The sequence below is a fragment of the Notolepis coatsorum genome, assembly GCF_963971535.1.
Source record: "Notolepis coatsorum genome assembly, contig: SCAFFOLD_155, whole genome shotgun sequence".
Lineage (NCBI taxonomy): Eukaryota > Metazoa > Chordata > Actinopteri > Aulopiformes > Paralepididae > Notolepis > Notolepis coatsorum.
In genome coordinates this window covers 140,855-212,943 of record NW_028173085.1, presented here as the reverse complement: position 1 = coordinate 212,943, position 72,089 = coordinate 140,855, and the positions used below count along the sequence as shown (strand labels likewise).

General features: G+C 44.0%; 2 protein-coding genes across 2 annotated transcripts in view; one reads left to right on the top strand and one right to left on the bottom strand.

Moving 5' to 3' along the window:
• The window catches only part of LOC311247900 (uncharacterized protein), a gene marked incomplete at its 3' end in the record, with an annotated part of 3,075 nt that extends 2,687 nt beyond the window's left edge, over nt 1-388 (top strand). Inside the window, exon 5 of the mRNA XM_084338885.1 lies at nt 303-388. Within this exon, the coding sequence (XP_084195011.1) occupies nt 303-388 (86 nt within the window). The remainder of the gene's footprint in view (nt 1-302) is intronic.
• A 44,234-nt stretch (nt 389-44,622) lies between these two features.
• LOC311247903 (CD209 antigen-like protein C) lies at nt 44,623-66,957 on the bottom strand (the record flags this gene model as incomplete). The annotated part of the gene is made up of 5 exons (XM_084338888.1): nt 44,623-44,764; nt 45,065-45,180; nt 45,332-45,471; nt 53,349-53,478; nt 66,748-66,957. The coding sequence occupies 5 exons, from the start codon at nt 66,955-66,957 to the stop codon at nt 44,623-44,625; spliced, it is 738 nt and encodes a 245-aa protein (XP_084195014.1).
• Nucleotides 66,958-72,089: the final 5,132 nt, after the last annotated feature.

The following is a 72,089-nucleotide window of genomic DNA, read 5'->3' as shown; positions in this document are numbered from 1 at the left end:
GACACATGTGCAATTGTGTATACAGTAAGCCATAATCACATGGTGTTAGGATGTGGCCAAGCGGTGGAAAAATAGGGTCTCAGGCAGGTTGTCATCACCAGTGTTTTGTTTTTATTTCGTCTTTTCTTTTGTTCCCCAGTGGAAAAACAGGCTGCAGTACAACTATCAATAACATAGCATTTACATACAAAGAAATGCCATTTGAAAATAAGAGCAAAAATACTAAACTATTAAACTTTTCAAACAAACTAGACCCTTGGCTATGAGAACTAGCTCCATCCCGGCTGTGTCTCTTTCTCTAGCCTGCTTCTACTTCTCCCTGAGAGGAGCTTCTATCCCAGGCTTTATCCTGGAAGCTCCTCCTACAGAGACAAACCAAAATCAATAAACAAACAACTAACACCTTAAATAATTCTGTACAACATGGATACATAATTCCATACCAAGCTATCACCGCAAAACACTACACAGTGTTTAAGGGACTTTAACTCATTCTGCGCCATCGCTTAATACGCCAGGGGGCGCTAGTACGCCATCGCTTTAATCAATGGGGGGACTGCAAGATTTGCGAGTGCTTAAAATATATCTTAAATTATAGCTATGGGTCTAATACACCCGTCGATTGTCAGTGAGTTGCTTCCAGTCAACATGTACAAAACAGATTGTGTATTTTCATCCGTAGATTTCCGTTTTATACCGTTTTGAATACGAGTATAGTTTTGGTGATTCTTAGTAATCCCAGGAAAAGCCCTTTAGTGGAATACACTCAACACGTTGTCATTTTTCGCCTGATTATCGAATCTTCCTGAAATCAACGCTAGATTATCATTATTATTCTTCCTCATGCATACATGAAATGGCCCTCATAGCGGGGCGCTCCCCCCGCCACCTCCTGCACTCAACGGTAAACAGCCACACACACACACACACACACACAGACAGCGTCGATCGCGGTAGAAAGAAATATCAGATCAACGCAAGATTTTATATATAGTGTTCTTACCTGGTCTCTGATGTAATGCAAAAGAAATAATCCAATTATCTGATCGCCATTCCAAATACTGCTCGTGGAGGTCCGTCCCACATTACCGAGCGTTACACATGAATGGGCGGGCGGGGTTACTGTTCCATACCATCGTTGTAAAGGCCTGCCTCGTCTGAGTATTTAAACCCCGCCCGCACGGTATTTGCCCTTTTGCAAGCTCAGACCCATTCCCAATGATAACATCAGGCTGGATGGATGAAAATGTATGGATATAGCTAATAAAAGAAATAACGATTAAAAGCCGACTATACTCGTGATTGGCGCTGAGCGGTTGGCTAGTTAACCCGACTATACTCGTGACTGACATTGAATGAGTTAAGACTCTATTCCCTTCTCATTATGAATCCCCCCCCCCCTCTGTACTTCCGGATCTCCCCCCTAGAAAAGGTTTTGGCCTCTCCCAGTCCTGGTTGGGCAGCCAGAGATTCTACAAGGAACCAAGTGTGAGCACAGAGACAAAACATACGGTTATCCTATAACCATAGTTATATGAGTATAGCGAGCGCTCTGCAATCTAGTGGAACTATCCCTTTATCCAATATAGCACTGAATAATCTTTCTCCACATGTACACACCCATCCGCCTGGCCACACCCACATCCACTCCTCTACATAAGCATGGTCGTGGCCACACTAACAGCTACTTCCCAAGTCTTTCACCACCGAAGGCAAAGACCACAGGGTCCTCAGTGAGTCAGTGCAGATCGCTCGCTATACTCATATAACTATGGTTATAGGATAACCGTATGTTATATTATCGTATAGCTTACGCTCTGCACTCTAGTGGAACACAGGAGCTGAGCAGAGCGGAAGCTCGACAAATGTACCCGCTGAGGCCCCCCACAACCATCAGAACCGGGGAGGACCCGAGCCCCCGGAACCCCCTAGAGGGGGACGGGAGGGAATCAGATCCGACTGTGCGAAGAGGGTTTAGCACCTCAATGCACAGGGTGAGCAGATCGTGGGACTTACCTTCACAGAAGGACCCGCGACCACTCAGGCGCGCATCCCACATGCCACTAGGGAACGAACGGGAAGAAAAAAAACCTGTTACAGCCCCCAACATCACGGGGTCAAAGGTCAAGAACTAGGGATGTCCGATATTATCGGCCTACCGATATTATCGGCCGATATCGGCATTAAAATGTGATATCGGAAAATATCGGTATCGGTTTTCATTTTTATTTTTATTTTTTATATTTTTATATTTCTATAACCTTTATTTACCCAGGCAAGCAAGTAAGAACAAATTCTGATTTTATTTATTGTCAAAAGTATGCATAATGTTGTGTTAATTCCACAACAAGAGATATGTAATGTTAATTACCTGAATCGGTATCGGATCATATCGGTTCATATCGGTATCGGAAATTAAGAGTTGGACAATATCGGTATATCGGTATCGGTAAAAATGCCAATATCGAGCATCCCTATCAAGAACCCAACCCCGTGGCAAGGCCGTAGCAGCGGAGCACAGAGGAGGACCCAGCCCCAGGAACAGCCTGAGGGCCAGGACCCCCCGAAAAAGGGGGCCCGGTGAGGTCAATGATGCCGTAGCATCGGGACCCCACCAGACGGTCACTGATGACACCACCCCCCACATCGCCAGCGTATCGGACAGGGCCCAAATCAAGTGTAGGCCCTTCCACAGCTCTGCTTATGTGTGAAAATACCTGCCACTTGTTATTTTCATCATTACCCTCAAGCAAAGAATAACAAGCTAAGAGAGGGACTCAGCCCTCGATCATATGCCACTATGCACAGCATTGTAGGATAACCCAGCCAGTTGTGGGCTCAGCCACGTTGTCTAAACGTTACATGAAGACACACAACTTCTCATCATACAACAAAAACCTAGTAAATTTTTACTCACGTAAAAAACAACGCTGTTCCTAGGTAGAGAGAAAGGCACAAGCCTTGGCCAACGCTAACCCAAGCTATACAAAGCGACCAAGACAATTCTCACACAGCACACGTCGTATCTCCAAATGTAGTGAAGTAACATATGTTTTGTAGACAAAGACATCGTTATTAACAAAAACATTCAGGAGGGGAAGGAACGCAGGACGAAATGCCGCAACACAGGTTGGTCCACCACGTCGACGAAGGCCTCTCGCTGGCTAGGCCAGAAGAAGCAATGGCCGGAGCCTCGCTCCGGCGTGACGCCCCCCTCCTGCAGCCGATCATGGCGCAGGCCCGACGACATCTTCTACCAGTGCCACGCAGGGTTTCCGTTGTCCGGTAATTACCGGTTTTTGACCGGCAAAATCTGTTGAAGTCCGACATATTTAAATCTCTCCGGTCATAATGTCCGGTGAAAATAATTCCCTCTAAGCACAATTTGAATTGTATTAAAATAGTTACATTTGTTTCATTGTTGCTTCACCAAGCAGGTCTAATAATGACAACGATGTGTGTTCTATTATGATATGTGTGTAGTGTTCTGATAACGACTATTGGTGAAGCGATGTCGAGATTCATTTGGGTTTGGCAGTCGGAGCTAGATTTGCGAGAAGCATGCAACTGCAGAGCCGCAGAGCTGACAGTTGTGCCTGCACAGTGCAATACTCCAATTCAGCCATTGGCAATTCAGCTGTTGGGTGGGGGGCGCTGCTGAGCGGTCCCCAGACCGGACCTGAAAGCACCGCTGGCTCTGCGGCTCTGCAGCTGCACACTCTCGCAAATCCAGCACCAAGTCGTTGGGAGGTGGAGATAGTCATCACGCAAAACCCACGATAATGTTGCCGTCTTTCTCTGCCAAATTTCTCAGTTCTTCGCTTGATATAAATAAAAATGTGATTATAACAGACTGCTGTTTATTAATGTCGGGCCGACTGCCCACCGACACCTATTTGATTTCAAGTCGGCAGCAGCACGAAGTCTCGAGGGACTTATTTTATTTGGAATATATTAATGACTGTAGGCCTATATATGCAAAAGTAGCCTAGTTTTAAGTTAAAATATTATAAATCTACATGCCTTGAGGATGTCATTCTTTATAAAAATAGCCTGCCTATCAATTGTTATTAAACTCAATAAACTCTGACCGGAATTGATCCCATTTGTCCGGTAGATTGAAATCTTGCAAGACACTGAGACTGGCAACAACGGAAACCCTGGTGCCAGGGCCTGCTATTCTCATGGCTATGCCAATGGTTGTAGCACAAGCTAAACAGCTAACTCTAGGCTAACTGATAGCATCAAGCTAACGTTCCCAGCCGAGCGCAGCCGGCAGCTAACGTTGTAGCTAAACAGCTAACTGGCTAACAGTTAGCTCATACCGGCTATCGCTAGCCACTAGCTTACGCAGAAGCAAGCTAAGCGGCTACTACTGAAAACTGTACAACGTGAGAAAAGCAATACAGGCCAACACTTCAGACAGCCGCTGTCTTTTCCTCTTCTTATCCGAAGAAAAAAGGGAAAAAGGCAACACACGTCCCTCTTCAGAACGGTGTTTTCATCTTGAAAAGCGGGGCCAGCACGGCGACTGTGGGTATCCGTTTGTCCAGAGACCCGGGGAATTGAACCGCAGATTCTGAATCACGGTCCCAGGAAAACAAAGCTACGACTTCACTTGAGAAGGAGCTAATGTTATCGTGGGGCATCAAACTAGAACCCCCTCCACGCCGCTAAGGGGCAGCGAAAAGGATCCTAACCTGGAGCCGACCTTCGTAAGCTGTGTAGTTGTTCCCCCGCAACCGACACACCTGGCGCCCGCGTCGCAAAAAACATCACCCGCCCAGAGAGGCCGTCAGCCCTCACACGGCCGATCGCCTCCCAAGTAAAGTGTCCAGCTGCAGAGCCGGAGGCAATGCCGGCGGGGATTGCTCAGCGACGCGAGCCCCTAATGCGAAGCGCCGGTGGAGGTCAGAATGATCATCATCTTCTAGACACTCCGGTGGCGAAAACATTATCGCCGTATTTCCTCGAAAAATAGTGAGAGAGAAAACAAAGATATAATGTCAACGCAGTTCCTTTTTTCCAAACGTAACTCCTTTCCAATACTATTTTGGCACTAAACTAAAGTGGTGTATACAGTCACTTTTCGGTGGTGAAAATAGGGAAGGAGCTGTTAGTGTGGCCACGACCCCGCTTATGTAGTGGAGCGGATGTGGGTGTGGCCAGGCGGATGGGTGTGTACTGTGTACATGTGGAGAAAAATTATTCAGTGCTAGATTGGATAAAGGGATAGTTCCACTAGAGTGCAGAGCGTAAGCTATACGATAATATAACAGGGTATTTTGGTATTTGCTAAACAATTCAAATAAACACAACATGCTATTATTCAACAGAATGTGTTTGTCTTTTATGTATCTACATGGGCTTTACCAGCATACATGTAAGATACAAACAATGACAAAGGCCTAAGCTAAATGTTAGCATGACCACGTGGGGACCAGGGCTAAATCAATTAAGAATGCTATTGGTAATAATTACAATTGAGATAACCCATTAACCATACACAACTATCACAATTCTATGCCGGCAAGATGTTATTATAAATAGAAGAGTGGTGTGTGTATAGCCAATGTGCATCCTACTTATAGGGCATGGGATAGCCCCATGCCACATGGGACCATATAAAACACACGATGTATGTGCTAGCTAAGATTGGTCAGGTTTATGGATAAAAGAAAATCATGAATAATGAATGCTTTGCTTTTTTGACTGCAAGAAATGGTCTAAAAATACATCATCACAAAAAATCCGGACTGGAAAGATAGGCGATGTAATTGATCTGCCTGTTTCTCAATATATATATATATATATGTTTTGTTTGTTTAATCTCTCAAACCTGTAGGGACCTGTCCTCCCAACTGGAGGAAGTTTCAGAACAGCTGTTACTTCATTTCTATTGTAAAAAGAAACTGGTCCAGAAGCAGAGATGCATGTCGAGCCCTGGGAGCTGACCTTACAATCATAACTAGCCAACAAGAAATGGTACAGTATGTGTGTGTGTCTGGATGTGAGGGTGTTTGTGAATGTGTGTAAATAAATGTGTATATGTATGTGTGTGTAAATGGGTGATTGTGCATGTGCGTATCTAATTATTGCACATGTTTGTGTCAATGATGACCATTATAATGCTTTCAATAAATCTTTTCTTTCCCTCAAGACATTCATCAATGGGTTGTTTAGTCCTGGCGAACACGTCTGGATCGGCCTGACTGACAACAGAAGAGAAGGGACCTGGACATGGGTGGACAACACGGAATTGAGCCCGACAAGCAGGTAAGATATTTTATGCAGACTTCTGTGTCGCTGAAAACATGACTTTCCTGGCTGTACTGTACACGTGAATATTTTCCCTAAGCGGGTTGTACTTCCGCATTCGGTTTGCGCAATCTGATTGGCCACTGACGTTTCTGGTCATGTGACATGTGCGCCAATCGTGTGACACCTAGTTATGCCACCGGTTAAGATTAGGCACTCTTTCGAAGTTGGTTAAGGTTAGAGTTTGTCTTAGAGCAGGACGATAGAACACCAGCCCTGATTCCAAACTCTAACCTTAACCAACTTCGAAAGAGTCGCCTAAGCTTAACCAGTGATAAACTAGGCGTTAGGTAGTTTGCAGGCTGTTAGACCCGGAAATAGGCGCAGAACTAGGCGTCACACGACTGGCGCACATGTCACATGACCAGAAATGTCAGTGGCCAATCAGATCGCGCAAACCGAACGCAGAAGTACAACCTGCTTAGGAAAAATCTTCACGCGTACTGAACTATCATCCATGGGTTTGGTTTTAAAGGGATAGCTCAGATTTTTGGAACCCCATCTCTATTTACTTTTCCAACGATGATGTTGATTGGTCGAGTCCTTCCTCAGCACAATCCCCACGGTGCCTCATACTAACCAATCAACATCATCATTGGCAAATAAGAAATAGGGCATAAGTTATTAAAAAGTCACTAAAGTCATGGCAGAAATATTATTTTCCTTTTTTATATTACTCTTTTTTACAGGTTCTGGGCCAAAAACCAGCCAAACAATTATGGGAACGGGGAGGACTGTGCACTGTGTGCAGAATTCTGGCCCGATACGCTAAATGGAAGCTGGAATGATGACAACTGTATAACAGAAGCACTATCGATTTGTGAGATGTCCCTGAACTGAGGGCCAGTGTGTGGTATATAGACTGGTGGTCTTACTCAAGTGTCATAGGGTGGCTCAAAGGGGCACTTTACCAAAGAACAATGCTGTTTTAGCACATAATCTCACACACATCCACACACGTATTGAGAGTAAATACATTTTAATATGGCCACCAGTGATGTCATTGGGGACCAGTGATGCCACAGATTACTTGTAAAAAATAATCCTTTAAAAAGTAATCTAGTTACTTTACTGATTACTTGATTATCAAAGTAACTTAGTTACTTTGAAAGTAACTAGGTTACGAAGTCGTCGTCGTCCCCCCTGCTGCTGCCACAACATAAGAATGACAACAGTTTTTTTTTTAAATAATGCTTTATTGCATAATGTCATAAATCATGATTGGCTGCTCAGACAGGTCATCATGAGACGTCATCAGCCATCAGGCCATATAAGGTCACAGCTGTCCACTGCTCAGGCACTCTAGGACAGTGGTTCCCAAAGGAAATAAAATAGAGAATGTATATAAATATAATTTTAATTAAAAATAAAATTGTAAAACCGTTGTGTAATATAAAACATGGTATTATAGTTTGTTATTCTCATGTGTGTGTGGCTGTGTGCGTGCGTGCGCGAGCGCACGTCCCATCTCCGGTCTAGCTGACTGTACCCCTGGCTCTCTTATCATCAGCATTATGAGATAGTAACTAAATAGTAATGCACAGCCACTTGGAAAAGTAACTGTAATCAGATTACTGGCTTGTAAAAAGTAACAAGTTAGATTACTATTTACTGAAAAAAGTAATCAGATTAGAGTAACTAGTTACTTAGTAACTAGTAGGGCTGACCCCTATTAGTCGATTAGTCAACTAATCGGTCGAAAGGAGCCGTAGTCGACTGGCCAACCTCTTAGTCGAATATATAAAAAAATATAAATATATTTATAATTTTTTTTTATCATTCTTTCCAAAAGAAAAGAGGCCTAGAAGCGTGGCTAACGCTAATGGCACACATACCAGAGGCTAACTGCCTACGAAAACAGGCACAGAGGCACTAAAAGAGGATTTCACCCATCTAATGAACACACTAGACTAGACAAATATCAAGATGTATCCATCAGTGGACCAATTGCATGCTTTTGCAGAGGACAAGAAGCCTTCAGTCGACTCCTTCAGACATTAAGCACCCCCCACAGCCCAAATGGAATAATAAAAAATTTAAATAAATAATAATACAATTATTTTTAAGATATTATATATATTTTTTGAAGTCGACCTATAGTCGACTAACGGCACATTTTGGCCAATCATAGTTGACCATCCAAATCCTTAGTCGGGGACAGCCCTAGTAACTTGTTACTGGCATCACTGTTGGGGACATTGAATCCTTGTGTTGTGTCAATTACAGCACTAGCAATACCTTGTCTTATAGGGACTGCTACCATTTCATTGAGCTGTAATTAAAACAGCTACGAGTTTTTGGATGTGTGTGAGATTATGTGCAAAATAGTATTGTTTTTGTGTGTCCCTTTAACTGGTAATATACAGTATAACGTGTATGCTGTTTATAAAAAAAAACATTCACACTAGTGCACGTTTCCATTGTGTTGCAAATGCTTGCATTGTCTGTAATGATAGTAGTTTGATTACATTTCCTCCTACAATGCAACTTTCTATACTTGCACTAGCATAGACATTTTTATTTTTACAAGTAATCTTATATGGAGATTATTAATGACTATTATTAATGACATGTTATTGATGTGATAATGCAAAATCAAAGCATTGTACTGACTGTAGAATTAGTATTATGATTTCATTTTTGGGTAATAATTTGTATGTATCAGATCAGCTCTTGTCTCAGCATTGCCTCTACTCTATTGAACTACTGCCTCATGGTGTGATTATAATACCACACCATATGCCTACCTCCGGTCAATGGTCTCTAACTACACACCCTCAAGACCCCTACGCTCTGCATCTTCTGGCCGCCTCAGACCTACTCCTATCCAAGCTCCGGGAGGGTCATCAAAGAGAAGTCGCCTATTCTCAGTTCCTGCCCCACAATGGTGGAATGAACTACCCACCCCAGTTAGGACAGCCGAAACACGTCCAATCTTTCGCCGTCGACTAAAGACGCACTTCTTCAACCATTATCTGAATAAAAAAAATAAAAAATAAAAAATCTAACCCTAACTAACCATACTGTCATGCACTTGTCCTAATAAACTAACCTACACTGTAGCACTCAACACTTTGATGAACATTGTTACTCAGCTGATAGAGTTGTGCCCTTCCTGATGGCTTGTCGTACAGAACTTGTAAGTCGCTTTGGATAAAAGCGTCAGCTAAATGACTAAATGTAAATGTAAAATGTAAATATGCGTATAGCATACATAAAATGATTTATCATAAATAAAGCAGCTCACCTGCTTGCTGGTGTGATGAGTCAATGCTAATGTCCACTCTGTTGGGCTATATTGTTGTTGTTGACCCGGCTGGCCACTATTGTATAAATAACCTTTGAAATGTAGTCATTGGTTAATTAAGTGCATTAAAGGAGTGCATTTCCTCTCTGTGCGTTCAGTAAAAAGCTACCCGGTTTAGCACAAATGAATGGAAGCGGATATATGGACCACTAGCCTTGCAGCCAGTTCGCTTTCTACTGAGCGCACAGATCGGAAATGGGTATCTACCTTCTACTGTAGTCTCACTCTGAAGAAGACGGTAAGCGCATTTCCCATAATGTTCGCGTGTTCTATTAACACACTCGGACCGCCAGAATTGTGGACCCTCATTAGCCGCCTTTTGGACCGCCAATTAAAAATGCACTGAAATAGATGATAATATTAACGGCAACAGCTAATAAGCATATATGCTGCATACTGTTATGTTTTCCGTAACACTTGTATACCCTCCTCGTGCACTGGTGGATCTTTAGTGTTTTTATGTTCCTCTGTGTCCTTCCCATTTTACTGTGTCTCCCGGTGTGTCTCTTGCCCTTCATGTTCCCCTGTTAGTGTTATGTTCCTAGTGTGTTAGATTCCTAGATTAAAAAGCCGGTTTAGATGCCTGGTCGCGGTGTGCTATAGTCCCCCCAAGCACAGCACTCCTTTGGGTGCTGGGTTAGGTAATAATCACAATGAATGAATGAATGAATGAATGAATGAATGAATGAATGAATGAATGAATGAATGAATGAATGAATGAATGAATGAATGAATGAATGAATGAATGAATGAATGAACAAATCAAATTACAAGTTGGCCGAAAAGGTTAGGGCTAAAGCTACACGTTTATAAATGCCCTAACCCAGTGCATCATCTTAAATTTATCGTTGATCTTCGTTATCAACCAAAAAAACTAAAAAATATAATAATTAACAACAATCAACAATAAAAATGTTGAACAATTGATGTAATCAATTTGATTCAAAACACATGGTTAACCATCCACGGCATACTTCTCAAGAATAAGTTGTTTGTACTTCCTTTAGAAATTAGCACTATTTTTACTTTCTTTGAACTCCTCTAGACTATTCCACAACTTCACCCCACAGACAGATATGCACATGCTTTTTATAGTGGTGTGTACAGTCGGCAGTTTTAAGTTACGTCTCCCTCTTAAGTTATATCCCCCTTCTCTATCTATTAAAATCTTTTGGATGTTGCCTGGTAGTAAATGATGTCTTGCGTTATACACAATTTGTGCAGTTTTAAATTCCACTAAATCCCTACATTTCAATGTCTGTGATTAAAAGACATTTTCATTGGTGTGTTCATAATATCCTACATTATTCACTTTTCTGATTGCTATTTTTTCATGGTAATTATTGCCTGTAGGGTGCTCTTGTAGGTATTACCCCAAACCTCCACACAGAATGAGCGTGCAGTATATAGTGTATAAAGTGATTCATGGTTCAGAATGTGTCTAGTCTTTCCCAGTATTCCAACACTCCTTGCTAACTTGCACCTGACATGGTTGACATGGGGTTTCCAGCTAAAATTGTTGTTGATTATGACTCCTAAGAATGTGTTCTCATAAACTGTTTCCAAGCTAACTCTATAATTTTTTTATTCCACCGGGTTATTCAATAGGTTCCGTTTCCCAAAAACCATGAATTTGTTTTTTTTATATTCAGAGATCATTTGTTAACATCAAACCACAACTTCAGCTTGCTCAGTTCTGCTGAGACAACCTCCAAACGATTCTGAAGGTTCTCCCCTGCACAGAAGACATACAGAACATTACATATCTCATTAATGTATAGTAAAAACTATTTAGGTCCTAAGATTTTGCCTTGCGGCACACCACATGTAATGTCTGAAAGTGAATACCTATATTCCCCCTATATCTGCACAAATTGTTGTCTATGTGTAACCTTAATGGTTGAATATAGAAACTGCGCCACTCTCTGTTAAGGCGAGAGACCCTCATTCATTGTTACACATTTATGTTCTACTGAGTTCCTAGCCCACACAGGGTTTCTAATAAAAGAACAGGCGTACAGCAGAGGTTTTTGTGGCACGGTGGTGTAGTGGTTAACACTGTCGCCTCACAGCAAGAAGGTCCAGGGTTCGATTCCCGCTTGGGGACCAGGTTTCCGTGTTGCCAGGTACCCAGGTGGGGTATCTCCCGGGCCTTTCTGTGTGGAGTTTGCATGTTCTCCCCGTGCTCGCAAGGGTTCCCCCCCGATAAGATAAACCCAATGGAAAAACATGCACAACCAACAGATCCCATGACGAAGACGGGCAGGAGCACTTGGATTGGTCCCCGGGCGCGGCCCCTCGTCGACGCCCTGTCTGCTCCCTGCTGCCCTTGGGGGGAAGGACGACGCGATGGGTTAAGCGCAGAGCTCAATCACATCGGCGACTGAGAAGAAGACAATGCATGTGTGTGTGTGTGTGTGTGTGTGTGTGTGTGTGTGTGTGTATTCCAGTGTGTGTGCCGCTCCCATTGCATGTCCAGTTGGTTGCATGACGAATAAAGACCTCTAAAGAGGTCCTGCATTATTATTATTATTATATTATTTGTATTCCCAAGATTTGACACTTTATTAAATAAAAACACTTAAAAGGGATCATACACAACTGGACCAATCTAGACCACCACTACTAGTAATTAAAAAAGAATATTGCACACCAAATCAGCACTGCACCTCTAGAGAGCACACAGCACTTCTAATAAATAAGAAACATCACTGCACTGCTGGATAGAATAAACAATAAAATAAAAACGGTCAGATGGCACAGAGGTACAAAATGGAAACTACCTAAACTTTTAAAAGGAAATTACTTGAGGACGTACAGAGAAATTAAAAAGAGGAAAAACAGTGGCTGCCCTACACGCCGTGTCGGTACAGCCTCAAGCTCCCGATTGCCAGCCAGCAACTGTGCTCCCAGACGCGTCTATTCTTTTACCAACTAACTTGCATTTTTCCGCGATCTGATTGGCCACTGACGTTTCTGGTCATGTGACATGTGCGCCAATCGCGTGACGCCTGTTTCTGCGCCTATTTCCGCCTCTAACAGCCTGCAAACTACCTAACGCCTAGTTATATCACTGGTTAAGCTTAGACGACTCTTTTTAAAGTTGGTTAAGGTTAGAGTTTGGAATCAGGGCTGGTGTTCTATCGCCCTGCTCTAAGACAAACTCTAACCTTAACCAACTTCGAAAGAGTGCCTAAGCTTAACCAGTGATAGAAACAGGCGTCACACGATTGGCGCAGCTGTCACATGACCAGAAACGTCAGTGGCCAATCAGATCGTGGAAAAATGCAAGTTAGTTGGTAAAAGTATTGACGCCTACCAGACACCAGGATGGTTGGCCACATGCAACACGTCTCTAATGTCTCTACACAAGAGATAGAGACATTAAAAACCAGTGGGGCAGCACAACCTCCTCTGCTGCTGTAATCATAGATATATCTATGGCTGTAATCACCTGAAGTGTCAATTCCCAGCTGACGAGAACAAACGTGAACTTGGTCCAAGTCTCACAGGACTTTCCCTTTCAAGGCTAGCAGTACCTGGCCAGAGAACGTCCCTCAGGTTACATACACCCCCACTTTAAAAGGTTGCCGTCCCGGCAACATAATTTACCCTAACCTGGGCCTACCCTAATAGAATAGAATGAATAGATCTTTATTGTTATTGTTACAGTTGTTACAACGAAATAAAAAAATGCAACCCTAGGTGCTAGTAAAAAAAAAAAAAACAGTCCTAAACACAGTATTAAATATAAAAACAGGGGTGGGGCATAAATAACATTAATATAAACAGGGGGGTGTAAAATATAATTGCACTATCCCTAATGTTGTGTGTGCGTGGGGGGGGGGGGGGGGTGCAAGGGAGACTGTTGTTTTAAAATTTAGCTGAGTTTAGTGCACATATGGCCCTGGGATAAAAACTAAACTTCTGTCTGTTAGTCCGGGTGGGCATGACGCTGAAACGCCTGCCCGAGCGCAGCCGCACGAGGTGCTTGTTGCCCGGGTGGTGTGGGTCCTTCAGTATTTTTACTGCTTTTTTGAGGCAGCGGGAGTTGTATAATCCCTCCAGTGAGGGGAGGGGGCAGCCGATGATCTTCTGGGCCGAGTTGACGACCCTCTGGAGCGCCTTCCTCTCTGCGGCTGTGCAGCTGAGAAACCACACATTTATGCAGTAGGTGAGGATGCTTTCTACGGAGCAGCGGTAAAAAGACACAAGCAGAGGTGGTAGTTTCTCAGTACTCTCAGGAAGTAGAGTCTCTGCTGTGCCTTTTTCACTATCGCCGTGGTGTTGATTCTCCAGGTCAGGTCATCCTCCAGGTGGACACCCAGGAACTTGATGACGAGACTCTCTCCACACATCCCCCGTCGATATACAGAGGCTGTATGTCGGTCTTCTTCCTCCTGTAGTCCACGATCATCTCCTGGGTCTTTAGCTTGTTCAGCTGTAGGTTGTTATCCTTGCACAGGGCTGACAGCTGCTCTATTTCATCGCGATACGCGGTCTCGTCACCTTTTGTGATGCAGCCCACCACGGTAGTGTCGTCAGCGAACTTGGTGATGGTGTTGCTGGGGTGGACTGCGGTGAAGTCGTGTGTATAAATTAGAGGTGGGCATAGATACATTTTTTTAATCTAGATTAATCTATCTGCAATCCTGGATTTAATCTAGATTAATCTAGATTAAAATGGCTCAACAAATAAATACCTGCCAAAGGCATTCAAAATATGTGTGTTCTACCCAAATAATGACCAGAAGTAAGTCCTTACTTTTTCTTTCCTCCTTATGTTTCTCAGGCCAGGTGGCCCATTACACCATGAGCCCATCTCCCGTTTCCAAAATGCATTACAAACTGTTTGAAAAAGCTGTTTTGCTATGATAATTGGTAATGAAATATCAAAATAATGTTCAATAAGATGTACTTGTGTTTAATAAGTTGTTTTATTCAGAAGTTAACACAAATAAATAATATTACCAGTACAGTAAAGTATCTAGCACACTCTCAGGAGCAAAACAGAAAGAATCATTTCAAACTTGAACTATGTGACATGGCTTGAATCAACTGCTCCAGTGGAGTTGCTCAGTGGCCAATGATGTCAACTGTGGTTGTACTGGGCAGCTCCCAGGTGTGAATGGAACTGTGTGAATGTGAAGCAGGGCGTTCCTGAAAAAGAGCATCTGTGCTCACTGCTCAGCGAACCTACCCTGGGTAAATAAAGGTAAAAAAAATTAAATTAAAAAAATTAAAAAAAAAAAAAAACATTTTTTATTTATTTTTTTAGATTAATGCGCTAATTATATTATCGCGCGATATTAGTATAGCGTTAACGCAGCACGTTAACGCCGTTAATGGCCCAGCTCTAGTATAAATAGAGTAAAAAAACGGGACTCAGCACGCAGCCCTGGGGGGATCCGGTGCTGAGGCTGATGGCTGTGGAGGTGTGGGGGCCTATTCTGACCCTCTTGGGGCGGTCAGAGAGGAAGTCCTTAGACCACCGGCAGAGGGGATGGTTTAGTCCAAGGTCCATGAGTTTGGGCACTAGTCTGTCAGGCAGGATGGTGTTAAATGCAGAACTAAAGTCCACGAAGAGCAGCCGAGCGTAGCCCCCCGCTCTCTCCAGATGGGACAGGGTAGAGTGGAGAGTCGTGGCGATGGCGTCCGCCGTGGACCTGTTGGCTCTGTAGGCGAACTGGTGGGGGTCTAGTCCGGGTGGGAGGCTAGAAATGATGTGGGGCTAGAGATGATGTGGGGCTTGAGTGTCTTTTCAAAGACCTTCATGGGTAGGGAGGTGAGTGCGACTGGACGGTAGTCGTTCAGGCAACTGATGGAGTTCTTTTTTGGGACCGGGATAATTATGGAGGTTTTCAGGCAGTCCCATGGCCTGAAGACTACTTGGTGGGAATTAACGGCTGAAGCTAATGGGGCTAAAGGCCGGGGTAGGTTGAAAGGGTTAGAATGCTGACCTGCCGTTGTTCTGTTTGACCGTCTCCCAGCAGCCAGTCCTGGTTGTAAACCGGTCATTAGTCCTGATGGCTGCGGGGCAGAGGGGGGGGGGAGGGCATGATTCTGATGGCTGCGGGGCAGGGCAGTCCTCGACTAAGGGGAGGGGGGCTGATACAGGGCCAGTCTCTTGAGGTCGGGGCTCTAGTGATGGTTCCATTTGCTGCTGGTCCTGCTGGTTCAGCGGAGGGGTCAGGGCTCCTGACAGAAAGCTGTCGTCCATTTCCCACTCTAGTGACAGCACTCTGTCCCTTGCTCTAGCCGGGATTAACCCTGTCAGTGGTTCGGACACCGGGGCTCCATTGGCTGTGATCGGTCTCAATTCTGAGCGGTGGATGTTCTTCTGCTGCTCTGGGTGGTCTCGGGACTGGATCTTGTATACGGTGCCAGCCTTATCCAGGCATTCCATGACTTGGTAGACCGTTGATTCCCACATGTCTTGGATTTTTCGTCGTCCTGTTCCATGGTTCTTCTTGTAGACTAAAGTCCCTGTTAAGAGGATGGGTGCGTTTGACTCAGGCCGCCGGTGCTCTCTGGACGTAGCAGCCGCCTCGAGATACCTCTGGGCATTCACATAGACAGAGGCTAGGTGATCTTGGTGTCTGGTCACCCAATCTTCCAGTGTGGTGGCCGTCTGTTCTTCCTCCGTTTGACCCAGAAGCAGATCGACAGGCAGCTGGGGCTTCTGGCCAAACATCAGTTCGTAGGGCGAGTGGCCTGTTGACTGGTGGGCAGTGGTATTGTATGTGAATAGCAGCTGAGGGAGCACTTGAAGCCACTTTCGTTTCTTCCACTCTGGGAGGGAGCGCAAGAGATTAATATATTTTAGGGATGCTCGATATTGGCTTTTTTACCGATACCGATATACCGATATTGTCCAACTCTTAATTTCCGATACCGATATCAACTGATACCGATATATGCAGGGTCCCCCCCCCCCCCCCCCAAAAATTGAATACTTTTAGGTAATTAACATTACATATCCCTTGTTGTGGAATTAACACAACATTATGCATACTTTTGACAATAAATAAAATCAGAATTTGTTCTTACTTGCTTGTCTGGGTAAATAAAGGTTATAGAAATGTAAAAAAAAAAATTTACTTCTTTTTTCTTTTTTGCAAACCGATACCGATATTTTCCGATATCACATTTTAATGCCAATATCGGCCGATAATATAGGTAGGCCGATAATATCGGACATCCCTAATATATTCTATTAAATCTCTCGCATTGTCCATTCCCCTCTGGGTGGTATGGGGTGATCCTGCTCTTTGCCACGCCATACAACTGGCAGAGGCGCTTGAGTAGCTCTCCTTCAAAGTTGCGGCCTTGGTCAGAGTGAATCCGTTTTGGCACTCTGTATGTATGGAACCACTTTTCGGTGAGGATCTTGACCACTGTGTGAGCCTCCTGATCAGACGTGGGATACGCCTGGCTGAATTTGGAGAAGACATCGGTGACGACCAGAATATTCTCTCAATCCAAGGTGGCGAAATCAATGGCTATGACCTCCAATGGCTTGCTCTGATTGGAACGAGTCCAGTCTGTTAGCTAGCTTCTGCGTGCTAGCTTCAAGTTCCTCGCAGAGTAAAATTCTTATAAAATCTCTGTCTTCCTCTTTTAAAGTTCCAGTCGAGTTCGGTACTTGTTTGGTCATTGTTACGAAGTGTGCTATGAGCGTATGGCGTGGAATTAACGTTGTTATATTAAAAACTCAAGCAGCCATCCAACCTGAGCGGAAACCGGCACCTCCTGTCCAAATAATTTCTAAATGGCAGGCATTTGTCGTAATTTTGGCAGAAAGATGTTTTGCCACCGAATCGTTATCATCTATCAGTGTGATCTTATAGCATTTATTTTCTTTATGATATTGTGAATGGTATCTGAGCTCTTTTGCAAGGTAATATGTCACACTTGGTGTATGAGTAGTTTTTCACATTATTAGTCTCATCACTCCTCTCCTAAATTAAATTCTAGTATATATTGCCATTTGAAGGAAATCGATGATTTGCATTTGGTTTATAAACCTATATAGAGATGAGTTTTAAGAGGATAATATCATCATCATCATCATCATCATCATCATCATCACCATCATTATCCTGTATGTGTGTTTCCAGCCAAGACTGTGCAGACAGGGCCGTTATCAGCTGGGTGGAACAGAGAGAACTAGGGGGGGATAATATCAACAATTGAGCGGTTGCTATAGTGATCTGGCTCAAATAGCTGTGGTCGAAGACAGCACTGCTTGTAGCCATCTGAGAGCAGCCAGGTCAGAGAGAGAGTGTTTGCATGCAAAGGTTGTTAAACATAAACACTGATACGGACTGGGAACAGTGCAGATTTGGTCAGAGAGAACTATGCAGAGTTTGACATCGAACCATACTAAAGCCACCATTGGACTAACAGCAGAAGAGACGATAGAATAATGAATTCAGTGTTCCATCAAAGACTTTTCAAGGACAATACGAAATGGGTAACATCTGAGGCTTTTGTTTATGTAATAAACAACGATTCCAAGAAAGGTACTACGCTGTCCAGTGTCAAATACTTATGGTTACGGATTGCATTAAAGGGGAATGACAAAGATTTTACAGCCAGTATGAGAAGCCAGAGAGAAATAAACACAATGCAGAAACTACACAACGACAACGATGGAGAGGTGATACTGGCTGATTGATCCAAATCTAACACATTGTTTGAAATTCCTTGTGAAATAGGAGCGTTAGGATATAGACCAAGATTTACAAACAGGCTCTTAAAATGACTTTGAGCAATGACATCGCATAATTAGGTTAATTTCCTTGTCGGACACGAGAATAATAAGAAGAGGATGGGTCACAGGGGAAGCCATTTTCTAACGTTTCTATGACCACTCTGACCTATCCTCTCCTTACATTCCTAGGTCAGATATGTATATTTTGAGTTTTGACCCTTTGATTCTGAACACTACTTCCTGAATCACCAGGCCTATGTCTGCATACTTTTTATTTATTTTATTTTACCTTTATTTTACCAGGAAGGTCCAGGAAGATAATTTACAATAATGACCTGGCTAGAGGCCCCAGCAGAAGTAAAAACAAAACAAAAAGAAAACAGGAAGAAAATAAAGAAAATAGTGCGTATTAATCACTCCAAGACACACATCAATGAGGTAGAGACAATGAAGGTTAAAAACAGCCTAAATAACTACTAGTAATATATATTAGTCCGGGAGCCATGGGGTTGAACCTTGTTTTGTCTGTTGCAATTTTTTTCTTTGCTGTTTCTTGGAGCTTGGGGGAACCTCTTCAAGATACAGGAGGGTGCTCAGTGATATGGGCATTTTCAGATATTAACCCCTTCATGCTAGACATTTTCAAAATCACACAAAAATATAGATTTATGATATTGCATGCTGACTATAAATTAAATGCATAACATTTACATTCTCGAATGGTTTTTCATACAAGGCGTGATGTGAAATTAATATTAACCCTTTCAAGCCAGGCCTGTAAAACAACTTTTGTAGCAGAGAGTTATTAGCAGCGACACACAACTTAGGTTTGCATTGAGTTGGTCCATTTATACATATGGGCAACAAAGAATGAGCAACAGGAAAAGGGGCGCAGCCCCTTCCCCCCCACAAAATGTATTAATTAATTATGCATTTGTGCATGACAAAAACAGTATGAAAAAAAATATGTGTGGTGTAATTATAGTAATAGTTTATTCTCTATATACTACATGTTCTCCCAGAATTCGCCTCAGCAGAAATATCCAAAGTGGTGGGGAGGGGCAGGAGACTATGGTTCCATGGATGAGGGCACGGGGCAGAATGTCCATAGGGGGAACTGTAGGCCTTGCAGACTGAGGCATGGGGCATAGTGTGAGGCCTTAAGCCCATGTTGTAATATCTGTGGCCTTGCAGCGGTGAAGGGTTTAAGCAGAGGGTGTAATGTCTGTGGCCTTGCAGCGGTGAAGGGTTTAAGCAGAGGGTGTAATGTCTGTGGCCTTGCAGCGGTGAAGGGTTTAAGCAGAGGGTGTAATGTCTGTGGCCTTGCAGCGGTGAAGGGTTTAAGCAGAAGGTGTAATGTCTGTGGCCTCACAGAGGTGAAGGGTTTAAGCAGAGGGTGTAATGTCTGTAGCCTTGCAGCGGTGAAGGGTTTAAGCAGAGGGTGTAATATCTGTGGCCTTGCAGCGGTGAAGGGTTTAAGCAGAGGGTGTAATGTCTGTGGCCTCACAGAGGTGAAGGGTTTAAGCAGAGGGTGTAATGTCTGTGGCCTTGCAGCAGGGCGAAGTCGAGGATGAAATGTCTAAAGTTGAGGTTTCATGCTGGGTGAGTTGCTACACTTGCAGGTTGCTGGATGAAACTTAAGTAGATAGTACACTACACACTCACTGGTGTGAAGGGACAACTCTTGCAGATGCGTTACATATTAGGGTCTTGAGCATCGTACCCTGAAACATGTACAGAACATTGTGCAGGACGAACCGTGCACGTTACAGCTGCACTTCTTAGAGGGCCTCACTCTTGCAGCCACACCGGATCATCTTCAGGATGTAGTCTGGGACAAGTTTGACATCTTCTGGTAGGTGGATTGGGATCAGTGCCCTGTTACAGGTGTCCTTTTTCCATCCAAATTCCTCTGGGTTCATTGCAGGTGGCAGATTCTTAATGAGATTTTGCCAGAGGTACGCTTGGAAGTGGACCCTCTTTAAATTTTCAATGAACGCTTCCTTTGATGGAGGTAGAGCAGCTAGACTTGGTGAAGATGTCCTTTCCCATTATCCCCCCCCCCCAGACAAGTAGCCTCGTGTGTCATCTCCATGCTCTCCGTTATGCCATAACAGGTTGAGATGATGGCTTGGTCAAGGACTTGCTGAATGGTGCATCCACATTGCCAATGGCTGATAGGTCATAACCAGCTTTCAGAGCTTTGATGACAGGGCCTTTTCCCAACCCATAGGACGACGCTACAGTGTCACATCCTGATATGGCATGGGCTAGTAAAAGGTGTTTGACAACTTGTTTCTGCTTGGCCAGTGTTGACTTCATGCCCACTATTACTCTCTCCTTACGGGGGGGATTCCATGATGAGTGGTACATTCAGTCCTGCCTGATCGCAATGGTGAAGAAGTAGGACAAACACATCCGTATAATAAGATAAGATAAGATAAGATAAGATCATCCTTTATTGATCCCCTTGGGGAAATTCAGGCATCATAGCAGCATGGGGGAGGGGGGGGAGGGGAGGTACAGGTAGTATAAGACATGGTACAGGTGACATAATTATAGTACAGTGGAGAAGTAAAAATAAAAATAGAATAAAAAAAGGCAGTGTAAACAATATAACAATATAATCATGCACATATGGGCAACAAGGTTCAATATGAGGGTATGTATGCCCTCTCAGTTATATTTTCCCTACAATAAATATAGTTACAATATATATAATCTAATAATCTAATATCTCATTTATCTATAATCTAAAAATGCTAAATGCTAAGTAGCAGTGGGTATACAGTAGATGAGCATGACAAGGATTTTCACTTCAAAATACTTTAGTGATGAAACTTCAGGTGAGAACAATTGTTGCTTGAATACCGGTTGTAGTAGTAGTTATTTAGGCTGTTTTTAACCTTCATTGTCTCTACCTCATTGATGTGTGTCTTGGATTCATTAATACGTACTGTTTTTTTTATTTTCTTCCTGTTTTCTTTTTGTTTTGTTTTTACTTCTGCTGGGGCCTCTTGCCAGGTCATCATTGTAAATTATCTTCCTGGACCTTCCTTGTAAAATAAAGGTAAAATAAAATAAATAAAAAGTATGCAGACATAGGCCTGGTGATTCAGGAAGTAGTGTTCAGAATCAAAGGGTCAAAACTCAAAATATACATATCTGACCTAGGAATGTAAGGAGAGGATGGGTCAGAGTGGTCATAGAAACGTTAGAAAATGGCTTCCCCTGTGACCCATCCTCTTCTTATTATTCTCGTGTCCGACAAGGACATTAACCTAATTATGCGATGTCATTGCTCAAAGTAATTTTAAGAGCCTGGTTGTAAATCTTGGTCTATATCCTAACGCTCCTATTTCACAAGGAATTTCAAACAATGGCAATATATACTAGAAATTAATTTAGGAGAGGAGTGATGAGACTATGTGAGAGATGTGAAAAACTACTCATACACCAAGTGTGACATATTACCTTGCAAAAGAGCTGAGATACCATTCACAATATCATAAAGAAAATAAATGCTATAAGATCACACTGATAGATGATAAAGATTTGGTGGCAAAACATCTTTCTGACAAAATTACGACAAATTAAAATGCCTGCTATTTAGAAATGATTTGGACAGGAGGTGCCGGTTTCCGCTCAGGTTGGATGGCTGCTTGAGTTGTTGATCTCCGCGACCACTTCACATTATTTATTATAACGACGTTAATTCCACGCCATTCGCTCATAGCACACTTCGTAACAATAACCAAACAAGTACCGAACTCGACTGGAACTTTAAAAGAGGAAGAATTTTACTCCGCGAGGAACTTGAAGCTAGCACGCAGAAGCTAGCTAACAGACTGGACTCGTTCCAATCAGAGCAAGCCATTGGAGGTAATAGCCATTGATTTCGCCACCTTGGAAAGGGCCAGTGATGGCAGAGAGAATATTCTGGTCATCACCGATGTCTTCTCCAAATTCAGCCAGGCGTATCCCACGTCTGATCAGGAGGCTCACACAGTGGTCAAGATCCTCACCGAAAAGTGGTTCTATACATACGGAGTGCCAAAACGGATTCACTCTGACCAAGGCCGCAACTTTGAAGGAGAGCTACTCAAGCACCTCCGCCAGTTGTATGGCGTGGCAAAGAGCAGGATCACCCGATACCACCCAGAGGGGAATGGACAATGCGAGAGATTTAATAGAATATATTAATCTCTTGCGCTCCCTTCCAGAGTGGAAGAAACAAAAGTGGCTTCAAGTGCTCCCTCAACTGCTATTCACATACAATATCACTGCCCACCAGTCAACAGGCCACTCGCCCTACGAACTGATGTTTGGCCAGAAGCCCCAGCTGCCTGTCGATCTGCTTCTGGGTCAAACGGAGGAAGAACAGACGGCCACCACACTGGAAGATTGGGTGACCAGACACCAAGATCACCTAGCCTCTGTCTATGTGAATGCCCGGAGGTATCTCAAGGCGGCTGCTACGTCCAGAGAGCACCGGCGGCCTGAGTCAAACGCACCCATCCTCTTAACAGGGACTTTAGTCTACAAACAGAACCATGGAACAGGACAACGAAATATCCAAGACATGTGGGAATCAACAGTCTACCAAGTCGTGGAATGCCTGGACAGGGCCGCCTCAGGGGGTGTGCGAGCAGTGCGGTCGCACAGGGCCTTGCGGGAAGGGGGGCCTCGCACAAATCTTTTTTTTTTATTTTTATTTTTTTGCAAGGCCCCCCTTCCCGCGAGGCACTTTTTCATCACAGACCTAAAATCTAGTTTTGCTTATATGCTTATATATTTCACATTAGACACGTTTGTAGAATGTTCCTGGCTCCGCGGGTCTGCAGCAGACATACTCACTATTGGAACTCTGGGGCTCTGCAGCAGACATACTATTGGTTTCAACGAAGGGAGGGGTTACATCATGTGTACGCTGGCGTGCGTCAGCTGCGTTTGACTATTTTGCGCGTGCAGCTTTGGAGGTTATGCTTAGTTATGCCAGCCAAAACGAAGAGGACGGTCATTCGGCAGATGGACTGAAGATGAAAGTTGTTGCATGTTAGACAGTTCAGTCAGGCTAGCCATCCCGGCTAAAGGCAGGGACAGCTAGTTAGCTTTAGCTACGTTATAATATTGAGTGCTAACGTGTGGTTCAGTCGGGATAGCCATGATGATGTCGGCTAGTAGCTAGCTTAGCTAAAGGCTAACTAGCGTTAGCTAACCTAGAGAGAGCGCGTGCAGCATTGTTATGCCAAGATGAAGAGGACGGTCATTCTGCAGATGAACTTCATCAACTCCACGCGGTTGTCTCCATCCTCTTGGACGTTTGGTGAGTTTTTAATGCACTCTATTCTATTCCCGCCGTGGATATATCTCTCTCTCTCTCTCGGGAGCCAAACGGGCCGGCTAGCTGTTGTAGTAGCTAATGGTGTGTGGCCTGGTGTCAGCACCTGGTGCGAGGGAGGTGAGCTTGGTGTTTCATTATGAGAATATCTCCATGCTCAAGTCGGCTATAGTCCGCGAGGGACTTGTTGCCGGCACCGCTATGGTAAACACCACTCTGTAATGGGACGTGTATTGCCTTCTTTTTCCCTTCTCTCTTCGGATGAGAAGAGGAAAACACAGCGGCTGTCTGAAGTGTTGGCCTGTATTGCTTTTCTCACGTTGTACAGTTTTTCAGTGGTAGCCGCATAGCTTGCTTCTGCGTTAGCTAGTGGTTAGCGATAGCCGGGTTGAGCGAACTGTTAGCCAGTTAGCTGTTTAGCTACAACGTTAGCTGCTCGTTTTCGCTCGGCTGGGAGCGTTAGCTTGATGCTATCAGTTAGCCTAGAGTTAGCTGTTAGCTTGTGCTACGACCATTGACATTAGCCGTGAGAATAGCAGGCACTCTGACTACGACATCATCTTTGACAGAAGATGTAGTCGGGCCTGCACCATGACAAGGCTCCGGCCATAGCTTCTTTTTGTCCCGCCAGCGAGAGGCCTTTCTTCAACGTGGAGACCTGTGTTGCGGCCTTTCGCCCTGCGTTCCTTGGTGCAGGTAAGATGTCCATTGGATATTACCCCACTCTTCCTTCCTTCCCCTCCCGAATGTTTTGTTAATAACGATGTTTTTTTCCAGGCAAAACACATGTTACTTCACAACATTTGGAGATACGACATGTGCTGTGTGTGAATTGTCTTGGTCGTTTGTGTAGCTTGGGTAGCGTTGGCCAAAGCTGTGTGTGGCCTGGTGTCAGTACCTGGCTACTCTATTTGCAGTTAGCCTATTTAGCTGATGTCGGCCATTGGCTCCTTGCTACTTTGTTTTCTCTGGTATAGACCCTCTTCTCTTTGGATTTAAGTGTTGATCTTTGTCCTTTTGGATCTATGTATATTCATGTTGCCTTTGTGAAGTTATCTTTTCCTTCTGTTTTGTTCTTCCATTAAAAGTTGCGGCACGGTGGTGTAGTGGTTAACACTGTCGCCTCACAGCAAGAAGGTCCAGGGTTCGATTCCCGCTTGGGGACCAGGTTTCCATGATGCCAGTTACCCAGGTGGGGTATCTCCCAGGCCTTTCTGTGTGGAGTTTGCATGTTCTCCTCGTGCTCGCAAGGGTTTCCCCCCCCGATAAGATAAACCCAATGGAAAAACATGCACAACAACAAGATCGCTAACGCTGTGGTGTCCTTGACGAAGACGGACAGGAGCACTTGGATTGGTCCCCTGGCGCGGCTCACGTTGACGCCTGTCTGCTCCCGGCTGCCCTTGGGGGGGAAGGACGACGGGATGGGTTAATCGCAGATACGAATTGCATGCATGCATCGCATGTGTGCCAATTGATGACCTCGGAGCAGGTCCTAAATTATAAATTATTATTATAATATCCTTTAGGGGCTCATCTTTGCTTATCTCTCTCATACATGCTCTCTCTCTAACACACACACACACACACACAGACATGCTCTCTCTCTCTAACACACAAACACACATGCTCTCTCTCTCTCTCTCTCTTTCTAACACACACAGACATGCTCTATATATCTCTCTAACACACAAAATGACATGCTCTCTCTCTATATATTTCTCTCTCTTTCTAACACACATATACATGCTCTCTCTCTAACACACACACACAAACAGACATGCTCTCTCTCTATCTCTCTCTTTCTAACACACACAGATATGCTCTATCTATCTCTCTCTCTTCAATTCAAATGGGCTTTATTTCACATTCTTGTATTTCTCTCAGTAGGTATGGGAGTTTTGAGTTATTGTCGATGTTTTCAAAGTCTCTTTGGGTGTTTGCAATTTGTGGGAAGTATGTCTTGGTATAGTGGGCAGGTTGTTAAGAAGTGGAGCTCGGTTTCCACCTCATCTTGTGTGCAGTGGGTCTGTCTTCGCTTGGGAGCCAGGTCTGCCTATGGCGGCCTTTCTCGATGGCTAGGCTGTGCTCGCTGAGTCTGTACCTAGTCAAGGATCTTCAGTCACAGTGCTCAGGTATTCTGCCACTGTGTACTCTCTGTTTAGGGCCAAATAGCATTTCAATTTGCTCTGGTTTTGGGTTGTTTCTTTCCAATGTGTGTCTCTCTCTCTCTCTCTGGCCTTGCTCTGGTGGAGGGTCAGGGGCATTGCCGGGTCTGTGCAGCGATAACACTGTATATTGACTGTAGAACGGGAGCTCTCTCTCGCTCTCTCTCTTGCTATATGTTGACTGTATCATGCCCAGCCTCGGGCAGCGCTATTATTTAAGAATATGTTGACTGTATGAAGAAAAGAAAAATTTAAATCTTGCGCAGGGCCTCGCATTTCTCCCAGGCGGCCCTGTGCCTGGATAAGGCTGGCACCGTATACAAGATCCAGTCCCGAGACCACCCAGAGCAGCAGAAGAACATCCACCGCTCAGAATTGAGACCGATCACAGCCAATGGAGCCCCGGTGTCCGAACCACTGACGGGGTTAATCCCGGCTAGAGCAAGGGACAGAGTGCCGTCACTAGAGTGGGAAATGGACGACAGCTTTCTGTCAGGAGCCCTGACCCCTCCGCTGAACCAGCAGGACCAGCAGCAAATGGAACCATCACTAGGGCCCCGACCTCAAGAGACTGGCCCTGTATCAGCCCCCCTCCCCTTAGTCGAGAACTGCCCTGCCCCACAGCCATCAGAATCACCCCCCCCCCCCCCCCCCCCTCTGCCCCGCAGCCATCAGGACTAATGACCGGTTTGCAATCAGGACTGGCTGCTGGGAGACGGTCAAACAGAACAACGGCAGGTCAGCATTCTAACCCTTTCAACCTACCCCGGCCTTTAGCCCCATTAGCTCCAGCCGTTAATTCCCACCAAGTAGTCTTCAGGCCATGGGACTAAGATTAGGTTAGGCCCAGGTTAGGGTAAATTATGTTGCCGGGACGGCAACCTTCTAAAGTGGGGGTGTATGTAACCTGAGGGACGCTAGGACCCAGGAGTTCTCTGGCCAGGTACTGCTAGCCTTGAAAGGGAAAGTCCCGTGAGACTTGGACCAAGTTCACGTTTGTTCTCGTCAGCTGGGAATTGACACTTCAGGTGATTACAGCAGCAGAGGAGGTTGTGCTGCCCCACTGGTTTTTAATGTCTCTATCTCTTGTGTAGACGTGTTGCATGTGGCCAACCATCCTGGTGTCTGGGAGCACAGTTGCTGGCTGGCAATCGGGAGCTTGAGGCTGTACCGACACGGCGTGTAGGGCAGCCACTGTTTTTCCTCTTTTTAATTTCTCTGTACGTCCTCAAGTAATTTCCTTTTAAAAGTTTAGGTAGTTTCCATTTTGTACCTCTGTGCCATCTGACCGTTTTTATTTTATTGTTTATTCTATCCAGCAGTGCAGTGATGTTTCTTATTTATTAGAAGTGCTGTGTGCTCTCTAGAGGTGCAGTGCTGATTTGGTGTACAATATTCTTTTTTAATTACTAGTAGTGGTGGTCTAGATTGGTCCAGTTGTGTATGATCCCTTTTTAGTGTTTTTATTTAATAAAGTGTCAAATCTTGGGAATACAAATAATATTATAATAATAATAATGCAGGACCTCTTTAGAGGTCTTTATTCGGCATGCAACGAACTGGACATGCAATGAGAGCGGCACACACACTGGAATACACACACACACACACACATGCATTGTCTTCTTCTCAGTCGCCGATGTGATTGAGCTCTGCGCTTAACCCATCGCGTCGTCCTTCCCCCCAAGGGAAGCCGGGAGCAGACAGGGCGTCGACGAGGGGCCGCGCCCGGGGACCAATCCAAGTGCTCCTGCCCGTCTTCGTCAAGGGATCTGTTGGTTGTGCATGTTTTTCCATTGGGTTTCTCTTATCGGGCGGGAACCCTTGCAAGCACGGGGAGAACATGCAAACTCCACACAGAAAGGCCTGGGAGATACCCCACCTGGGTACCTGGCAACACGGAAACCTGGTCCCCAAGCGGGAATCGAACCCTGGACCTTCTTGCTGTGAGGCAACAGTGTTAACCACTACACCACCGTGCCACGAAAACCTCTGCTGTACGCCTGTTCTTTTATTAGAAACCCTGTGTGGGCTAGGAACTCAGTAGAACATAAATGTGTAACAATGAATGAGGGTCTCTCCCCTTAACACTTTGATTGCCACTCACGGCTAATCTCGGGTTTATGATAGTTACGTTGAAAGCCACGTCACGGCTTTTCTCGGATTTTATTTTTTATTTATTTTTTACTTTTTAGCGATCTGAAATCATATTGCATCACCCGAGCCTACCGTTGGAATTCCAGGGGCCGCCAGCGATCAGATATGAAAAAAGCGCCCCTTATCTTCTCCCAGATGGTAAATCACCCTTTTGGAATGGACTCAATGAAAATGGATGGGGGAAAAAAATATTCCAGTCCACATTTTCCAGTCCACTGATGCAGCCGGAGTTACCAGAGTTCATTCTGGATCCTCTGAGCCGCGGCGAGCATGGGTTATACTGTACACACGTTGGATCAATATACTTATCGATTTTTTCGAATGGTGATCAGGAATTGGAATATACCATTTGGATACCATCTGATGTCAGGTAAGGAATCTATGTTATCAGTGTTAGGATAATCAGACTCGTTTTCGAGGAGATATAAGCTTTTTTGTGATATGTGCTCAAGCTGTTTCACTGTAAAATCCATGAGGAAATGAAAGCAGCTATTATCAGCGGGCGGCTCGAACGTGCGTGCGTGCACGTATACTATTGATCATCTAGCGTTTATTTGAAAACTATTCATAAATAGGCCGACAAATATCAACGTTCTGGAATATTCCAGTAAAAGGCGGTTATCATAGAATATGTTGTTTTTCACCTGAAAACGGGTGCTTTTCAAAATGCTCTCAAACGGAAATGAAGCGATAAAAAACCAATCTGCCTTGACAACACTGACTGGAAAATGATTCTTTGATAAGCGACGGGCAGATTAGACACATAATTTAAAACATAGATTAGGCGATATTAGCGTTAACATTGGGAGTGGACCGTGGCATTCAAGGGGGTAAAAAGGAAAACACGGCGTGGCGCTCAAAGTGTTAACAGAGAGCGGCGCAGTTTCTATATTCAACCATTAAGGTTACACATAGACAACAATTTGGGCAGATATAGGGGGAATATAGGTATTCACTTTCAGACATTACATGTGGTGTGCCGCAAGGCAACATTTTAGGACCTAAATAGTTTTTACTATAGATTACATTAGATATGTAATGTTGTGTATGTCTTCTGTGCAGGGGAGAACCTTCAGAATCGTTTGGAGGTTGTCTCAGCATAACTGAGCAAGCTGAAGTTGTGGTTTGATGTTAACAAATTATCTCTGAATATAAAAAAAACAAATTCATGGTTTTTGGGAAACAGAACCTATTGAATAACCCGGTGGAATAAAAAATTTATAGTGTTAGCTTGGAAACAGTTTATGAGAACACATTCTTAGGAGTCATGATCAACCACAATTTTAGCTTTACAAAGAAAGTAAAAATAGTGCTAATTTCAAAAGGAAGTACAAACAACTTATTCTTGAGAAGTATGCTGTGGATGGTTAACCATGTGTTTTGAATAAAATTTATTAGATCAATTGTTCAAATTTTTTATTGTTGTTAATTATTATATTTCTTTGTTTTTTTGGTTGATAACGAAGATCAACGATAAATTTAAGATGATGCACTGGGTTAGGGCATTTATAAACGTGTAGCTTTAGCCCTAACCTCTTCGGCCAACTTGTAATTTGATTTGTGTGTTGTTGTTTTTTTGTACATGCTAAATGGCTCGAAATAAACTTCATTCATTCATTCATTCATTCATTCATTCATTGTGATTATTACCTAACCCAGCACCCAAAGGAGTGCTGTGCTTGGGGGGACTATAGCATTGGTCCACCGCTGTTGTGAAGGGCCAGATTAAACCGAATATATATATTTATTTATATATATATATTTAATTGTATTTGTATATTCTCTAATATTCCCTGATATCCCTTGTATATTCCTTGTACAATATGCATTGAATATCCATTCTAGCCTACTGAACATCCCATAATAGTCTCCATTCTACTATTGGTCGAGACCTTGGTGCCAGGCTGCCATACCCCCAGACCCAGTTCAAACGTACCGCTCAACATGTACGAACAAGTCCTAGTTCCGCGTAGGAATCTGGCTACCGCACCACTAATGGGACTATTTGTTCATAGTGCGTATATATACTGCGCTACTAAAGTAGGACTTTCTTTTCAGTCCAGTTTCTTACCCTCCAATAGAGTCACAGACGTAAAGCCTCCCCGCGACGCCACGTGTGGGAGTAAGGCCAAGTTCGGCTTACCATCGGTATTGAGACATCGTGTATATTAATATTTGAATAGTCATATTTGGCACTATATCGTCGAGTTGGACGTAGTCTATTAAGCTAATAATAGTCTGTTAATATATAGTGCTTCGTGCGGTGAGAATACTACCGTAGTCAGTACCCCATCGTTTCGGGCAGAGAACTGGCTGCTTATCCAGGGTGGTTGACCCCACGTGAAGCTGCACCCGAGGAGCCCCAGAGCCGACGAGCGAGTGGACCTGTATACCGGATTATTCTACCGACGACAGCCCGCCTTCCCAGGCACGGATTATGCTTTGTATACGTTGATTATTCCATGGATAAAGACCCCCGACACTGCCGTGTGTTGGAACCCCCCCCCCTGGAGAGGACGCAAGGTGAGGAGACGCTCTGCAAGACGAGGTCGCTTCACGTCTCTCCTCCGTGGACCGGAGGACGCCGGCCCACAAAGAGTCCACCTGCTTTCATCTGTGGTCCAAGGATCGCCGGCGCATTGAACGGCACTACAGTGGGTTCACCTGGGATACCCTTGGCCGGATGAGGCAGCCGGATTCTACCCCCCCCCCTTCCTACTCCTGTCGGCTTACAGGCGACCGGATTGACCCCCCCTAGTGTATCCAGTCTATAATCATTAGAGTATCATTGCTTTTATTCCTTAAACTATTCCAGGTCGTATATGTACCACCTGCGCCTTCAGAGATTGGACATTCTCTATTGATATACCGACGAATACTCTTGCCATAAAAGTGCATACTAATTTCCATTCATAAATGTGATTGATTTGATTAAGTGCTTGCTCTACACACCATCGCTGTGTAGAAATAAAGACCTATTTCTAATTCGTACATTTGTGTTGGATCCGTTTCATCTACGTGACAGTGTTCATCATAATATATTTATGCCGTGTACTGGGTGGCCGAATATTAAGTACAAAGGTAGTGGTAGTAAGTATCATATCTAGTAATACAGTCAGGGAATTGTACCCCTCAGTTATAATTGGTCCTTCGAGCCGGAGGGTAATTAGTGTAATATTAATATAGTGTTATTAATATTGAAATGGCCTATGATGAACACTCCACGAAACGATCCTCCTAACCAACGCCCGCAGCGCGAACGACGGCTCCCTCAGTACTTAGAGGCTTACGCTGTCAGTCAACAACCTAGTCTTCTACTAACAGTAAACGCGGTAAAACTAGAAAGTAAAAGTATGTCTAACCCCAACGCCCAGCCTACCCCGACCATAGAAGCCCCTACGGGTTCTAATGTAACTGACCAAGTTCACGGTGGGGACCAGTGGGAACCAGACATGACTTCACACCCCGCCAGTACTGAAGAAGTAGTCCCCGATGAGTCCCGGGAGGAATACAACGCTACCGAGAGAGAACTCGGCACGGAAGAAGACGGGGAGAGCACCGTGGAGATAGAGCTCCAAGGCTCCGCAAGGAGTACCCCGAGGGAAGGCTCCCCTATACAACCGCCTTCTCCCAGCGAGGCAGAGAGGACCCTACAGCAGGCCTTCCTCATCAGCCTGAACGCCGCTGCTGAACGCGACCGACTGCAGATCCAGCAGCGGAGCGAAGAAGAGCATATACGTCTAGAAATAAGACGCATTCAGAGAGAAGAGAATGTGGCCCGAGACCGAGCAGACAGCCAGCGAGCAGCTGCTGGTGCTCTACGGGACGCAGAGCGCGACAGACAGCAAGCGCAACTAATAGAACAGCTGATCAGACGGACAACACCCTCTCCCTCCGCCAGAGGCTCCAGGAACTCGTCTAGACACACCTCCAGGGCGGCATCCCCTAGCCGAGTAAACAACCCTGAACTTGACCAACAGACGAGGTCTATACCCCCCACAGACCACCTCCCCCCACCGGTCCAAGCGAGACCTAGCAACCGGGAAGGAGCAGCATATCCTGTGGAGAGGCTAAACCAGAGACTACAAGCACTGGATGACCTAACTGAAGACGAAGAGGAAGAGGAGGAGAACCACGCCCGACGACAGCACAGTACTCTACCGGACCAGGAGGTCCGGTACAGCCCAGGCTATACTCCCGCGGAGCTGCGCTACAGACCCCCGACTCTATACACGGGTGAGCACGACGCACGACCCGCACCGAGGAACAGCACCTGGACAAGCGGGCCATGGTACACTGCCGGTACCAGCCCATACCAAGGAGCGGGAGGAGACTCGCCTAGGAGGCCTCTCCCCCAACGCTCGCCGATGTATCCACAGTCAGCGTCATACATTGGCACGCCTATGGTACCCGACTTCACCCAAGAGAACCGGGCCCAGTATACAGAACTCCGCATGTGTCTGGAGACCATGTTGGTGGATGTATTGGATGAACGCCATAAATACGCCATCCTACTGAAGCACTTAAAGGTACCCCGCGCACATAATATAGCGCTCGCCTACGTGACTTCCATCACCCCATACACAGCAGCGCTGGTAGCATTGGACCAGAGGTATGGGCGCATATGGGATTACGTGATCCAGGAGATCCGACACATCGACCGCTTACCCCCAGCAATAGACAATCGAGCACTGGACGACCTGTCCATCAGAGTGCAGTCCCTGGTAGGGATGTTGGAAGCGCAGAGAGAGAAGGGGAGGCATGAACTTTACGCCAACTCAAATGTGGAAAGGATCTTGGAGAAGCTGCCGCCCGCTCGACAGGAGCGTTTTAGGCGGCAGAGAGACCACCGAGACCCGAATGGCCCCGAACCGAACCTCCTCGATCTAGCAGACTTCCTGGCGAGAGAAGTCAGCAGCCTACGGCTAGATACATTCGGACGGAGCACCCCTGGCTCCAGAGAAGGAACCAGACGACTAAATGATGGAAGAAGATCGGTGACTGTGATGCACCAATCGGAGTCAGTACCGAGCAGCAGGAGCCACAGTACCCCCTCCAGAACGGAGAAGTGGAAGATAGTGTGCCCCTACTGTGAGAAAGAACACTGGCTAGCGCAATGTGACTCCTTCCCCAAGCTGAACGCGGAGGAAGCAAGTCAATGGATAAAGTCCAACAAGCGCTGTTTTCGCTGTGCGCGCTCACACATGGCAGCCGAATGCCGCTTAAAGAAAAGGTGCACCAAGTGCGATGGAGCCCATCTGGACATACTTCACGACAGTAACAGACGGCGCCCGTCACCCGCACCATCCAGCAGCAAAGCGAGCGTCATGTACATCGATCCCGCCAGCAGCAGTGGAGCCCGAGCACTCCTAAAAGTAGTGCGTGTGACACTAAGCTACCAGAATAAAGTCCTGGACACTTACGCCGTCCTCGATGACGGGTCAGAGAAGACCCTTCTGCTCGCCTCCGCTGCGGCCCAGCTAGGGCTGCGGGGAAGCGAAACCCAAATGACAATTCGGACAATAAGACGAGATTTGAAGACGATAAAGGGCGAGAATGTCTCATTCTCTATCGCAGCAAGCGGCCAGCCTGAGCGACGGTACCAGATTACAGACGCTTTCACCAGCCAAGAAATAGGACTGTCGCGGTACACATACCCCGTCGCCAAGCTGATGGAGAAATATGTACATCTGCGCAAGTTACCGATCCCGCTCATAGACAATGCTATGCCGACCCTGTTGATAGGCTCCGACCATGCAGACATCATTGTCCCGATAGACCGGGTTCATACCGGACCCCGAGGCTGTCCTGCAGCAGTCGAGACCCGTTTGGGATGGACTCTCCAAGGCCCGCTCGCCAAATCTCTCAACCGAAGTACAGCCACCAGATGTCTCCACTCCCGAGTCACGGAGGGAGAAACCGCACTCCTGCAACACGTAGAGCGGCTATGGACCTTGGAACAAATGCCCTTTAAGAACGGAAAGAAAGACATTCGCTCTAAAGATGACATTTACGCCATTCACCTCCTCGAGACAGGGACCAAGAGAGTCCCGGTCAACGGCGTGTTGAGATACGCCACGCCACTCCTGCGGCGAGAAGGAATGCCTACTTTCCACGCCAAGACAGACGCCACAGAACGGTACCTGCTGAACACGGAGCGGCGCTTAGCCAAGAACCCCGCCCAAGAGAGTGTATACCGCGCTGAGATTGAGAAGCTCATCACAGCGGGACACGTCACAAAGATGGACATTAAAGAGGCTGACCAGACCACTGAATCGTGGTACGTGCCTCACCACAAGGTCCATCACAACGGTAAAGACCGCATAGTATTTAACTGCAGCTACTAGATCGGATCCCAAAATCTGAATAAAGAGTTACTGCCCGGTCCCACACTCGGCCCCTCCCTACTCGGCGTTCTACTCCGCTTCCGCCAGGAAAAGGTGGCCATCAGCGGGGACATTAAAGGAATGTTCCTGCAGGTGAGATTAGTAGAGGAGGACAAGCCCCTGTTACGGTTCCTATGGAGAGAGAAGCCAGGAGATGAGCACCCAGCCATCTACCAATGGGAAGTCCTCCCCTTCGGAACGACGTGCAGCCCCTGCTGTGCTACATTTGCACTACAGAAACATGTAGCAGAGGACCCAGCAGCGGACGAAGAGGTCCGACACAGCGTAAAGAACAGCTTCTACGTAGACAACTGTCTACAAAGCCTTTCAACCCAGGAAGAAGCCGAGGCTCTCCTGATTAAACTCCGCGCCTCATTGATCAAAGGCGGCTTTGATCTCAGGCAGTGGGCCAGCAGCGATCCGCAAGTACTGCGCAGCCTCTCCTCCGAGGACAAGGCAGCCAGCAGCGAGACCTGGATGGCTACAATCCCGGGAGAAGCCCAGGAGATGACCCTGGGATTGGTGTGGCGATTCAAAACAGATTCGCTTCACTACAGACACAAGCCCCTGACTACGGAGCAGGGAAGGCCGGCGGCGGCGCCGACCACCAGACGGAGTGTGTACACAACACTCGCCCGACAATATGACCCGCTAGGATGTATTCTACCGTACACCACCAGGGCAAAAATGATTGTACGAGCATTGTGGGACAAGGACCAGGGCTGGGACGACCCCATTCCCGCACACCTTGCATCCACCTGGAGAGAGTGGGAGATGGAGCTCCACTCACTCCCAGGCGATAATATGCGCCGAAGCTACTTCCCACCCACGGTGAGGCCAGAGACATGTAAAATGGACTTACACGTCTTCAGTGACGCCTCAGAGGTCGCATACGGATCAGTAGCCTACTTGCGGGCCCAAGAAAGGGGGGGAGAGATCTACACAGCATTTGTCCTCGCCCGCTCGAGAATAGCCCCACGCAAGCAACAATCTATCCCACGTCTAGAGCTCTGCGCAGCCCTAGCCGGAGCGCACCTAGCCACGCTCATCCAACGTGAGCTCACCATACCGGTGTCTAGAACAATCCTGTGGTCAGATTCCACGACAGTACTCGCCTGGATCCAATCGGACTCATGCAAGTACAAAGTCTTCGTGGGAGTCAGAGTCACCGAGATTCAAGACTTAACCGAAGAGTTAACCGGAGAAACAGAGTGGCGCTACGTTGATACAAAACAGAACCCAGCTGACGTCATCACCCGGGGGATGCCCCTGGATGACCTCACCCGTCGCAATGTCTACAGTGACGGCCCAGCATTCCTAAAGCTCCCGGAAGGAGAGTGGCCCACGCCTATCCCGAGGGAAGCCAGTCAGGAGGAGGCTGAGAATAAGAAGCCTGTGTTCTGTGGATTGAGCACTGTTATCTCCGCAGACCCCAACACACTCCTGATGGGGCGGCTAGATCCCGCGTTACCCCAGACAATGTACCGGCCTGAAGAAGCGAACGGCCGACGAATGTGGAGGTACAGCCAAGTATTAGCCGACAAGTTTTGGAGCAGTTTCCTACTGCACTACCTACCGTCTCTACAGACCCGCCAGAAGTGGGTAAAGGAGAGAGACAATTTGACAGACGGAACAGTCGTCATGATTATTGATCAATCACTGCCCAGAGCTATGTGGCCGGCCGGCCGCGTAAGCAAAGTGATCACCGGTGCCGACGGCAAGGTCCGAGCAGCTGAAGTGCTTGTCCAGGGTCGCACTTACACCCGTCCCGTGGCGAGGCTCATAGAACTGCCCCGACTCCCAGACACAATCGATGATGACCATGACCCTATAACCCTATGACTTTGTGAAGTTGACTGACCCCTACAGCAAACCCATGTGTAAATAGACAACGCGATTAATCTGTCTCTGTTTAACTGATTAGGTCTGGGACCAATCAGGGGGTGGCTGTTGTGAAGGGCCAGATTAAACCGAATATATATATTTATTTATATATATATATTTAATTGTATTTGTATATTCTCTAATATTCCCTGATATCCCTTGTATATTCCTTGTACAATATGCATTGAATATCCATTTTAGCCTACTGAACATCCCATAATAGTCTCCATTCTACTATTGGTCGAGACCTTGGTGCCAGGCTGCCATACCCCCAGACCCAGTTCAAACGTACCGCTCAACATGTACGAACAAGTCCTAGTTCCGAGTAGGAATCTGGCTACCGCACCACTAATGGGACTATTTGTTCATAGTGCGTATATATACTGCGCAACTAAAGTAGGACTTTCTTTTCAGTCCAGTTTCTTACCCTCCAATAGAGTCACAGACGTAAAGCCTCCCCGCGACGCCACGTGTGGGAGTAAGGCCAAGTTCGGCTTACCATCGGTATTGAGACATCGTGTATATTAATATTTGAATAGTCATATTTGGCACTATATCGTCGAGTTGGACGTAGTCTATTAAGCTAATAATAGTCTGTTAATATATAGTGCTTCGTGCGGTGAGAATACTACCGTAGTCAGTACCCCATCGTTTCGGGCAGAGAACTGGCTGCTTATCCAGGGTGGTTGACCCCACGTGAAGCTGCACCCGAGGAGCCCCAGAGCCGACGAGCGAGTGGACCTGTATACCGGATTATTCTACCGACGACAGCCCGCCTTCCCAGGCACGGATTATGCTTTGTATACGTTGATTATTCCATGGATAAAGACCCCCGACACTGCCGTGTGTTGGAACCCCCCCCCCTGGAGAGGACGCAAGGTGAGGAGACGCTCTGCAAGACGAGGTCGCTTCACGTCTCTCCTCCGTGGACCGGAGGACGCCGGCCCACAAAGAGTCCACCTGCTTTCATCTGTGGTCCAAGGATCGCCGGCGCATTGAACGGCACTACAGTGGGTTCACCTGGGATACCCTTGGCCGGATGAGGCAGCCGGATTCTACCCCCCCCCCTTCCTACTCCTGTCGGCTTACAGGCGACCGGATTGACCCCCCCTAGTGTATCCAGTCTATAATCATTAAAGTATCATTGCTTTTATTCCTTAAACTATTCCAGGTCGTATATGTACCACCTGCGCCTTCAGAGATTGGACATTCTCTATTGATATACCGACGAATACTCTTGCCATAAAAGTGCATACTAATTTCCATTCATAAATGTGATTGATTTGATTAAGTGCTTGCTCTACACACCATCGCTGTGTAGAAATAAAGACCTATTTCTAATTCGTACATTTGTGTTGGATCCGTTTCATCTACGTGACAGTGTTCATCATAATATATTTATGCCGTGTACTGGGTGGCCGAATATTAAGTACAAAGGTAGTGGTAGTAAGTATCATATCTAGTAATACAGTCAGGGAATTGTACCCCTCAGTTACAACCGCTATGACCAGGCGTCTAAACCGGCTTTTTAAGATGCCAAATGTGTGCTTGATCACACTGCGCGTTCTGATGTGTTGCAGCCTCTCCAACATTGGCAGGATTACGCACAGGAGTCATGGCCATGGCTGGAGTTGGAATAGCCGCCATCACCTATACAAAAGCACATACTTTTCCCCCACACATTTGCAATAAATATTACAGCACAAACGTTTGTGTCATCAATGTCTTGCATCATTCCGTATAGACTGCTGTTCCTAAAAATGTAGCTGTCATGCACAGACCCAGGGAATTTGCCAAACACATTTGTTATTATATTACTGGCGTTGCACACTACCTGGGTGTTGATTGAATACGTTTGCTTCCTATTTCTAAAAACATGTTCGTTTTCACTTGGTGGTACAATTGGAACATGAGTGCAGTCAATAATAATAATAATAATAATAATAATAATAATAAACTTTATTTATATAGCACCTTTCATACAAGGATTGCAGTTCAAAGTGCTTTACATAATAAAGACATAATAAAACAAGCAGCAAGAGCAATGCATAACACAAATAAAAATAGCAGCATGATCCAAAATCTAAATCTCGTTACTCAATCAATCAATAGCGCTGACAACATTGGGGAAGCCGAGAACGTTAAATAACGACATTTAAATAACAAATAAGATTGCATGGGATCTCTGGGTGGCTGGCTCTATCATCCTTGATTTCATAGAGTAGATCAAGAATTGCTTGTTGAGATGGCAACCTGTGTACGATGCCTTCGCCTGGCAACAATTACTGCTGCCATGATCTCCTGAGACGCTGGCAATGACACCCCTTTATAAATGTGCTTAGTTACTACCAAATCTCTGAAGACATAAATAGCGTTGCTTTACCTGCGCGTGGCAATTAGCGCCGATCTTTGGGAATGCGTGTTTTTGCGACGAGAACCATTTACATAGAAAGGGGCACATGAGGGGAGCTCCAGTAGCTCACCGCGTACCTCGAGCGCTATTTCGGCGCCGGGGACAACCGTGCTCGTCACTAGGGTTGGGCACCGAAAACCGGTTCTAATAGGAACCGGTTCCTAACTTCCGGTTCTGGAACCGGAAGTAACATATTTGAATTTCGATTCTAAATTTCGATTTTTTTATTTTTTTTATTATTATTTTTTTTTTTACTTTTTTTTTTTTTTTTTTTTTTTACTTTAATACCCTAGTTACAGTACAGCAACCAAATTAAACTGTATCAAGTCAACTGAAAATGTGAATAGTATGATTTTCTTTTTGAAAAAAAAAAAAAAAATTAAAAATCTCCTTCGAAATAAGCTGTCACCTGTTTTGACATGCACCTCAAAGAATCGGAATCGAGAATCGTTTAGAACAGGAATCGATATGGAGAATCGGAATCGGAACCGGAATCGTTCAAATCCAAACGATGCCCAACCCTACTCGTCACGGATCTGGGGTAGCAAGTTCGATTCCCGGACAAAGCCGTAACTTTCTCAGAGTGTCTTCCCCCCATCTGTACCCCCATTCAACCTGTTTATGTCTGTCATTCTTGACCAGAGAAAAAGCGATAAACGCAAAAAGAACCAGCGGAATGGTCAAAGTTTAAAAAAAAGAAAGGGGCACATGTTCCGCCCACATTACCTCATTTAAATACCCACAAATAGCACTGACGCACAGAGACGCACTGCTGATGGCAACGCAATTAGCACTGTATTTCACCCTTAGCGCTTGCTTTGTGAATAGCAAACTGTGTTTCGGAGCTATTTGCACAGGCATAGCGTCAGAAAAAGCCGTGCAATCCCTTTGTGAATTTGCCCGTGTGACCGTGATGTATACACACATGCAGTTCTAACATTCCCCTTTGTTTCTTCACAATTTAAGCAAGCCTAGTAATAGACACAATATTTCTGACACTGGGAATACATTCACTGAGGTCCATAGATGTCCCTAGATACCAAGAACATGCAAATGGACTTGTAGAAGTGGAGCAATATTCAATTTACTTAGGTATGTATTTTAGGCGGATTTTCTGAAAATAGGGCTCCGGGCTTAAGTTAAGAGGGTAGTTTTATGAAATTTTAAAGCCGATCGAAAGCCTTGGGTCTCCTCTTTAATAGGACTACAAACGCTTTCATGACGTGTTACTTCCTCCCATCTAATTCATCCGGTTTCTGCCGGGATGCGCTGAGATATTTATGAACTCATATTTCGCTAATATCACTTAAATCATTGGTAAACAAACGTAGTGCTGAAAATATACACTTTGACTGCTGTTTTGATAGGGTTAGGGTCTTTACTATTGGCTACAGTTGAAAAAAAACGCTACATTAATTAATACGGACTGTATTCATCTATTTATGACGTGAAATAAATCTCGGCCCGGTACAGGGCCCGTCGGGCTTAAGGGGTTAAATTAAATACAGTGTGATAAATCATTTTATGTATGCTATACGCATAATGGTGTGGTATTATAATCACATCATGAGGCAGTAGTTAAATAGAGTAGAGGCAATGCTGAGACAAGAGCTGATCTGATACATACAAATTATTACCCAAAAATGAAATCATAATACTAATTCTACAGTCAGTACAATGCTTTGATTTTGCATTATCACATCAATAACGTGTCATTAATAATCTCCATATAAGACTACTTGTAAAAATAAAAATGTCTATGCTAGTGCAAGTATAGAAAGTTGCATTGTAGGAGGAAATGTAATCAAACTACTATCATTTCAGACAATGCAAGCATTTGCAACACAACGGAAACGTGCACTAGTGTGAATGTTTTTTTTTTATAAACAACATACACGTTATACTGTATATTACCAGTTAAAGGGACACACAAAAACAATACTATTTTGCACATAATCTCACACACATCTAAAAAATCGTAGCTGTTTTAATTACAGCTCAATGAAATGGTAGCAGTCCCTATAAGACAAGGTATTACTAGTGCTGTAATTGACACAACACAAGGATTCAATGTCCCCAACAGTGATGCCAGTAGTTACTAGGGCTGTCCCCGACTAAGGATTTGGATGGTCGACTATGATTGGCCAAAATGTGCCGTTAGTCGACTATTGGTCGACTAAAAAAAAGTATAATATCTTAAAAATAATTGTATTATTATTTATTTTTATTTGATATCATTCCATTTGGGCTGTGGGGGGTGCTTAATGTCTGAAGGAGTCGACTGAAGGCTTCTTGTCCTCTGCAAAAGCATGCAATTGGTCCACTGATGGATACATCTTGATATTTGTCTAGTCTAGTGTGTTCATCAGATGGGTGAAATCCTCTTTCAGTGCCTCTGTGCCTGTTTTCGTAGGCAGTTAGCCTCTGGTATGCGTGCCATTAGCGTTAGCCACTCTAGGCCTCTTTTCTTTTGGAAAGAATGATAAAAAAAAATTATAAATATATATATTTTTTTTTATATATTCGACTAAGAGGTTGGCCAGTAGACTACGGCTCCTTTCGACCGATTGGTTGACTAATCGACTAATAGGGGTCAGCCCTACTAGTTAATAAGTAACTAGTTACTCTAATCTGATTACTTTTTTCAGTAAATAGTAATCTAACTTGTTACTTTTTACAAGCCAGTAATCTGATTACAGTTACTTTTCCAAGTGGCTGTGCATTACTATTTAGTTACTATCTCATAATGCTGATGATAAGAGAGCCAGGGGTACAGTCAGCTAGACCGGAGATGGGATGTGCGCTCGCTCGCGCACGCACGCACACAGCCACACACACATGAGAATAACAAACTATAATACCATGTTTTATATTACACGGTTTTACAATTTTATTTTTAATTAAAATTATATTATATACATTTTCTATTTTATTTCGTTTGGGAACCACTGTCCTAGAGTGCCTGAGCAGTGGACAGCTGTGACCTTATATGGCCTGATGGCTGATGACGTCTCATGATGACCTGTCTGAGCAGCCGATCATGATTTATGACATTATGCACTTTCAATAAAGCATTATTTAAAAAAAAAAAAACTGTTGTCATTCTTATGTTGTGGCAGCAGCAGGGGGGACGACGACGACTTCATAACCTACTAAGTTACTTTGATAATCAAGTAATCAGTAAAGGTCAGGCCTATGATGGGGTGGGTTGGGGGGGGGTTACTATTATTATTATTATTATTATTATTATTATTATTATTATTATTATTATTATTATTATTATTATTATTATTATTATTATTATTATTATTATTATTATTATTATTATTATTATTATTATTATTATTATTATTATTATTATTATTATTATTATTATTTTTTTTTTTTTTTTTTTTTTTAATTTTATTTAAAAATAAATTGTCAACGGTGGTTGGTGCAGGGGTCAGCAACCTTTACTATCAAAAGAGCCAATTTTCCCCCGTCCCACAAAATAAAATGCTCAGGGAGCCGCACAACATATTTACCCTTAAAATGAAGATAACAAACACAGTGTATAACGTTTTATATATCCCCAAGCATACCCCACATTTAGCATAAAACGCCTGACAATTGCATACCCAAAGTAATTTGCGATTTATTATACTTTATACTTATAGCACACAGTTTGTTGCATTACTGGGATTATAAAGCAACAAAAAGAAAAAAATTTACTTTTTAATTGCTGTTTTTACCTGTTTTTACCAAAGGAAAACCTCAAACTCTTATGAAGAGGAGAAAAACAACTGGCTGTGTAGACCTATTTTTTAATAAAACACAGAAGAGGAGACAAAACACTGGTGTCTGTAGACCGACTTTGAAATAAAACCCTGAACTATTCAGGTATATTTGAGTCCTTCCCTTATTTGTGGAACATTTATAAAATAGAAATTGTCCACTTTGAAAAAAGAATACCATGTGTAGACCTACTTTGAAATAACACACAGAAAAGGAGAAAAAACACTGGCATCTGTAGACATTGCATTACTGGGATTATAAAGCAACAAAAAGAAAACATTTGACTTTTTAATTGCTGTTTTTACCTGTTTTTACCAAAGGAAAACCTCAAACTCTTATGAAGAGGAGAAAAACAACTGGCTGTGTAGACCTATTTTTTAATAAAACAACAGAAGAGGAGACAAAACACTGGTGTCTGTAGACCGACTTTGAAATAAAACCCTGAACTATTCAGGTATATTTGAGTCCTTCCCTTATTTGTGGAACATTTATAAAATAGAAAGTAAACCTCAAACTCTTATGAAGAGGAGAAAAACAACTGGCTGTGGAACTGGTTGTGGAACATTTATAAAATAGAAATTGTCCACTTTGAAAAAAGAATACCATGTGTAGACCTACTTTGAAATAACACACAGAAAAGGAGAAAAAACACTGGCATCTGTAGACCTACTTTGAAATAAAACCCTGAACTATGCAGCTCTATTAGAGTCCTTCCCTTATTTGTGGAAAATCTATAAAATAAAAAGTAACATTTTCATTGTTCGCAAATTTCTCACCACATATCAGGCATACAGGTAAGCCTTTTATTGACTAAATATCTTAGTTGATGAAATATTTTTTCATTTCAGTGTCACAGTATGACATCGATCTAAAAAAAAAAAAAAAAAAAAAAAAATGTGGGCCAGGGAGCCACAGCTGATTGGCTAAAGAGCCGCATGCGGCCTCGAGGCCGCAGGTTGCCGACCCCTGGGTTAGGGGGTAGGATTTTTTATTTTAAATGAGGCAAGGGGCAAGCCAATGCGTGTAATTGGCAAATAAATTTACATTTATGTTTTATGTGCATTGTATGCCTGTACCTGTGCCTTTTCTTCCAAAAAATGAAAGAAAAAAAAATATGAAAAAAAAGAAAGAAAAAAAAAGAAGATGAAACCATTACCACAAATATATACATCTGTTCACTTGAACCTTAAGCCAAGACAAGTGTTGATAAGAAAGGAACAACTCTACTCTTTTTTCCTGACCTGATATGTCAAGTGTCAACATTTTAGTCTAGCTAGACTAGTATCCAGATGGTGTCTCTCGCAGGGGGAACGAATCTAGGAGAACCGAGGTTGTGTTGAACTCTAGGCGCCAGAAAGGGAGATAACCAAAGGAGAGGGTGATAACAAATTGTCTTTGGTATTTCAGCTTGGAGCAGAGCAGGCTTCTTCAGTAGCCCTCTTCAGTTTTCAAATGGAGGAGAGAGTAGGCACTTCAGTAGTGAGAGTATCCACTTCTCAGCTTAATGATATTGCAACTGCCACAGACTACAGACTATATCTGCATATATCATCGTATATTATAGCAAGGGGAGATTTAATTCGAGTGACTTTACTTCAACATCCAACAACGCAACGCAGAGTCCTATCCTAACAGAAGGCAGGATAAGTAACATTAATTAAAAGTCAACAAAATCTAATGTCGCCCTGCGTGCAGTTAAATATTTGGAGAAGTGCAACGTACAGTAGGCTCCTTGCCCCATGCCGGTACCGGCAACACCTTCACAAAGCCTCGTCGGGTATAAATCTGACTTTTACTTGTAGTAGGTGACCTTTGGTATGAGGCAAGACCGCCGCATTTTCACAAGTTCAATTAAAGTGAAATATCCCTTTTTTAAGATGCAGTGTTTTCAGCTGTCACATCTGAATGGAAAAAAAATAAAAAAATAAAAAAGTAATCAGTAAAGTAACTAGATTACTTTTTAAAGTATTCTGTGGCATCACTGGTCCCCAATGACATCACTGGTGGCCATATTAAAATGTATTTACTCTCAATACGTGTGTGGATGTGTGTGAGATTATGTGCTAAAACAGCATTGTTCTTTGGTAAAGTGCCCCTTTGAGCCACCCTATGACACTTGAGTAAGACCACCAGTAGGCTATATACCACACACTGGCCCTCAGTTCAGGGACATCTCACAAATCGATAGTGCTTCTGTTATACAGTTGTCATCATTCCAGCTTCCATTTTGCATATCGGGCCAGAATTCTGCACAGTCCTGCTCGTCCCCATAATTGTTTGGCTGGTTTTTGGCCCAGAACCTGTAAAAGAGTCATATAAAAAAGGAAAATAATATTTCTGCCATGAATGTTGTGACTTTTTAAACTTAAGCCCTATTTCTTATTTGCCAATGATGATGTTGATTGGTTAGTATGAGGAACCGTGGGGATTGTGCTGAGGAAGGACTCGACCAATCAACATCATCGTTGGAAAAGTAAATAGAGATGGGGTTCCAAAGATCTGAGCTATATCCCTTTAAAACCAAACCCATGGATGATAGTTCAGTACAGCCAGGGAAGTCATGTTTTCAGCGACACAGAAGTCTGCATAAAATATCTTACCTGCTTGTCGGGCTCAATTTCGTGTTGTCCACCCATGTCCAGGCCCCTTCTACTCTGTTGTCAGTCAGGCCAATCCAGACGTGTTCGTCAGAACTAAACAACCCATTGATGAATGTCTTGAGGGAAAGAAAAAATCTATTGAAAGCATTATAATGGTCATCATTGACACAAACATGTGCAATAATTAGATACGCACATGCACAATCACACATTTATTTACACACATTCACAAACACCCTCACATCCAGACACACACACATACTGTACCATTTCTTGTTGGCTAGTTATGATTGCAAGGTCAGCTCCCAGGGCTCGACATGCATCTCTGCTTCTGAACCAGTTTCTTTTTACAATAGAAATGAAGTAGCAGCTGTTCTGAAATTTCCTCCAGTTAGGAGGACAGGTCCCTACAGGTTTGAGAGATTAAACAAACAAAATATTAAATATATTATATATATATTGAGAAACAGGCAGATCAATTACATTGCCTATCTTTCCAGTCCGGCTTTTTAGTGATGATGTATTTTTAGACCATTTCTTGCAGTCAAAAAAGCAAAGCATTCATTATTCATGATTTTCTTTTATCCATAAACCTGACCAATCTTAGCTAGCACATACATTGTGTGTTTTATATGGTCCCATGTGGCATGGGGCTATCCCATGCCCTATAAGTAGGATGCACATTGGCTATACACACACCACTCTTCTATTTATAATAACATATTGCCGGCATAGAATTGTGATAGTTGTGTATGGTTAATGGGTTATCTGAATTATAATTATTACCAATAGCATTCTTAATTGATTTAGCCCTGGTCCCCATGTGGTCATGCTAACATTTAGCTTAGGCCTTTGTCATTGTTTGTATCTTACATGTATGCTGGTAAAGCCCATGCAAATACATAAAAGACAAACACATTCTGTTGAATATTATTTATATTAAATATTATTTGAATTGTTTAGCAAATACCAAAATACCCTGTTATATTATCATATAGCTTACGCTCTGCACTCTAGTGGAACTATCCCTTTATCCAATCTAGCACTGGATAATTTTTCTCCACATGTACACACCCATCCGCCTGGCCACACCCACATCCGCTCCTCTACATAAGCGGGGTCGTGGCCACACTAACAGCTACTTCCCTATTTTCACCACCGAAAAGTGACTGTATACACCACTTTAGTTTAGTGCCGAAATAGTTATTTGAAAGGAGTTACGTTTGGAGAAAAGGAGCTGTGTTGACATTATATCTTTGTTTTCTCTCTCACAATCTTTCGAGGAAATATGGCGATAATGTCTTCACCACCGGAGTGTCTAGAAGATGATGAGCATTCTGACCTCCACCGGCGCTTCGCATTAGGGGCTCGCGTCGCTGAGCAATCCCCGCCGGCATTGCCTCCGGCTCTGCAGCTGGACACTTTGCTTGGGAGGCGATCGGCCGTGTGAGGGCTGACGGCCTCTCTGGGCGGGTGATGTTTTTTGCAATGCGGGCGCCAGGTGTGTCGGTTGTGGGGGGAACAACTACACAGCTTACGAAGGTCGGCTCAAGGCTAGGATCCTTTTCTCTGCCCCTTAGCGGTGTGGAGGGGGTTCTAGTTTGATGCCCCACGATAACATTAGCTCCTCCTCAAGTGAAGTCGTAGCTTTGTTTTCCTGGGGCCGTAATTCAGAATCTGCGATTCAATTCCCCGGGTCTCTGGACAAACGGATACCCACTGTCGTTGTGCTGGCCCCGCTTTTCAAGATGAAAAACACCCGGTGCGAGGGAGGTGAGCTTGGTGCTCGTTATGATAATATCTCCATGCTCAGGTCGGCTATAGCCTGCGTACAACGAGGGGCTTGCTGCCGACACCGCTGTGTCTGGTAAACACCGTTCTGAAGAGGGACGCGTGTTGCCTTTTTCCCTTTTTTCTTCGAATAAGAAGAGGAAAAGACAGCGGCTGTCTGAAGTGTTGGCCTGTATTGCTTTTCTCACGTTGTACAGTTTTCAGTAGTAGCCGCCAGGCCATGTGAGCGGCGCGGCGTGTGAGCGGCGCGGGGAGCGGAGCGGGCAGTTTTGACGTGAGCGACGGAGTGGGTTTTAAAATGGGTCGGCGCGACGTCCGGAGCGAGAGTTCTCCTCCGCTCCAATCCACTCCGGGCCGCTCACAGTGGTTTAACACTGATGTAATATACATGTAGTACAATGCCAAAGCAACAGATGGCGATGTACAAACATGAAGGCCATTTTCAACCAATGAGAAGGGTGAACCGTCACTCACATCCTGTTAGAAAAAGTATATGACGCCATTGTTGTTGTCGTTAGCTTACATGCTAACGTTAATGGCAGTGACCATAGAGGGGAGATCCGGAAGGTACCAAGTGTAGTAGAGTACAGAGGAGGGGGGGGGGATTCATAATGAGAAGGGAATAGAGTCTTAACTCATTCAATGCCAGTCACGAGTATAGTCGGGTTAACTAGCCAACCGCTCAGCGCCAATCACGAGTATAGTCGGCTTTTAATCGTTATTTCTTTTATTAGCTATATCCATACATTTTCATCCATCCAGCCTGATGTTATCATTGGGAATGGGTCTGAGCTTGCAAAAGGGCAAATACCGTGCGGGCGGGGTTTAAATACTCAGACGAGGCAGGCCTTTACAACGATGGTATGGAACAGTAACCCCGCCCGCCCATTCATGTGTAACGCTCGGTAATGTGGGACGGACCTCCACGAGCAGTATTTGGAATGGCGATCAGATAATTGGATTATTTCTTTTGCATTACATCAGAGACCAGGTAAGAACACTATATATAAAATCTTGCGTTGATCTGATATTTCTTTCTACCGCGATCGACGCTGTCTGTGTGTGTGTGTGTGTGTGTGTGTGTGCGTGTGTGTGTGTGTGTGTGTGTGTGTGTGTGTGTGTGTGTGTGTGTGTGTGTGTGTGTGTGTGTGTGTGTGTCTGTGTGTGTGTGTGTGTGTGGCTGTTTACCGTTGAGTGCAGGAGGTGGCGGGGGGAGCGCCTCGCTACGAGGACCATTTCATGTATGCATGAGGAAGGATAATAATGATAATCTAGCGTTGATTTCAGGAAGATTCGATAATCAGGCGAAAAATGACGTGTTGAGTGTATTCCACTAAAGGGCTATTATCGCGTCTTTTCCTGGGATTACTAAGAATCACCAAAACTATACTCGTATTCAAAACGGTATAAAACGGAAATCTACGGATGAAAAAACACAATCTGTTTTGTACATGTTGACTGGAAGCAACTCACTGACAATCGACCCATAGCTATAATTTAAGATATATTTTAATGCGCCCCCTGGCGCATTAAGCGATGGCGCAGAATGAGTTAAAGTGCCTTAAACACTGTCTAGTGTTTTGTGGTGATAGCTTGGTATGGAATTAGAATTATTTAAGGTGTTAGTTGTTTGTTTATTGATTTTGGTTTGTCTCTGTAGGAGGAGCTTCCAGGATAAAGCCTGGGATAGAAGCTCCTCTCAGGGAGAAGTAGAAGCAGGCTGGAGAAAGAGACACAGCCGTGATGGAGCTAGTTCTCATAGCCAAGGGTCTAGTTTGTTTGAAAAGTTTAATAGTTTAGTATTTTTGCTCTTATTTTCAAATGGCATTTCTTTGTATGTAAATGCTATGTTATTGTATATAGTTGTACTGCAGCCTGTTTTTCCACTGGGGAACAAAAGAAAAGAAGAAATAAAAACAAAACACTGGTGATGACAACCTGCCTGAGACCCTATTTTTCCACCGCTTGGCCACATCCTAACACCATGTGATTATGGCTTACTGTATACACAATTGCACATGTGTCATTTTCCATCGTCATCGTCATGTGAAGGAAGGGTTTCACACTCAATTTCATGGAAATTGCACATGTGAAGTCATGTAAGCAAAGAGGGAATGAATGAATGGGAAATGAATGGGAGGCCATGTCCTCACTGCAAACTCAACACAAGTCATTAGCACAACTGACAATAGCAATCAACTGCTTAAATATCAGGAAAGTCAATTTAAATAATGTAAATATAATCGTCTCTGTCAAAACCAGCCAAATTGTTAGCCTAAAGTTACCCTTTCTTGAAACGGTACAGACAAACTAGGTGAAATCTGTAATGCACCCAAAATATAACAAAAAATCCCTATAAGAAAAAAGATCCACAGAAACCCCACTCCATCCCACTGCCCCCCAACCAAACCCATCAACACCCACCAAGACCCTAAACATTGAAAATATTTTGCTCAATCAAATAAGCGTCCATACTTTTACTGGTACAGGGATTTCCATGCATCAGTTCCTTCCCGTCTCTGATGTAAGCACATGTTAGGGGAACACATACCGACACTATGGGAAATACGCTTAGCTTAGCACAAATTAATCGGAAGCGGCTACAGACCAACTAGCGTATCTGTTGGCCAAAAACAACTCTCCTGGAGTTGTATGCTAGGCTAGTGGTCCGTATCCACTTCCATTCATTTGTGTTAATGTTCCAATGTTTAACCCTAAATGACCAGATGTTGCAGAGAATGTTGTGGCACTGGGGACGCCAGGTGACCTTATCTACAATTGATTGATTGATTGAAAACTTTATTAACAGATTGCAGAATGGGTACAATACAGTACAGCTCAATACACACAATTGTTAAGGGGATGCAGACCAGAGAAAGACTTTCGTCTTGTTTACATCAGGGTCCCCCATTTTCAATTCATCAGGACATATATGACATACATGACATACAGATAGTCAGTACTGCTACATCTATACATTTATGACATACCAGATTTGCAAATACAGTACTGTTTGTGATACAGAAGGAGTCAGGAAAAGGGAGTATATACATTTGACGTAGAAACTGTACATTGGAGGAGGTTGGGTGGGGGGGGTTGGGTACACTGGGATATTGACAACCATACTGGGTAATCTACATTGGAGGTGGTTGGGGGGGGGGGGGGGGGGGGCACACTGTATAAACAAGCAAAACTGTACATTGAGGGGGGGGGGGGGAGACACTGTACAAACAAACAAAATTGTACATTGGACTATTGACAAAACCATACTGGGTAAATGACTGTACGTTGGAGGGGGTTGGGTTAGGATATTTACAGGGGCCAGTGTTGAATTGCAGTCTCCCGTAGGTGTCCCTTGAGAGAGGTTTTGAAAGTGGGTAGTGATCCACATTCCTTTACAGCTTTGGCTAGGGCGTTCCACATTGATGTGGCATAATTGCGAAACGTGTTTAGTCCCTTATTTGAGCCGAATCTGGGTTTAACATGATTTGTGGAGCTCCCTCTGGTGTTGTGATCGTGGTATTCACTGACCTTTGGGAAGTATTTTGACATGTACATGGGTACCTTGGTCGTGTAGTGTATCTTGTAGACCAGGCCCATTGCAAGTTGCTGTACTCTGTTGTCTACTCTAAGCCATCCTAGGTTGTCAAAGTGGGCAGGGGTGAGGTGGGTTCTAGGAGTAAGGTCAAGCAGTAGTCTGACCAGTTTGTTTTGAGATGTTTGTAATTTTGTTTTTAGCGCCTTTGAGGTGCTTTGGTACCATGAGGTGCAAGCATAGTCGTAGTACCCCTGAATGAGTGCTCCTGCCAGAGTCTTCAGGGTATTCTTGTTTACCAGAGAGGAGATCCGGTACAAGAATCGAGTTCGTTGGTTGACTTTTTTTATTACATTGGATGCCATTTTGTCACAGGAGAGATTAGCCTCTAGGATGGAACCCAGGTAGGTAATTTCATCTTTCCTTGTGACAATATTGTCACCCACTGTAACTGAGAAGCCGTCGGTCTTGCTGAGTTTGTTATTTGAACCGAAGAGAATGGACTCTGTTTTGCCCATGTGTAATGATAGTTTGTTATCAGCGAGCCATATGCAGATTCTGCCTAGTTCCGAGCTGAGGGTTTTTCAACCTGTAACTTGTTCTTGTCAGAGACCAGCAGGGCTGAGTCGTCCGCAAACAGGAACAAGTTGCAGTCACAAGCTGACGACATGTCATTTGCATAAATTAGGAACAGTAGCGGTCCTAGTATGCTTCCTTGTGGAACACCACAGCTCACTGTGAGGGGGGGGGGGATAGGGTACCGTTTACCTCCACCATCTGTTCCCTCCCCTCAAGGTAGGATTGCATCCAGCTCACTGATAGACTATCAAAACCAATTGCTTTTAGCTTGTCAATCAGAATGGAGTGATTGACCGTGTCAAAGGCCTTTTGTAGGTCCAGCATGACCATGCCGCAGTATTTGCCTGCGTCCACCTCTTGTTTGATGTGGTCATTCAAATAGAGAAGGCATGTGTCAGTGGAGTGGGATGTTCTGAAGCCAGATTGGAATTCGTAGATTCGATTTTTTTCCGCTAGGTACTTTTCGACCTGTTCGTAGACAATTTTTTCCATGACTTTCGAGATGGAGGTGAGAATAGAAACAGGGCGGTAGTTGCCTGGGTCTAATTTGCTGCCCTTTTTGTGCAGAGGGGTCACCCTCGCAATTTTGAAGTCCTTGGGGACGTGTCCCTGTTTTATGGAGAGGTTTATTATGTGTGTGATGATTGGGGTGATGGCGGCTGCTGAGTCTCTGAGGAATTTGGAGGGGATGTTGTCATGGCCAGTGGCCTTGTTAGGTTGGAGGGCGCTCAGTTTATTGAGTACCTCATCTGTTGTTACCATTTCCAGCTTGAAGTCGTCCTTGCGGACCCCTAGGTTTTTGTAGTGCTAGTTGCTAGTTTTGGCTAGTGACTGCCACTTAAAATGATATATCCCTCGCCTTATTAGAGAGAGAAATGTATTAGAAGGCTTTGTTCACAGGACCACAGCTGCATGAACCACAGCAGACGAAGCTAGGAGCGATCTATTAATAATAGTATTAATTTCCCTATAGCAGCAAAGACTAGAGAGCCAGAAAATACGTCACCCGCAAGAGGTCTATGGACTACAAAAAGTCACCTGATGACATCACAAATTTAAGTAAAATCATTACCATGTCTTAGCACTCCTCCTCAAAGACATCATTATTTAGTCTTAATTTTTTCGTACCTGCAATCGTGGCGTTCAATGTCGCTTGTAGCTGGTCTCTCTCTGCCGTGATGTTGTGACACCTGGCTTGCAGCTGTTCCATCTGTTGAGTCCGGTTGTTGTAATTGTCCCTTAACTGGTCTGTCTCCTCCGTTATGTTCTTGCTACTGATCTGTAACTGGTCTCTCTCCTCCGTCACGGTGGTGTAACCTGCCTGCAGCTGGTCTCTAGCTTCAACAAGAGTTCTGTAATTGCCCTGTAATGTGATCATGTCTGCCGTCAAGTTCATGTGACTCTTCTCCATCTGCTCTTTCTCACTGTTGCTAAAGTTGTGGCTGATTTGTAACTCTTCGAATGTCTTAACTATAGCATTGCAACTGCCCTGTAACTGCTCTCGTGATCTTGTGAGATTGTTGTACTTGTTCTGTAACTGGTCCCTCTGCTTTGTCATCGAGTCACGACCGCTCCGAGCCTGGTTTCTGTCTCCCATCACCTGTTCGTAACGTCTGCGTAACTCGTCGTTGCCTTTCATCAAGGTGTCTGTATCTGTCTGTAATTGGGCACGGCTAGCTTTGAGCTGTTCCTTATCTCTGGTTAGCTGTTCTTTATCCCTGATTAGAGCATTGTTACTGCTCTGGAGTTGCATTTGACTGGTTCTTAGAGTGTTTCTTTCCGTTGTCAAGCCATTGTTTGTGTCCTGTAACCTGTCTCTGGCATTTTGTATCTGCGTATTTTCTGTGCTCACAGTGGTCAGATTCTGCTGTAGGTTATCTCTATCTTGAGTCATGGCATTATATTTGTCTTGTCGGCTTTTCTCCATGTTGTTGACTGCAAAAGAGAAATGGTAGAATACTGATGAGCACAAAAATGCCCCCAGAACAGTGATCTTATCGTAATCATAATCACCCCTAACTTTCTCACTTTATATGTATATGTTGTGTCTGTCCACTATGTTTGTTAATTTGTCATCTCCCCCCCCCCCCCCCTATGTAAAGCGACCTTGGGTCCTCTGAGAGGCGCTATATAAAACTAAGTTATTATTATTATTATTATTATTATTATTATTATTATTATTATTATTATTATTATTATTATTATTATTATTATTATTATTATTATTATTATTATTATTATTATTATTATTATTATTATTATTATTATTATTATTATTATTATTATTATTATTATTATTATTATTATTATTATTATTATTATTATTATCGCACTGGAAAATACATTTAACATTTAACAACAAGTGTATGAAGTTCTCACAGTGAGCGCTCTGTCCGATGAGCCCAGCTAGTAGGAGGGCACACAGCAGCCCCAGGCACACCGCAGCCACTCTGACAGGTCTCTTCCTCAACTCGTACACTGAATCATGTAGGAAGCAGATATGAGGTACCTTATAATAAAGGACTTTTATGCAGGGGGATACATGTGTATGCTTGCATTCATTATGTAAATGAGTGGATCATTTTTGATACCTGAATGTTTAAAGCTGTTTCCATCCAATGACCTGTAGCCATTTTTACTATGATCAATATCCATGATTTCCATGGTCGATTCACTGTTGGCTGCTACACAATTCCTGCAAGAACCTATGTAAAGATTAATATTTCACCAGGACTGAGTCAGACATAGGTTAATACCAAATCACAACTGAAACCAAAGTAAACCTTACCAGGTCTTACAACGGGTAAAATCACACTCCTCTTGAGCAATCCTGCATGCGTTATTCTCCAACGGAACGGTGGTAGTGAATTGATTTGAGGGAAACCAACCTCTATATGGGGGCAGGCACATTCATGCTGGAGGCGTGCCATAGGGCAGAATCATACAGAATAATAAGTTGTTGTTGTTGCTTAACTTGCAGTTTCCACAGAACACAGAAGTGGCTATTTTCTTTTAATGTTACAAAAAAAATGTAAGGCCTTAAAGGGGAACATTTTGAATGTTTGAATTTGAACCTGTTTTTTCCATGGCCTAAGACAGTATATCTGTGAACGTGAGCTATTCTCACCCAAAGCCAGGAACCAGAGAAGTAAAAATCTAACTTGTGATGTCATCAAAGGTCTGGGGCTTCTCCACTGACAATGAATGGGAGACTGATTTAGTTTTTTTTTATATCCAAATGAACTTTATTCTAAAACAGAAAATCTATGAACTCAGTGCTCTGGGTGCTCTGTGTCATCTATAAAAAACAGCTTCAGACTTTATATTTGTGCCTTTATGACACAATTATTGCACCTGTTAAAAGGCTTCCTCCCGAGACGTACAGTAGTCTGCAAAGAGACTTCTGTATCATCGGACTTCACAAGTACTACTCTTTTCTCACAAGTTTGAGTTTTAGTACTCTTGTTATTGGATTTGGGAGAGAGTTGCTCATTTTCACTAATATTTGTGTACTGTCTTAGACCAGAGGAATAACCTCACTAGTACATGTTATTAGCAAACACTACAGGAAATCATGGGCCTGTTTAGAATGTTTATGTTGTCAAGCTAGAACATTTCTATGGAAGGCATTGTGATAGTGGTAGCAATGTCCTGAGCTGAAGTTACTGACCTATACAGACAGGCCTATACAAAAACAATCTCTGTTCTGCACAGTTTAATGTTTAATTAATTGTACTGAGGTTTCCCTCATTTACAACGCTGTCAAGATTACAGCAGGCATATTATATAAATAAATAAAGATAAGGAAAACAGTCGCAGACTGAAGTAGGGAGATTTGAAATCATGTTTTTAAACTGTCCATGAGATAGTGGGATATTGATTTCTAGCGAGCATTGAATTTCCAATCTAGCAACTTTGTAATATAAGGCCTTATAAGATTAATTATAATATGAACGGATATCAATGTTTATTTTGCCCCTCTGCCAGTGAGGACCAACCTACTTCATGGTCACTTGTGGATGTAATCTCCAATATGTAGGCAAAACATCTAGACAAGTCATAACACGTATTATCGAGCACATGAGTGCCATTAGATGCAGGGACGAGAAAGTCCCCATAGCAAGACATTTTAGTGATCTTTCCTATATGACAAGTCAGGAATGCACATAGAGGTGGAAATCAGACTCCTCCACGGCCTCGTTGACCTCACCAGGTCCTTTTTGTCGGGTCCTGGCTCCTGGACTCGGCGGCAAGCCTGCCTTGAGTGGTCCATGGGGCTGGGACCTCCTCCGCGCCCCGCTGCTAAGCAGGGCTGGACTGGGACCAAAAATCGGCCCTGGCATTTTTGGCCCAGACCGGCCCACCATAATCGTTCGGACACCATCCACCAGTACACCATCCTTGCGGTCCCCTTAAATATGCATACCTACTGTACTATTCCCCCAAACCACTACAAAGCTGTGTAGTAAGTGAGCAAATGGCTTTCAACCACATGTATCAATGAATCTATGGATTTTATTGACAATTTCAAGTTTTTCTGGGATCGCAGACACCTTTTTGCAGATGGAATCCACCTGAACAAGCAAGGTGCAAAACTGTTCTACTCCAATGTGTTCTACACGCTTGGTGTGCCTCCGCACAAGGTCGGATCACAAGTTTCCCAAACAACAGACAAACAACTCCTATCTGCCGAGGTCGATATATATGCAACTAGACAGTCACTGGTGGAGACAATTATATATGGTAAACAGTTACTAGTGTAAACAGCCATATGTACAGTTAGACAGTTACTAACAATCCTACACAGAGCCTCTGATCTCAACACTCCCACTTAGGTTTGCATTAGCATACTGGCTGACTTCTGGGAAAAAACATTTAACAAAGGAAATAATATAATCCCAAAAACATCCATAGGGTATGACAGTCAATATCTTCACATTAAAGGGGAACTATCTTATAAATGGCCTTTTTGAGTGTTTAGCATTGTTTCCTAGCTATGTGAACTTATATTAATATGATCTATGTCTCAAAATTCTCATATTGGCGCATTCTTCCAATTCTCCTCTCACAATATTCACCCTCACTGAACTGAGTCATTTGAAAATGTGCGCGATATGTGATGTCAGAGAGACACCGCTGCATGTTAATGTTGAGATAGATACAAGAACAGCTGCACACAGTGGTTGGAGCCCAGGCTCAAAACGGCTCGAGATCTTGAGGTAGAAAAATGCTGTTTTTGAGGACTTGATTAGAAATACAAAACAATGAATAAAAAAAATATATATATTACAGAGGTGTTCCATAGACTCACAGGAATTGTGTAAAAGTGCCCAAATAGTGAAAGAAATAGTAAAATAGTTCTCCTTTAACACATTCGGGGCCATTGAGCTGAGTCTAATTAATGTCAAGAGGACCGGGGAATGTAAACAAACGTGGGGCTGTTTGTACAGCTAAATCTATACTTTATAGTATTGCTATCTGTCCATTCTCATTGTCAATTGAGTCCATAAACCGTCCCTTCAAAATGGCTTAAAGAAAAAAAAATGCATCCATAGGTTCTCATTTTATAGCGCCGTGAATATAAGCGTTATACGGGATTTGGGACTAGTATATTTTCTGGAAGGCTAGATATAGGGCTAATAGCTGCTAACGTTATATCCAATGGCATTTCCGTTTTACAGATGCTACAGAAATAACTCAAACTGCATATGATCGGGACTATACCAAAGCATGTATGCATGAAAGGGGGGGGGGGGGGGGGGCGGGGGACGTCGTTTATTATTATTGATTACCAATAACCATGTTTGTCTAACTAGCCACATAGGCCGATCGCCTGGATGGCTATCAAAACAATGCCTGATCGGGCTGTAATTTACATGAAAAAGATCTTACCGTGGTCCGGGCTGATCCCCCCAAGCATTTCCCCGTTATTGATCGCCATCTGGTAGATCGATATGTCCATTGGCTGATGATAAATCCCCTTATTGCATGGTGAAATCTGCGATTCGAAACGTAATCCAAGCTACATGCTGCACATCCAGAATCCTGCTACTGAAATCTCCATTGAAAGAAAAAAAAAAGACTGATCCGTTCAGCCACAGGGCACACTGCATTAGCGCGATGGGGTAAATCTGCAGTGCCGCTCGGCGACCTTGAATAGGTTATTAAAATGGAATAAAAGCAATAACAACTTCCCACGGATATGTCCGTGCCTCTGTCCACAACGGGTGGAATCGAAAGCCGGATATCTCCGTGTCTGGGCGGGAATGTGCTAAACATGACCTTTGCAAATCCCTTCAATTTTTATTTGAAATAGGCTCCCTCATAGTATCTGTCGTCCATTGGACAGTAAACCGGTGTCATTCTTTCTTATCTAATGACATACCTGATGAGATGATATTATTTATAATGACATGTTTACAACTATATTGACACATTGGGTTCCTAGTAGGGATGTCCGATATTATCGGCCGACCAATATTATCGGCCGATATCGGCAGTAAAATGTGATATCGGAAAATATCGGTATCTGTTTAAAAAAAGAAAAAAACAATAACAATATTTGTTATATATATATCCAGTGAAATTATTAGTTACCTGAAATTATTCAGTTTTTTGGGGGGGGAAACCCTGCATATATCGGTATCGGTTGATATCGGTTGATATCGGTATCGGAAATTAAGAGTTGGACAATATCGGAATATCGGTATCGGTAAAAAAGCCAATATCGAGCATCCCTAGTTCCTAGTAATCACAATGGTCCCCTGGTTGTCCTCATAAACAACAGTCTCCATATATACACAATGTTCATCATTTTAAACGGTTTTGACAGAACGCCCATTCTTCAAAAACACCATATTCGGTATAGAAAATACATTTCAATTACCTACTGCATTTTGAACAATACATTCATAACCTTATCTTCATCACTTCGAGCAGTTGCTCTAGATAAACACATTTTGCATTGTCATAGCTAGAAACATATACTCAGCTTCACAGGCTGATAGTATCACTGTAGGCTCTAAGCCCTTAAACCATTGTTGTCTTTTCTGAAACACCGCTGTCCGTCTGCAGCACCTCTGGGATAACATATTTTTGACGTAGTTCAATGATTCTTTGTGGGGTCAACAAAAATACTACGACACTCTTACTCACTACAGAACATAGGTCAGGGCGAATACAGGTTATCCAACAGAATGAAGCTACCCACAGTTTATCTATACATTTCTTACTTCAGTCAAAAACATCTCAGGACCTTTTCCCACATATCTCATCTGGGATATTTTTACACAGTTGGCAGACTGTTCGAAGTCCATACCTATAAAATGGTTTAACCTGCCTAGGTCTTCCTTTTGTGGTCTGGAGCGATGATCAAATCCTCCACTTCTGTATTTTAAACCTGGTAACTCATCCACCTCTGTACTTTGGGGACCAAACATAGGGCTAATTTCTTCAGCATTTAATCAATTTTCTATGAACCATACTTTGTATTTACCGTGGTCTTCAATACCCTCCTGGATCGAATGCAACCATTTCCCTCCCACTGTCTGTCTGCCCTCTGGTAACTTGGTTGAATATATCCATTTCCCTCCCACTGTATGTCTGCCCTCTTCAGGGGACAATGTGGCCTCTTTAAAGGTCGGGTTTACCCCACTGACTACCCTGTAGTAGTACTCAACGGGGGTAGGTGTATTGTCCTCCTCGTCACTCCCTTTCCTGGCATAGCCTGTCAGACATTCTGGGGGTTTGTGTTCCCTTGGGGGATACCTCCCACTGCTTGAGGCACTTGACGTCACCCTCAGGTGCTCCTCGTCATCGCCCTCTGGGGGTTGCTGGCTGTCTGTCTGCACAACTGTACTAAGTACACTGGGGTGATGTGTTTCTGTTTCTACACACCTTGCTCTGGAGTCCAGCTCTGGCTCCTCTATCTGTGTCTCGCTCTCACAGGTTGTCTTCGTGACAAACTTGACTAGCATGTGTTTCTGCACTCTCCCGTTACCGGGGTGATAAACTAGGAAAGCAGGACTTCCTCTGTCGTGTCCTAGGAAAAATCCTTTTACATCCTTGGACTTGGGTTTTCCCCTGTCCTGCAGGTACGCATAACACACTGATCCAAATCGGTGCATTCTGGCTAGATTACACTTCTTTCCTGTCAGCGCTGTATACAGGGGGTGGTGCCCGAGTGCTTATTAAAGCACCTGTTTCTGGTGTAAGCGGCTTCTTGCACCGCATAATGCCACAGGCTCTTTGGTAAGTTACTATCTGCTAGCTTACACCTAGCCATTTCGAAAAGGGTGTGCCATTCCCTCTCTGGCACCCCGCTCTGGTGTGTGGGATATGGACGTGACGTCTCGTGTCTTATCTTATACCTTCTCAACAGTGATTGGAACTCTCTGTTTGTGAACTCGGTTTCATGGTCGGACCTCTGCTGCATTTACAGTAGATTCACTTTTAAAAATAATCTTAAATTGTTTTTAAATGGTTTTTAACACTGTAAAGTAATTTTTTGTTTTTGTTTTACACTAATGTAATTTTAGCTATCTTAATTGTTACAGTAGGTTCATTATGCATTGTGTGTACTGACTTTTAATAATTTTCTTTTTGCAATAGTGATTGTTTTTGTATGTTTTTTTGTGTGTGGACCCCAGGAAGACTAGCTGGTTGCTATCGCACCAGCTAATGGGGATCCCTAATAAAATCAAATCAAATCAAATCAAACCTCAAACATCTTACTGTACCATAAGGGGCTACGTCTCTGCCAGGAATTTTTCTGTGGCCTGGAGTGTGTCACTCTTTTCTTTGATAAAGTAAACAAACACTGCCCCTGTACACACGTCTGTAAAGGACTGTACATATCTAAAACCTCCTATGGACTCGTTGCTTACTGCCTGCTAGGTCCATGTCAACTAGTGCAAGTGGTACCCTTACTCTGTCTGTGGGATTTCTGTATCTCGGTTGGGTAAACTTCCCCGTTTTGCACATTGCACAATTTTTGTCAGGTCTACGCTTCTCCCCTTCAATGTGCATGCCCTCTGACACTACTGGCAGTTTCAGTAAATCCTCGTAATTACAATGACCCATAATCTCGTGCCATGTCTGAATATCGTGAATGGCCGTCCCGCTACACACATCATCATTATCATTACACTGGTCATTGTCATTACACGTTTTCAGATAAAATATTCTCTGGTACATCTTTATGTCAAACCGGGTACCGTCAGGTTCTACAAAAACATTTTTACCTTTATCGAAGAATACCTTGGCGCCGCTTGCAGTAGCAGCTATTACAGAGAATAGTCCTTGTGGGAACGATGGTACGTATAGAGCGTTCTTTAGCATCACCGTACGCCGGCGCCCCTTGCTGTCCGTTAGGCATACCTGTGCGTCTCCCCTCTCTTGTGCCGATCCGTAGATGCGTCTACCGTCCGCCAGCTCCATGCAGTGCCTCTGCGGGTGGAAAGTGTCGTCAAAGTTCTTGAACCGACTCCTGTCGTTGATGACATGGGAAGACGATCAGTCCCCTTCTCTGGGCCCGCTGCAGCTGGGCCGGTCCGGCGACGCCCGCCGTCCGCGCTCCAAAAGCACAGTCTTATTGTCCCGTTATCCTCCGGGCGTCGTCTCGACTCGCCTCACGTCGATCGTCGCCGCCATCGATTCTCCGGGCGTTGTCTCGATTAATCTCACGTCGATCGTCGCCGTCATCGTGTCCGCTGTCGTCACCTTGTCCACAGTCGTTATCTTGTCAGTAGTCGCTATTTTGTCCGTGGCCTTTGTCTCGTCTGTAGCCGCCATTTTGTCCGTGGCTTTCGTCTCGTCTGTAGTCGCCATTTTGTCCGTGGCCTCCATCTCGTTCATGGCCGTCGTCTCGTCCGTAGCCGCCATCTTGTCCATGCGCGCACCGCGCGCTCTGGTTGTGTTTCTTCATGCACGCTCTGTCTGTGTGCCCCGTGGATTTGCAGAAGCTACACCAGACAGTCTTTGTGCATTCGCTTCTCCGATGGCCTTTATCTCCGCATCGCCAACACGCCAGTTCCGTCGTGGTCCTGGTTCTCTCTCTTGGCGTCGCTCAGGCCTTTAGCACCCTCTCCCCCTCCTCCGCGGCGGCTGGGTGGGTGTCTTCTGAGGCCTTGAAGTTCCTTAACTTAGCCTTGAACTGTCCCAACGTAATGTCCGTTGAACCGTGTGTTACCAGGAGTGTGAACGGTTTGTACAGCTCCGGTAGTCCTCTCATTATCATCGCCATCATTAGCCCATCGCTTGGTGCTTCTCCAGCACTCTTCAGTGGCATCGTGATTTGCTCCGCTCTGTTGACATATTCGGTCACGGTTTCGGTGGTCCCCTTCCTCAGGCCCGTTAGTGCTGTGTAGAGGGCCACGACTCTGGGTCTTCCTCGCCCGATGAAATGCTCTCTCAATACCGCCAGGCTTTCTCGGCCTCTGTCTTTAGTGTCGCGGAATATCAGCCCCAGGCTGGTGTCGTCGAGCATCGGCGCTAACTCACAGTACGTGTTTGCGTTCCGCTGGTCGTCCAGGGCTTGCTCTTCCGCTGTCAGTTCTCCGGTGGGGGCCCCCAGGATCGTCTCCTTCAGCCCCGCCCTGTGCATGCAGCACAGCATGCGCTCTTCCCAGAGCTCGTAGTTCTCTGATTTTCCATTGAATGTCGGCCATTTGCCTCTTCTCTTGTTTTCCATCCTCTTCGTTAATGGTATGCTTAGCTTTTGCTCTTGTTGGCCTAGTGTCTAGCCACGCGGTGCTCCCGGCGCTATCCTAGCCTATAACTTCAGCTAAGCTTGCTACAGTACCTCCACTATTTCGCCCCGGCGTTATCTGGGCCCATAACCTGTTAACAGAATTCGGCTATAGGGCGACCATAATGTGGTCAAGAGGCATGGTTTCTATCTTGAGCCTGAACTTCTCTCACTGAGAGGCTTTGGGGGAGAGAACGAAATGGGAGTATACCTTCGCTTTTATACTCGCCACAAGGTGGAGTACCTGGGTGGCTCCGTCTAGAGCGCCCTCTAGTGGGAACAGATATATATGCAACTAGACAGTCACTGGTGGAGACAATTATATATGCAGGTAAACAGTTACTAGTGTAAACAGCCATATGTACAGTTAGACAGTTACTAACAATCCTACACAGAGCCTCTGATCTCAACACGGTGTGGTTGGATATTACTCTTCCTAGGAGTAAGCCTATTTTATTGGGAGCGTGTTATCGTCCACCCAACCAAAACCATTTCTATGAGCTACTACAGGGTTCGGGAACCTATGGCTCGCAAGCCATATATGGCTCTTCTGGTGACAGCATATGGCTCCCAGAATTTTTTGAAAAAAGAAAAAAAAAAAAAAAATTTTAATACTTGTGATATTTCTTAATAATACTGTGTCATTTTAAAGTAAACAGAAATTAGTTTTGAAGATACAGCTAATTAGTATCTGTAGCTGAAGATATAGCGAGCAGAGCTGGCGAGGGAACACAAGTGGACAGAAATAAAAAAATCTTCAACCTGAAGACCAGCTGATTCTTAAAACTTGGAACGAGCTTCCTGTCACATACCACACAATGCAGCGTGAGTATTGCCGTATTGACCATGTTTGGCTCTACATATGCATGTGGGCAGTCATTCTCACATATGAGGAACATTAAGACCAACCTACGCTCACGTTTAACTGATGGAAGCCTCAACGCCTGCATGAAGCTCAACCTCACCACGTATGAACCAGATTACATGGCCATCAGCAAAACCATGCAGCACCAGAAGTCGCATTAAAAGTAAGACATATTTAATTTATTATATGTTAAAAATACTATATGGCTCTCAATGAAATATATTTAGAAATATTTGGCTTTTATGGCTCTCCCAGTCAAAAAGGTTCCTGACCCCTGAGCTACTAGGCAGAAGTTATCATTCTAGGAGATCTGAACACGGACATTATCAAGAAAGACACTGCAATCTTTAAAGCCATCGTTAATTTCTGCAGAATGTTTGATCTTCTTCAGATAATAAGAGATCCCACGAGAGTCACAACCACAACCCAAACTATTATAGACCTTATTCTGGTGTCCGACAGGAGTAGGATTATCAACAGTGGCGTGGTTGATTATAGCCTCAGTGACCACTCTATGATTTTCGCCACCAGAAAGATCCAGAAAAATGTTTTTAATTGCCATAACTCAGTCAAAATTAGATAGCTGAAAAAGTATAGTAAAGACTCTCTCATCGAGAATATGACCAAAGTAGATTGGTCTAATGTTCTGAATTGTGTTGATGTCGACAAGGCATGGGTCAACTTCAAATCAGCTTTTTTTTTTAAATAGTAGATAGTTTGGCCCCATTTAAGATAGTTAGAATCAAACAATGTACAGAGCCATGGGTAACTGATGAGATTTTTAAGTTGATTAAGTTAAGGAATTTAAGTTTTATTCATTTTAAGAAAACTAGGGATGAGACAACTTTTAATGAGTTTAAATTTTTTTTTAATTAAGTGAACAGGACAATAAAACTAGCTAAGAAATCCTTTATGTGTGAAAAGCTAGTAGAACATAAAAATGATTCACGCAAGCTGTGGAAATCCCTGAAAGAGTTGGGTTACAGCAAAAAAAAAAAATAACAAAACCCAGCAGCTTTAGCCTGGATATAAAAGGTTCTACCATATCTGATAAGGTGGAAGTGGCAGAATGCTTAAATGACTATTTTACTTCTGTGGCAAGCAACCTGGTTAAGGAGCTCCCTTGCCACTCTGGCACATCACATGTGCATCACATGTTCAGAGTTTTTATCATCAACAAGGGCTTCAAGCCAACTCCTTTCATTTTAGCAGGGTAATGGAGAGTACTGTTCTCCAGAGGCTAAATGAATTAAAAGACAACAAAGCCACAGGTCTCGATAATATACCGGCCGGTTCTTAAGGGATGCAGCTGAGTGCATTTCACCCGTGGTAACTCATATTAATCTCTCCATAGAACAGGGCAAGGTACCTTCTGATTTTAAAAGTGCTAGAGTCATCCCCCTCCATAAGAAGGGAAAAACATCTGAAAAGGGTAACTACAGACCAATTTCAGTTTTAAGTGTTCTATTCAAGGTCATGGAAAAGATTATTCAAGAGCAGATTAATGCATTTTTAACAGGTCACAATATTTTATTCGAACTTCAGTCAGGTTTTAGACGATCCCACTCTACGGAAACATGCCTCCTCTATTTAACGGACCACATCAGAAAAGAGGTTGAAAAGAGATGGTCTTGCTCGACCTCCAAAAGGCCTTTGATACGGTCGACCATGGCATCCTGCTAATGAAATTAAAGGCCATAGGCTTCAGCAGGTTGTCAATTGAATGGGTAAACTCCTACCTTTCGGGAATTCCGAATTACAGGTACCACACGCACAGCGTTTCACCATCAGATATTAGCTAGATAATAAACTGAACTCTTCACAGTGGTTTCGATCACAGACGTTTGGTTTGATGCGCCCTACAAATGGCTTTTCTGTTGATGTCCGAGTTTTCTGCCAGCGAGGATTTTCGCTGTGATATGATTGGACAAATTCTATTTGGGGCGTGGTTTAGCGACAGGTCTATTGGAGGTGGGCTTCCCACTCTCCAGGACATTTACGCCAGGCGTTGCAGGGCCAGGGCTAAGAGAATAGTCAAAGACTCTAGTCACCCAAACAACTGCCTCATTGCTGTCAGGCAAGCGCTACAGAGTCTCATGGCCAGCACAGAGACTCAAAAGGAGCTTCTAGGCCATCAGGCTGCTGCAACACTAATAATTAATTTAATTAAATTTATATAGCGCTTCTCAATAACTCGAAGTCGCTGACAATAGTCGGGAGCAAGAGTACAAACAAAGAAACAAAAGCAAAGAAACAAAAATAAAGAAACAACAAAGAAACAAAAACAAAAGGAACATGAGACCATAGGGGGAACAGGGAAGACAGCATGATAGCACAAAAAAAAGACTGGAGACAAGACAGACATCAATCAGGTTGGAGGGGGGGGGGGGGGGGGGGTTATGGGGTGGGGGGGGGTTGAAGGCAAGGGAGAATAGGTGGGTTTTGAGGCGAGCTTTGAAGGTGGAGAGTGTAACCCATCCCATCTACATTCATTGCACACACATACACACATCTATTTATTACAAAAATATTTGCACTACATCCATTCCTAATTTTTGCATGTTTTTCAGTTTGCATTTTGTACTTCATTTTGTACTTTAGGTTGTACTTTAGTTTGTATATTGTATATTTTGTATAGTGTTTGGACTATATTCTTTTGATTGTTTTTACTGTATTCATTCATTCTCAGGGGGGCTCATACAGAACCAAGCATTTCACTATGACAAATAAAACAAAACTTGAAACTTGATATTAGTATTGAGAAACTTGCCCCTTGCAGGTTGTCAGTGGGCTTAAACACAGTCCAGTAGGGGCAATCGTTTAGGCCTTAAAAAGCACGATAAAGAAGCAACTTTTTGAAAACGGAACCAATATTCACCACTTGCCTCTTGACGTTTTAATAATTTGCATTGCACACGTGCTGCATCACCAGGCTCCGTTTCCACCACGACACTTACATTTGCTCACAAAGGAGCACAGGAGTGGAATGAGTTGCCTTTGACCACCAAACAGATCTTGAACCTGTATAGTTTCAAGGTGAACGGTAGGAAATGGCTCCTAGAAAATGTCCCAGAGTAACTAAGGAAGGTTCTAGTTTTAATGTAGTGTAGTTTACTAGTTTTAGTGTGTCTGTAAATTTTGTACATATTTTAATAATAATGTTGTATTTTACTTTTTAATTATATGTTTAGCAATATACTATAGGCTGATAATATGTGTAATACATGTTTATGTAAATACCATGTGCTGCTGAGACCAAGGACCACAATGGAAATAAGTCTGTGACTTTTTTGTGCTATCCTTGATACGTTTAGGATGCATGACTTGTTGTAACATGTTAAAGGGGAACTATATTACTATTTTTTTCACTATTTGGGCACTTTTACACAATTCCTGTGAGTCTATGGAACACCTCTGTAATATATATATTTTTTTTATTCATTGTTTTGTATTTCTAATCAAGTCCTCAAAAACAGCATTTTTCTACCTCAAGATCTCGAGCCGTTTTGAGCTGACTGTGTGGAGTGGGTACAGAACTGTGTGCAGCTCATCTTGTATCTCTCCATTATCATGCAGCGGTGTCTCTCTGACATCACAAATCGCGCACATTTTCAAATGACTCAGTTCAGTGAGGGTGAATATTGTGAGAGGAGAATTGGAAGAATGCGCCAATATGAGAATTTTTAGACATAGATCACATTAATATAAGTTCACATAGCTAGGAAACAATGCTAAACACTCAAAAAGGCCATTTATAAGATAGTTCCCCTTTAATGTATTTTAATAATTGTCAAATAAACTATAAAAGAAGAAAAAAAAAAAAAAAAAAAAGTGGTTTTGAACAGTTCCTTTCAGAGGGGAACAGTGTCAGCTACTGATTGATTGATTGAAAACTTTATTAACAGATTGCAGAATGGGTACAGTACAGCTCAATATACTATACTTACATATACAAAATACTGTAGCTCCAACAGCGAGCTTTGGTGAAAACAGCCAGAATACAGATTTGGTTTTGTCCTTTAATATTTCCCATTACAAGATGTAGGCATAGCCCCCCCTGGCCTTATAGACCCGCCGCCTATGGATGTAGCACAGACCGAGAGACCAACACATGTCATGCTGCAGGACAGAAGGTCTAGTGATGGTGACTGCAGCAGCAGCCATACCTTTCTCTGGATCTCCCACACGTTGATGAAGTTCTTCCCGAGCTGAGCTCCGAGGATGTACTCGCCGTTCAAGATGGTGAGTGTCCTCGGGGAAGTGTTTCCTCCTCGATAAGATAACACATTTGTACCCGAATGCAGGTCGAACACGGCACAGTTCCACAGTTGAGCACCAGAATCCGCACTAACAACTATCTCCATGGGCGCTGACATCTTGTTGCCTCTCTCTCTGTGTGTCACACACGCGCGAGAGGCTGCGGCGTTGTTGTTTGGCCGGTGACGTTTTCAACGTAATTTCTAGAGGCTTGTGGGATATGTAGTTCCCTATAGACCACTGCATTGATTGATTGATTGATTGATTGAAAACTTTATTAACAGATTGCAGAATGGGTACAGTACAGTACAGCTCAATACATACAATTGTTAAAGGAAAACTCCAACATTTTGGGAAATTAGCTTATTTAACATCTTCCCTGGAGTTAGACAAGAAGATACATACCTTTTTTTGTCTCTGTGCGTGCATTTAGCTTTGGGAACAGTCGCTCCGTTAGCGTAGCTTAGCTTCATCACTGTAAGTGGGGGAGGACAGGAGCCTGACCTTCCCTTACAGTGTATACAGTCACCAAATACACTCCAAATACAACTCCAAAACGTTCATGTAAACATGTTGTGACCTGTGTTTTCACCACGTGGAGAAATAAAAAATAATTGAATTAGACAATTACGTTTTTTATTTTTTATTTTTTTCCTTTTTCCTCCGATTTTCTCCCATCCCAATGTTAGTCGTTATGCCAATTCCCAATCCCCTTCCTGGTCGCTGCGCACTTACCCCCCACAGTCGGTCTGGGAGAGTGGAGGCTATCACGTGCTTCCTCCGACACACGTCTAGCCAATCAACCGCTTCTTTTCACCTGGCAGCGCGGACTCTCACTGAGAGGGCGTAGCGTGTGGAAGGATCACACTATCCCACTTAGATCCTATCCGCGCTTAGCAGGCGCCCCGACCGAACTGTAGGAGTCGCTGTTTACAGCGACCCGGACCAGGCCCATTGCAAGTTGTCTACTCTAAGCCATCCTAGGTTGTCAAAGTGGGCAGGGGTGAGGTGGGTTCTAGGAGTAAGGTCAAGCAGTAGTCTGACCAGTTTGTTTTGAGATGTTTGTAATTTTGTTTTTAGCGCCTTTGAGGTGCTTTGGTACCATGAGGTGCAAGCATAGTCGTAGTACCCTTGAATGAGTGCTCCTGCCAGAGTCTTCAGGGTATTCTTGTTTACCAGTGAGGAGATCCGGTACAAGAATCGTGTTTGTTGGTTGACTTTTTTTTATTACATTGGATGCCATTTTGTCACAGGAAAGATTTGCCTCTAGGATGGAACCCAGGTAGGTAATATCTTCTTTCCTTGTGACAATATTGTCACCCACTGTAACTGAGAGGCCGTCGGTCTTGCTGAGTTTGTTATTTGAACCGAAGAGAATGGACTCTGTTTTGCCCATGTGTAATGATAGTTTGTTATCAGCGTATTCGCGTTACGTTACTCACGGAGGAGAGAGGCGTTATTTTTTTCCGTAGCCGCATTTCTGGCAGACGCTCTCTGATTGGCCACTGACTGACGCTCTCTGATTGGCCACTGACATGTTTGCCCAATCGCGTGACAAGCTTTGTCTTTGCCCGTTTCCGCGTCGAACAGCCTGCAAACCATAGATATATATAGAACACATAGATATATATAGTGTTCTATATATAACACTATATATATCTATGCTGTATAGTGTTCTATATATATCTATGCTGCAAACTACCTGGCGTTCTATCGCCATGCTCTAAGACAAACTCTAACCTGTCACGCGGTCGAAAATGGCGCTCGTCTATTGGACACATTGGAGAGTGGAAATCCCTCCCCTTCAGGAAGTGAAATGCGCGAAAACACAAACTGCGTGAAGCGTGATAGTAGTGTGATGTGAATGGGCCGAGTAATGACGTCAGGAGCAGGGACTCAAGTGGCTGTCATTATTGAACTCAGGTGTTACTGTGTGCGGGGATGAGACGCTGAGACTATTGATAAGCCAGTGGGACTCAGATATCGGGGTTGGAGCACCTCGCTACAAGCGGTAACCAGACTCTGTTAGGGCCCGGGGGGTGGGGTCGATCGTGGAAAGTTATCCACCGGCGACGAAGACAATTCAGCCAGCCGTCCACAGGTTCCAGTAGCGCGAGGAGGGGAGGCTTACCCTCCTGGAGACAGAGAGGGACGGGTTATAGAGGGTACTGAGTTACCTCGCTCCTAAAAACATATACTCGGAACGTCCTCACGGACGCCGAGTACGATTGCTAAGGTTACAACTACAACCTGGTGGCACACCGTTCGACGCAGCAATTCCCGGAGAGTTGGACGGTGTCCAAGAGCACAGACCCCCGGGGAGGGTCGCGCCGTGCGGGCAAGTTAAGTCCACTGCTACACACATTGCACTTATTTTAGGATCTTGTATTTTAGTAACTATTGTAATTAGTATAGGCCTACTGTGTAAATTGGTATATTGTATTGTATATGGTGTTATTGGTGTATCCTATAGTTATGCTCTCTGTATTATATCGTGCCTCTTAATTTAACCTGCATATAGGCTATTCCTTCCTATCCCCTATTTATGCCCTATTTATTGTATAGCCAGGCCGGTAGGATATTGAGTATGACCGATTGAGGAGGGACATGGGAAGACGAGAGGGGGGGGGGGTAATTATTGCCGGAAGAGTGTTCCTTATTTAACTACTATGGTTTGATGTGTTTTGCAAATGCCTCTTCCAGAGGGTGTCTGAAGTGCCGTGGTTGATTAGGCCTTTTGTTCCAAGGGCTGTGCCTCTTACAGAGGGTGTTTAATGCGTGGGATTAAACACACCGTGTTTTGTAATTGCAGTGCCTCATATAAGAGGGTGTTGTATAATAGGAGCTCTACGGTACCCGATTGGTCCTCTTAATTAATAATCCTGTGTCCCCTGTATAATCGTTTAGCATAGGTACTTTTATGAAATAAAGTTGTTATTACTTGTACCCCGGTTGTGAGGTTGGTTATTTCAAGGCATTTGGACAAATAGCAGTTTCCCTGCTACATAGCAGTTTCTCCTGCTAATGGTATAACTCACGTATTTATTACAGTAGCAGAGGCGTGGGCGGCATTGATCCATCGTTCGATTATAACCCATTACCGCCATCCTCTCGCTAAACAACGTGTACACCTCGTTGTTTTTGTGAGTGCCCACAAGCAGCTGTTTTATTTGGTCTTCTGCCCATATGTCGATCAGGGCTTTCACTTCGCCCAAGTCTGTCCACGAGACATGTTTACACAGTGAATGCAGTGAATGCCGCGCGCCGCGGTAATAATAATAATAATAAGCTGCAGTGTTTTTTTCTTCCTTCTACCCAAGATGCACAGTTAGATATATAGATAGATAGATAGAGATAGATAGATGCAGTGTGCTTGTTTTGCAGTGAATGCCGCGCCCCGCGGTAATAATAATAATAATAAGCCGCAGTGTTTTTTTCTTCCTTCTACCCAAGATGCATAGTTTATCAGGTGGTTGGTCCGATGAAGCGAACCGAGACCTATGTTTTTTGGCGGACCAGAGTTTGCGTGTTTGGTCCGCGGACCGAGTTCGACGTGCATTCACACAAACCCAAAAAAGCGGACTATCGAATTCTGGTCCGATAGTCCGGACCAAACAGCTCTAGTGTGAAAGCGACCTTAGAATCACTAAAGGCTTTCGAAATAGTGAAATGCCATGTTGGCCTCAATCTTTTCAAAACAAATTATATGAAAAGGTTATGAAATTAACACGGATGTGGGGCAGCTGGGTGGCACAGCTGGACATTGCGCTCGTCACCAACACAAGAGACACCGGGTTCGAATCCGGCTGTCGGCGTTGCCTCCGGCTTGGGCCGGCCGTCATACTAACTCAATTGGCAGAGTTAGCGGGTGGAAGTCGATGGGTGGTAATCTGGACGTTGTGAACAGCGACTCCTACAGGTCGGTTGGGGGACGCCTGCACAACAGAGACAGGAAATGGCGGGGGTAGTGTGAGCCTCCCACACCTTACACCTCGCCAATGAGAGTCCGCGCTGGCAGGTGAAAAGATGTGACTGGCTGCCTGCACATGTATCGGAGGGGAAACGTGATGCACGGCTTCTATCCTCCCTACAACCGGCCAGTGGGGGGCATATGCGAGCAACGTTCAAGACAGGGGAGGGGAGAGTTGGCACATGGGAGAAAAATAGAAAAAGAGGAGAAAAAGTGGATAAAAAAAAAAGATAATGAATGTAATGTGGATGGGAGCCTTGACATTAATAAGGTGGTTGTTTGTAGGTACAGCTGTGTGGGTGCTGGAGACATGATCCAATAGACTTTTATACGCCTGAGTCTCCTGAACACTGGCTGTGATGAATAAGAAGCAATATGATAGTATGATATGAACGAATAGTATTTGAGTATTCATGACATAACCTACTGTTCAAATGTCAGAACAAGTAGGATGATACATTTTATCATGGCAGAATAATAATAATAATAATAATAATAATAATAATAATAATAATAATAATAATAATAATAATAATAATAATAATAATAATAATAATAATAATAATAATAATAATAATAAATCATATTTGTAGTGCACTTTTCATTCACTAGGATTAAATAAACCATAGTTAAAAACATAGTATAAACAGACAATTTAAAACAACAGCACAAGAAAAAAAAATCACAAGAAATAGCTAGCAATCAAAGGCCTTTTGAAATAAGAAGGTTTTCAGGCCTGCTTTAAAAGAGTCCAGGCTCTGTGGTGCCCTCAGCTGGATGGGGAGGCTGTTCCACAGGCGTGGTGTAGCCGAGCAGAAGGTCCCCCATGGTGCAGAGCCGGGTACTGCGGGCCCGGAGGAGCAGGCTACCTGCGGATCTGAGGGTACGGGTGGAGGATTGTGGAGTGATGAGTACCTGTAGGTAGAGGGGTGCGTGTCCGTTTATGCAGTTATGGGTGAGCAGCAGGATCCCGGCAACGCTGTTTTGGATGTATTGCTGCTTTTGGATGCTCTTGCCAGGAATCCCGATGAAGAGTCCGTTACAGTAGTGCAGTCTTGAGGAGACAAAGGCAAGCTTCTCTGCGTCTGACAGGGTTAGAGTGGGACGGAGTTTGGAGATATTTCTTAGGTGATAGAATGAGGTCTTGCAGAGGTGTTGTATGTGGATGTTGAAGGTCAGGTGGGGGTCAAACCGAACCCCCATAAGTAGTTTTTTTTTTATTTTTTTTTTACACTATGTCATGTACTCTGGAAAACAAAACAGTGGGATATGTTGACATTT